The following is a 72,089-nucleotide window of genomic DNA, read 5'->3' on the forward strand; positions in this document are numbered from 1 at the left end:
AAAAATATTTTATCTCCAAATATATTTCTTTTACATATTTTGAAATGGCTGCCTCAAGGCCAGCAGACTGAGGTGGGGGAAATTTGCATCTGTAGAGAATCTCCATTAATGTGACCATGCCTCCCTCTTCTGTGCCTTTCTGGATCTGGGAGAGATTGATAATTTGACACTTTTAAAGTCTGAAAAGGAACATTTACCCTCCATTATCTCTGAGGGAGGCTTCATCTACATAGCAAGGCCACCTTTGCTAATTAAGCTTCTTCCTTTCTCTTTCTTATCACCTGTCTTGCCACTGAATTTGTTTAACCAGAAATCAAGCCGTCATTCTTTCTGCCTCAATATAGTGTATAAGCTTCTGTTACTCTTTGAAAAGTTGAATCTTCATTCCAAAGGCTCCAGTTTCTGCACATTAAATCAATTTGTGCACCTTTTCTCCTATTAATCAATTGGTCTCAGGTCAGTGATTTTTTAGTGACCCTTTAGGGGACCAAGAGCCTCTGGCCCCCACACTTGGAAGCCTCTTATTGAAATGATTTCTTTATCTGTTGGCTGAATCCCTAAAAATTCAAGTAAGCATGACTTTATCAGTTGCATATGCCATTTAAAATGTAAGCATATCTGAAGGAGAATAAGTGCAACTACTAATTTATCTTCTCTCCTCACTTATTTCCTTCCTCCCACAAATATACATTGGGACACCCTTTTGTGCCAAGCATTGAGGCTTTAGGAGTGTAGAGACAATGGCTGTAACCTCTGTGAGCACAGAAACAAAGATTTTAATAATGACAGAACAGAAAAATGATTGACAAATGTTATAGTAGTGCTTTTTGTAAGATAGCGGTTCAGAGTGGGGAAAGAAGGAAGTAATCAGCTCTTAATGAGAGGTAGTGTAGCATGAAAGGAGGCATGGAAGCACCTCTGCTTGTGTTGGATAAGTAGAATTGCACCAAATAGGCAAGACAGGAGGGGGAGGTTATTCTATGCAGATGAAGGGGTAAGTGCAGAGCACTGAGGCATGAAAGACTACAGCATGCTTTACAACCACAAATCAATAAAAAATGCGTAGGGTATGCATAGTGTGTGTGTCTGTGTGTGTGTGTGTGTGAGAGAGAGAGAAAGAGAGAGAGAGAGAAAAAAATGGAGGTGCCAGAGAACCGATCCATGGAAGTCTTTGCAGGCCATGTGAAAGTTTCAATTTGATCCTAAAAAGTTTGGTGAGCTATTGATAGATTATAAGCACCGAGATGGACAAACTTATTAATTAAATTATCAATCCTCTTTTATTTATTTTTCTTAGAGCACCGGTTAGTATGCTAAAGACAGCCACCAAGGAAGTGTAAAGTCCAAGAAGAAATGTCCCAAGTATCAACCACACAGACCAACACCTTCTCTTGGCCTTGGAATTACAAAGAAAAGAGCACAGCCAAATTGACAAGAAAGTCAGGAAATAGATGGGCAATGCTGTGTGAGGGGCACAGTGATTGAAATGTCAGCATCTAATAGAAGCTTGCAGGAAGATGTCAAGTTTGTCTTGTTAGGGCATGGAGATCTAGAGTGGATTGTTACGAGAACAATTTTTTTTGTTGTTAATGAAAAAATTAAGCAATTTTTTATATCATGTGTACCACATTTTTGATGACAACGGTCTATTATTTATACTGATAACTAAGTAAAAGTCTAACTATTCTGCTGGTTTCATTGGCTGGTTTGGTTGTTTTACAGTAAAAAAAAAAAAAACAAAAAAACTTGTGTGGAATTCCCAGTTTTTAAAATGTCAAAAAAGATACCCTGGGACTTTTACAAGATGGAACTATACCTTGTTTTCACATTCTTCACTTGGCCAACTCCATGAAATAATGCTATCAAATAAATAGCAATTCAGTCAATGGATAAATTTTTAAAATAAAAGTTTTAGTCATATGAAGAGTGAAGACCTCTTCAGTTATTTTAAACAAAGCTTAATATGTGAATAAATTGCTTTCACACTCTCGAAGTGTATAATTAAGCACTGAAGACCAGAGAATGAAGATTTAAATTATTCAGGAAAGATTCTTGGAACTATTTACAAATGAATTACCTGCTCTATGAATCAGTTATACAATACCAAACTTATTAATGCCCCTATTAATACAACCTTTGTCTGATACAAGCAAAAATAATTCATATTTTTACAATACAGTGTCCTACAATAATTCAGCTTGACCAACATTCAAACCTTTGCTCAGCTTGTTGGATTCATGACTTAGCATCACACTCAAAAGACATCTAGGTTCAGTTATGTGCACTGGCCATAGCCAGAATAAGGGGAAAGGCTGCTATGATCTCCATTGTGGATTTAACAAAATAACTAAGCCTAATGTTGTCCATGTTATATCTGCTGCCGTTTTTATCACTATGTGCTCATCTTGCTACCTCCTAAGGAAGAATTGGCAACTTCTTCCTGTTCTCCAAATGGAGATATAGGACTTGCACACAAAATTTACAATGGAAAATAGTGTGTTGTTAATTATATAGGTCATTTATATCTGGGAAAGAAGAAACATATTATGATACATGTAAAATATCTTACTGAGTACAATTCTTTAATGTTCTTTTAAAAATATTAGCATGTTATCTTATATTTTATGCAAATAATCAATTTTTGCTTTAAAATGTGAATTCGCTGCCAAACTTGTGTTCCCACGGTTCCTCAGTTAAGACCCAAAATGTTTACTACAACATACAAAGCTCTCTATTCTTCTCTGTACTTATCATCACTCTAATATCTTATGTTCTAGCGTCATGATTTTTTAATGCTCCAGCCGTACTGTATTTTCTTCAACTCCTTCAATTCAACAAGCTGTCACCCTACAGGGCCTGCACATACGCTGTTCACTCTGCCTGAAAATTATCCCTGTACACATCACACTCTCATTTGCACCTATTCATCTTCCACGTCTAAAATCAAACTTTTATTTCTCAAGGCAGCCTTCAATAGTCTGGAAAGGAAAGCAGGGTCCTGATGAATTAAGCTAAGGGGCTTAGATTTTACTCCCAGGCATTTGCATCCCTGTAGGAAAGTTCCTGTGACTGAATGTCTGGGCAGCTCCTGTAGTGGCCAACAGTTCTCAAGTTGAAGAAAGATGGAACCAGGTTTAAATCCAGCCTGCACTCTCTATTATTAGTATGCTGCAGGAAATTCATAAACCCTCTTGAATGCCTTTTCAGAATCTCTATCCAATAGCCAATTGTTATTTATTATTATTATTTTTAAAAAATACGTGAGGGTTAGATGAGGTCTAGGGATCAGGGATAAGACCAGAGGAGGAAAAATCCATTAAGATATTTGTGATTGGCTGAAAGGAATTTGTGTGTTCATTTTAGACATTTAAGCCTCCTGGTAAATTTTTGTTAAAATTGTTGTTGGGGAAAGGATGGCACAAGTTCTTACCACTCATTTCTTTTCCCTGCCTAGCTATTTATTTGAGCTGGCAACACTGAAAGGGCAAGGGCCAATAATTTAGATTCCCTATTATCTCATTTGACAAAGCCATGCTTCTGAAACTCGGTGTGTATTAGAATCATGAGAGTTTCTGGTTCAGTAAATTTAGGGCTTCCAAGAATGCCTATGTTATCAAGCACTCCAACTTTTACACACACTGTACTTCCAGAAATGGTCAGTCCTGTGATGGAGGAAAATATGTTCATAAATGAAGAATAGTGTAGATCTGTTTCTCGTTGCAGAATGAAAGTAAGAGATGGGTTGTCAGAGGCCAGCAGTCCATTTCACAGCTGAGAAAAATACATTCAAGAACACATCAAGGATCCACTTAGGGTTACATACCATGTTAGTATTAGAACCAGGCCCAGGGCGCTGATCTCCTACTTCCCAGCTGGTTTTCATTCTATTTTACCAATTTTCCCAGTTGTCTGAAGACAATTATTTATATGCTCATAGAGCTCCTTACCACATCCTCTCCTATGAGAATGACACAGATCTCTGGCATTATTGAGGACATATTTAGAGACATATTTAGAGGGCATATTTAGAGACCCTAGAGACAGCTAAGGTTAGAAATGTTGATAAGAAAGGGTCCATATCCTATGGACAAAGAAACACATTAAAAATCAAGTATCCATGCTTTCCTATGCTACGAGGAGAAAATTCAATATCTAATACAGATTCAACGGTTGTTTTATTTTATAGAGAAGGAAGAAGATTTGCGTGCTTTCCCTTTGTTTAGTTTTGGGGTCACAGCACTGCAAACTCTCAGAAACTCTTGCTTAAGTCACTTTCAATGTCTTATTGGCCACCCTGGGGCATTTTGACAGTCTTCATTGAACCAGAGACACGATTGTCTAAAAAGAAAACCCCACGGTATTGTTGTAAGGCTATATTGCAGTATTCATGGCAGAGTTTGTATGAGCATCTGATTACATGCTGCAAAAGCCACAGCACTTCCCTGATTCCCTTGTGTGTTTTCAAAATATTTCTTCAGCCTCATACAGCAAGCCAGTTACCATCGCTCACAGCTAAATTGGTCATATACTTGACCTTCACCATGTTCCAAGGCTGCCTAGCTACTTTCCACAACATTCTTGTATACATACTACGTTATTATGAAAAGATGAGGCCAATTTCTTACCACATAATCACTTAATTTAATACTTCCACTAAGAGAAGATATCGATTCTCTGCTTACCACGTATAAGGTTCTGGGGAATGTGTTTTATATACATTTCTTCATTTAATTATCACAAAGCCTCCTGGGGTGTCATTTCCTCCATTTTAAGAGGACCGCACTAAGTCACAGAGAGGCAAAGAGGTTAACTAACTGTGTAAGATTCATAACCAATGGTTGAAATAAATATGTTTTGCCTTGCCCGATGTTAACATGAATGAAACCATGAAGGAGAGATGCACATCTTAAAGTTGACGCTTGCCAAAGTTGGAAAGTAGGCAGAGGACTTGGTAGATGAGATCACTTGAGTACTAGAGTATAGTATTTATCTTAGAATGAATTATTGAGCCCTGACTGTATTTATTTGATAAGAGTTGTTGGTTAAGTCATGGCCATCCACTGATCTAAGACAAGATGGTCAGATCTGGTTGAGATATAACAAACAAGAAAACAGAAACCCTAGAAAATGTTAACTTTGGAACAGAATATCAAAAGTCACTACCCTTCAACTTTGTTTCTCTTGGATTGTGTTTTTATATTCAACCAACAAACAAAGGCTGCCTATGACTGGAAACTTTGCACTAAAAATGTTACATTTCTTTTTCTCTTTGTCAGGGCTTTTTTTTTTTTTTTGGCTATAAAATGGAATACTTTATTTTCTCTTCTCTTATCTCTCCCTAACATTTTCATTATATTTTCCTTTAGAAACAATATAATTACTAAACAGCATTACCTGAAATATGTGTATATAAAACTATAGCATCAGTAGTGAGGATCCTTGCTGTTGTTAAGAGGTTAATATTGATACATATACAATGGGTTGTTCAAGAAATATGATAAAATAGAAAACTATTTCACAAATGGTTATCTACTGTTGTTTGAGTTTTGTCCTAGCTATTGGATATGAGCAAAGAAATTATATGAATGCTCTATGACAGTATTTTATCTGAATTATTTTGTAGTCATGTTGATTCAGGTATTACATCAACATGTTTCAGTTTCAATATTTAAACTTAATTATACACTCCAAAACCACTGGCAATATAAAAGTTTTCTTGTCAAAGCACCAGATATGAGTATTTAAAAAGGTTTATTTCCATTATGTATATAATCCTGCTTATATTTGGACGTTTCAAATTATAGGTGTAGTGGAAGGCATTTTTTATTACTCTGTGCTTTGAGAATTCTGGATATTGTAATACACCCTATTAGAATCGATGTATCATTACATATTATAGATAAACTCATATACCACTAATGTGAGAGGAGTTATAAAATTGAAATAGAATAGCAATTTTTTCTGGTTTCTCTGGTGCTTTATGCACTTCATTTACTAAAAACATAAAATGGTCAGTAAAATATTTACTAGGACTCTGAAAGTCTCTAAAGGCATAAATTGAATTTTGCAGTATCTCTAGTTTTCTATAAAGCACCTTGCTTCACAATGCAACAGTCTGGATTTTTTTTAATTTGAGAATGTGTGTCTTTTGAGGTCATTCTACCTCAATTCAGCAGTAAAGACTATTCCCATTATTTATTTAAACTGTTAAATTTTTCTGTGTGGTTCACTGATAAATATTACAAGATACACAGCAGCTGTGCAATTATTTTATATAAAAGTTTATAATACTTTACATATTTAGTTACAACAGAGACACTGTTCTATATATTTCTTAGATAGCAGGTCTTTATAAATTGAGAAGTTTCCAATATTTTTCCAATATTAGTAGTGTCTGTGCCATTACTGTATCTTCCTCTTTCATATTTTATTGATTCTCCCTCCCCCACAATAACCCAGGGTCACTTGTGGTCCCCATTTCTCTGCCTCTTGTGTTGGAGGATACATGACACATTGCTTAACAGAATGAGGATCCAAAGCTTTAAATATGTCATGGCTTTCAGAAGGCATAATTAAAAGGAGGAGCTAGAAGAATAGTGCAATTCAATAGAAAATAATGTATTTTCAATCATACGGTTTTCTGGAACCATTTGGAAAATGACCGAGCAGCACTACGAAGTTTTTTAATCCTTTATGCTCATCTTACAGGTTGGCTGTCTATCCCACCAAAGGTAAAAAGCTAGTCCCAGAAGCTAATAGTTTGACATCATGCAGCTCATTTTATTTCTAATATCTAACACATGTTCATTTGATTTTATTTGTTAAGCAAAAGTAATTCATGCTCATTGAGTTTTTTAAATCTCTCTTGTCAAGGTAAAATGTTTCTATTTTTCCCTTTATTTCCATACCCTAAAGGAATCATTATAACCTATAAATGGAAATGCGAAGTTAAGTTATATTCTCTTTTTTAAAACAACTTTTTAACATGCTTCTCTTTAACCCAATTCTTGATGAAAGCTCAATTAGTAATACTTAGTTATTAACATTAATGTACTTGTATGGTCTTTTCTGATGTATCATTTTATTTTGTCTTGTTACGTGAACCAAGATTTTCAGAAACGATTACTTATTTTGATGTTTTCTTTCCAAGAAATATGGCCATTTAGCCCCTAGAGTGGATCACCTCCACCCATTAGTTTTCTTAATCTCTTCCAGGAATTCCTGTGAGATAGCTTCTAGTAAATAGCAGTTACTAGGACATGCACTGCTTCAACTGAGTTATGTAATGCAGAACTCAGGGAAATTTTTATTCACATCATTGTTTAGTGGCATATTTTCACTTTAAGAGATAAGAAGAAGACAAAATGATCTTATTAAATAATGATATTTCAAACATATTCTCCAGGAACGAGTTTATCCCAAAAGGATATTCCATGTAATCAAACCATTTCCCCGAGCTTCTCTAATTTCCTAAAACAAAAACAGCAAAAGAAAAAGAAGAGAATTGGTGTGGGAACACCAGTGCAGTATAAATGCCCTCCTTCTCTTATGTCACGGATCTCATTTCCTTTTTACTCCATAGGGTAGTTGCATGTTCTGAATGTTACACGCTTCTGTAATCTTTGAAGCTTTTTTGCGTGTGTGGCTTTGCTTAGAGTACCATTCTACAGAGTCTGCCATCCACTACCTGTACATATCATAGTCTTCCTTCAAAACCAATGTGGATTTTAAATCATTTGGGAAAATACATTTGATTCCTACTCTCTGGCTTCTAATAAGAATAAACTACGTCTCCTTTTTTTTTGTCATCTTGGCTTCTTGTAGTTATATTCACAATAATATTTATAATATTGTAAATAGGACCTACTTTGTCTATTTACTTTTGTTTCCTCTGCTAGACTATACGCTCCGTGAGATAGTAAATCTGTTATTCATGTGTCTATCTCCAGTTTCTTGAGCATATCTGCTGAATCAAAACTTATATGGACAGGTAGATAAATTAATTATAATCCATAAATTGTTTTTCTTTTGATGTACTCAACCTAAAATTGACATTCCTTTATAATCAGAATAGATCTCGAGTAAAAATGGGAGAATTTCCTCAGGATTCTGACTTCCTTGGAATACACAATATATATCAAGATCATGAGTTGTTATCTAATTTCTTGTTCTCTGATATACCTCTCTGCACTAATTTTTTGGCAAAAAATAATTAGACACTCTAGCAAGAAAAAAAGTATGTTTACAGAAAAATGTGTCAGCAATTGTATGGTAAAACTGTTACTCGAACAGAATTTCATTTGGCACCTTTTTGAGCTAAAATCTGTTAAAAGAGCATTATTCAAGGGTCAGAGCCAGGAAAATTCAAGCAATCAACACACTCAACTGGCAGCTATTTTAACAGCAAAATTAATTCCTCATAAACCTTCCCAATATATACTTTCAACTTAGATCTGTAGGTCTTTATATCTGTTACCTATTGACACAATAATGCTGTTTAACAGACCATCCCAGATAACCTAGTTGTAAAAATATATAAGCACCTATTTAGTTCATTTAAGTGGGAGCTGTCTGGGCTGGACCGGGCTCATTCATCTCTCTTGAATCAGCTGCAGATGGTGAGACATCTCTACTGATTTTGCCGAGCTCTTTCTCATGTCTGTAGGCTAGTTGGCTCATAGGTGTTCTAGGAAGCCTGTGCTAGAAAAAAAGAGAAAGATAGATTCTGCCTCATGTATCTCATCCCACAGTCAGCTAGCTCAGGCATGTTCTCATGGCAAAAACACAGGAGCAAAAAGAAGCAGAAGTATGTCAACACTTTTTCAGTTCTCTCCTTAATCATAACTGCTAAAATCATATTGTGCCCAAAGCAAGGCACATGGCTGAAATCAGAAACACGGAGCAACATTGTGACTACAAAGTCATACTGCAAACATGAGGCTACAGGGAAGGATGAAGACTCAGAGCTGTTAGTGTCATCAATATACTATGGTTTGCCTTATGCCTATGATTATTCACACTCTCTTGTATGCACCATATGCTCACTTTTATCCCAGAATCTGACACCTCATCTAATCACATCACTTTATGTCCAAGATTTTCTCAACCACAAAAGCATTAATCAAGTTTTTCCAAACCACCACCCACAGGCTGCATGGGGCACAGGATGGCATTGAATGCAGCCCAATACAAATTCATAAACTTTCTTAAAATACTGTGAGATGTATGCACAGACCTTTTTATTTTAGCTCATCAGCTATTGTTAGCCTTAGTTTATTTTATGTGGGATCCAATAAAATAATGCTTCTTCCAATGCGGCTCAGGGAACCCACAAGATTGGACACCCTTGGTAGATGATAATTCCCTTGATTTAGAGACCACGAACAAAAAGACAAGCTGTCTGTTATCAACCTCTGACTCCATCCACACACACACTTACTTGAACATTCCCTAAAACAATGGTCAAACAGAGACAGGATGATGCAATAAGCACTCACATTTCCCAAAAGAGAAAGAAAGGGAGTCAAAGGGAAGTTGCTGCTTATAATTTTGAAATCCTGCTGAGCAACTGTAACCAAGTTGTTCCATTCTGGATAGGGTTTTCTTGATCAGGTACCACTTCTGTTCCCTGCCTGTGGCTCACAGTTTATTGTTTGCCATGTTCATTGGCTTTACTTTTGGGACATCCTTCTTTGTCCATATTATGTAATAAATGATTGCCCCTGCTCAATCCATATGTTATAATAGTTGTAACCCTCAGTGTGATGACGTTTGCAAGTGAGGTGTTTGGGAGGTAATTATGTGTGGAAGACATCATGAGGGCAGAATCACCATAGCAGAGCTGGTGTTCTTATAAAAAGAGAAAAAGAGAAAGAACAGAGATCTCTCATACACACTATGTGAAGATATAGATAGAAAGTAGCCATCTGCAAGTTTCAAAGAAAGCCCTCAACAAGAACTGAATCTGCCTTTGTCTTGATCTTTGACTTCCTGGCCTTTGGAACTGTGGGAAGTAAACGCCTGGTGTTTAAGCCATCTAGTCTGTGGTATTTTGTTAATGCAGTCTTGGCAGGATAACACAATTTATTAGTTTCTATGCCATCTAAGGAGGAAATGGGAAAATATGCTCTTTGAAAAGAATTCTCAGCCCACTTCTACCAGAATGTTATTGAGATCCGAGAGCTCTTTTCACCCATTTAGAATATTTTTTGCCTGTTAGATCTAAGCTGGAGGTACTCTTACTGACTCAGGAACATTGTGTGTTTCTTATGGAATTGAGTCTATTTTATGTGAATGGGTAAAAAAAAAAGCCACTCCCATACTTGTTTTCCCTACAGGTCTTTCTCATTCATTTTCTTCATTGCTTTTTTAGGCAGGCCAAGTTTCTGTGGGACAATGTCCTTAGATTCCTAGAATCACTTACTTCCAATGGAGAGAACCAACAGACATCACTTTAATTCCATCCAGGGTCTTAGCAAGGATGTCACAATCAAACTCTTAATTTTGTTTTGGTTCTGGAGGCATCATTCTTTGAGACACTTTTGCCACTTTTCAGTTTTTCTCTAAGCTAAAAGGAGAAAATATTTTTTCATTACAGGAAATGTTGGCCCTTATACATTTTATCTAATTTCTATTAGCAAATTTTCATTATTTTCTGAGTTCATCTCTTTCTTTTCTTTTCTTTTCTTTTTTTTTTATTTTTATTTTTTTTTTTATTTTGAGACAGAGTCTTGCCCTGTCACCCAGGCTGGACTGCAGTGGCGTGATCTCGGCTCACTGTAACCTCCGCCTCCCGGGTTCAAACAATTCTCCTGTCTCAGCCTCCCTAGTAGATGGGACTACAGGCACCCGCCACCACGCCCAGCTAGTTTTTATATTTTTAGTAGAGATAGGGTTTCACCATATTGGTCAGGCTGGTCTCGAACTCCTGACCTCAGGTGAACTGCCTGCCTTGGCCTCCCAAAGTGCTGGGATTACAGGTGTGAGCCACCGTGCCCAGCCGAGTTCATCTCTTTCTTATGGGACCTTATCACACACGTAGGTAGTAAAAGTTAGCTGCACTTTCTTTTTTTTTCTTTTTGAAAAGGAGTTTCTCTCTTGTTGCCCAGGCTAGAGTGCAATCTTGCAATCTCAGCTCACTGCAACCTCCACCTCCCGTGTTCAAGCAATTCTCCTGCCTCAGCCTCTTGAGTAGCTGGGATTACAGGCATGTGCCACACGCTCAGCTAAATTTTGTATTTTTAGTAGAGACTGGGTTTCACCACGTTGGCCAGGCTGGTCTCGAACTCCTGACCTCAGGTGATCCACCCTCCTTGGCCTCCCAAAGTGCTGGGATTGCAGGCATGAGGCACTGTACCCAGCCTTAGATGTACTTTCAGCACTGCCTTGGGAATATCCTTCGTCAAATCTAAAAATGCTGTGGTTATGTTTTTATCTTCTATTATCATCAGCAAAAGTGCTGCCAAATATATCTCTACCACGTAACACGGGTCACTATATTTCCATTCTGTTATATGTGTCCTCAACACTCTTAAACTATTTTAAGAACTTCCTCACCATCTGGTCCCAAAACTAACGCCACTTATTTTGGGATTTCACTGTGGCAACATCTCACTTTTCTTATCAGTGTATATATTACTTATCTATTGCCACAATGTTACCACATACCAACAATCCCAAAACTCAATGTTATAAAATATAAGTCAATGTTTGAGTCATAAGTCTGAAAGTTCCTTTTTGCTCACATGTCCAGTGTTTCATTGTTTCTGTTTTTAGTGGTTGTTTCTCTTTGGTCTTGGCTGGTTATTTTACGCATCGAAGTTCAGCTAGGCAGATTTGCTCATCTTGGTTGGGCTTTTCCATATATGTGGAGATCAATTGATTGTTGAATGACCTAGGATAGCTTCTGCTGGGACAAATGAAGTGACTTGGCTGTGCTCCATATACCTTATTGTCCAGCAGGCTAGTCTAGGAATAGTCTTGCGGTGGAGACAGAAGAACAAGAGTAGAAATAATCAAGGAAGTGTTTTCAAGCCTTGGCAGTGTCAAAATTCTCAACATTTCATTAATCAAAGTCAAAAGACTAAATTCAGAATTACTCAGCAAGTAAATAGATTCTACCTCGGTGGGAAGAGCTCCAAAGTCACACTGCAAAGCAAGTAGATATATGGAAAGGTACAAATCTGAGTCACTAATGCATGATTACACAACAGCTTTATCCCTCTTTAGTCTCATAGAATTAGCTAATCAACTAGACTATTAAGGGGGGATGAACTCTTTCTTAAAGCAAGCTCACTCACTTCACCTGTTAGAAAAATCTAAATCAAAGTGACTTGAACAGAAGTAAAGTAGATGTATCATCCAGTATTGATGGGAAGTTCTGTGGTAAGATAATCTTTAGAATTGAAGATTAGTGGTTCGTCAATCTCCTCAAGGATCTACTTTTTTATTTTTTTCTTCTGTAGGTCTCTGCTCTGTTGGTTTCAGCCTAAAACCAGTTGCCATGTTGGTCAGAATATCAGAAACTTCGGAAAACTGGTTAACAGGTTTCCCTAGTCACACACAGGAAGAGAGTGAGAGAATGCTTCCAAAGAAGTTTACAAGCAAGAGAATGGAATAGATTTCCCATGCTCTGGTTTAGGTCCTGTGTTCACTCCCTAGTTGTAACCAAGAACAGGCCCCACTTATGACATTTCTTGGAGAGCTTAGAGTGGAGTCAAATCTCTGAAAGTAGGGGTGAAGAAATATTTTTAATAATCACAGCGAAGAGATGCTTTTTACCCCAAAGCTTTAGAAGTATTGATTTTGTGAGCATGCTGGACTTATTTTGGGTTTCCACTGGATTTCTTTTGGGTTTTGCTCAAAAAACTAAGGAATACACCTTGACTGATAGAGAAGACCCCTTCTTTCCTTATATAGATATAACATACTTATTTTACCTCATTAAAGGTTTTATTTTTCTTTCCACACTTTTTTAAAAAAATGTTGCTAAGAAAACATTTTTCTTTAATATTGCCTTGTCATTTTTTTCTAATCTATAATGCTTTTTATGGCTATGGAGAACAATTATAGTAAAATCCTTCTTCATTGCAAATCATTTATGAAACCTGCTTAAGTACTGTCGAGTGTGGATATGTGGATTGCCAAGTCATTTGCTGTGGTTTCTGTAAAACTCAGGATAGATTTGACCATATTCAACGGTTACAGTATTTCAAACAGCAAATTGCTTTATATATTTTGTGTCAGGACAGCTTCATTTTTGTCAAACAACTTAAGAGTTTTGTTAATTTTATAATATCTGCATTTAGATATAAGTCCCTCATTATTGTTCTGAATAAATCTGCCCATAACAATACTGAAAGATATTTTGTATTTTCCATGTATTTTGGAATATATTTTGGAATATATATTTGGAATATATATTTTGGAATGTATTTTGAAATTATATTTGTATATAATTTGCCTTTGTAAATATATTAATCACACACAAACATGCACACACTCAGAGATCTACACATGCTACTTGAAGAAGGTTTTACATGAACACATAAGAACAATATCTATTGACGTCAAATGTCCTAGAAGAGCATGCCTTTTTTATCTTTTTTTTTTTTGAGTGCCAGTAACTCTCACCTTCATTATTTAATTTAAAAATATTTTTTCAGGCTGGGCGTGGTGGCTCATGCCTCTAGTCCCAGTACTTTGGGAGGCCGAGGTGGGCAGATCCCGAGGTCAGGAGATCAAGACCATCCTGGCTAACACAGTGAAACCCCGTTTCTACTAAAAATACATAAAAATTAGCCAGGCGTGGTGGTGGGTGCCTGTAGTTCCAGCTACTCGGGAAGCTGAGGCAGGAGAATGGCATGAACCTGGGAGGCAGAGCTTGCAGTGAGCCGAGATCGCGCCACTGCACTCCAGCCTGGGTGACAGCCAGACTGTATCAAGAAAAAAAAAAATTCGGAAATATCTCCCACTTGCTCTCCCTGCAATCTCATATATTTATCTCAATTTTGCAGATTAAAAAACTAAGAAGATAAGCACCTTCCCTGTATTTCCTTAGTTTTTACTTCATGTTCTTTTTCTGTTCCAGAATCCAGTGCTTAGGCTCCTAGAATCTGAGTCCTTAGGTTGATCTAGACTATCAATTTCTCAGGTTGTCCTTGTTTTTGATGGCCTTTCCATATTTCAGCAGTACTGGTCAGATATTTTGTAGAATATTCTTCAATTGGGATTTATCTTATATTTTTCTCCTGATTACTGCGGCTATAGGTTATCAGGAAGGAGACAAAGGAACTGCCGTTCTATTCACATTACATAAACTTAACACATATGCATACATTAAGCTAAACATGAGTTCGTGTTACTCTCCTTAATTTTTGTCCAGTATATATGGTTCATTGTAGCCTTCACCATTTGCTTATATCTAACCCCCCATTCCAACAGGGAGAAACCAGGCTGCCACTATCTGCCATGCATTTACCTGTTCAATCACAGTATACATGTACACTGAGTTCAGAATTGTCAACTGGTGCCCCCGTAGGAAACAACTTTCTCATCACAGTGCCTATGAATACTTCCTCTTGTCTTTAGTGTTACTGTCTCCCAATTATTTCCAAAGTTCTGTTAGTTACCTCCTTTTTTCTCAACCTCTTTATTGAGATATGACATTCATTTGTAATAGAATTAGACTTTTTTTGTCAAAGTCTGCATTCCAACCTAGGATACTCCAATTTCCTAAATTATGTTTTTAAATGTGTATACTTTATGGTCCACTCCTTGTTCTGTGAGGTTATCAGGGCTTGACAAAAGCATAATATCATTTATCTGCTACAATAATACCTTAGAAAATTATTTGACGCCCTAAAATATTCTCTTTTTCACCTATTAAAACATCCCCAATCCCCAGGAAACCACTGATCTCCTTTTCATCTCTGCAATTTTTCCTCTTTTATAACACCATGTAATGGAATCATACAGTATGTAGCCTTCCCCACTTGGCTTCTTTCTCTTAGCAACATGCATTTACAACTCCTCCATGCAGTTGCATGATTTATAGTTTATTCCTTTTCATATCTGAATAGTATTTTACATTAATCCAGGCATGTACCTCAGTTTATCCATTCAGAAGATTGTTTATCCATTCACCCACTGAGGCATTTCTCTGTTGCCCTCAGACTTTGAAATTATGAATAAAGTTTCCATAAACATTCATGTGCAGGGTTTATGTGGACATAAATGTTCAAGTGTTTTGGACAAGTACCTACATGCATGATTGCTGGATTGTTTGGTAAGACATGTTTTAGCTTTATAAAAACACTGCAAACCTATCTTTGATCATGGCTGTATCATTTTCCATTTCCACGAGCATAAATGTAAGTTATTGTTGTTCTGCATGCTTACCGGCAATTGGTATTGTCAGTTTCGATTAGTTTTGTTTTGGTTTTGGTTTTTGGACATCTTAGTGGGCATGAAATTGTATCTCATTATTGATATACTTGCGTTTCAATAATGAAATATGATTTGAGCATCTTTTTTATATGCTTACTTGTCATCTGTATTTTTGTGTGTTTGTGATGTTTTCCCAGACTTTTTGCCCATTTTTAATTGTGTTATTTTCTTATAGTTGAATTTAAAGAATGCATTGTATTTTCTAGCTACAAATCCTTTATCAGGTATGTAACTGGCAAATATTTTTTCCAAGTGTATAGGTTTTTTTTTAATTCTCTTAACAGAACTTTTGTAGAACAAAATATTTAGTTTTAATAAAGGCCAACTTACCAAATTTTTCTTTCATTGATTTGCTTTCAATATTATAAGCAAAAATTTATTAGCAAACCCAAAGTCTCACGAATTTTCTTGTATGTTTCCCTATAGAAATACTATATACATTAAGTCTATGATCCATTTTAGTTTTCTTTGTGTAAATCATAAAGTTTCTCTCTAGTTATGTTTTTTGCATGTGGATGGCCAATTTTTCCAGCATCATATGTAGATAGTTGTTTTATCATTGATTTGCCTTTGTGCCTTTGTCAAAAATTAGTATATTATATTGGTAGGAGTCTGTTTCTGGGTTTTCTATTCTATTCCAGTAACCAACAAGTTTATACTTTTGACAACACCATGAAATCTCGATGAAGCTGGCTTTATAGTAAGTCCTAAAATCAGATCATATGAGTATTCTAATATTGACATCCATTGCAGAATTGTGTTGGTTGTTCTAGGTCTTTTTCCTTTCCATATCAATTGTAGGCCCACTTTGTCAATATCTACAAATAAGCTTGCTGAGAGTATGATAAGGATGTGCTGGATCTTTAGATAAAGTTATGAAGAACTGGCATTTTAACAAAATTATCTTCCAATAAATAAACATAGAATATCTGTCCACTTAATTAAATCATATTTGACTCTTTTCACTTGTCTTTTGTCCTTTTCTCCATACATATCAAATACATAGTTTATCAGATTTATATGTGTCTTTATTTTTTAATGTTGTAAAATTTTAAATAGCATATATATTTTTTAATTCCAATTCTTTATTGCTGGTACATAGGAAAGCAACTGACATTTGTATATTGATCTGAGTCTTAAGACTTTGCTATACTCACTTAAATCCTGGAATTATCCAGGATTTTTATGTTTTTTAAATTTTATTTATTTATTTTTTGGGGACAAGGTCTGGCTCTGTTGCCCAGGCTGGAGTGCAATGGCTCAATCTCAGCTCAAAGCTAGTGTCTTTCCTCAGCCTCCCAAATGGCTGGGACTACAGATGTGTGTCACCATGCCCAGATAATTTTTGTATTTCTAGCAGAGATGGGGTTTCACCCCGTTGGCCAGGCTGGTCTTGAGCTCCTGATCTCAAGTGATCTGCTTGCCCCAGCCTCCCAAAGTGCTGGGATTACATGAGCCGTTGTGCATTAATTTTTTAAAACAGATTATTTTGGGGACTTCTATATATATTTCATGCCATTTGCAAGTAAAATGAGTTTATTATCTTCTTTCCCAATATGCCTTTAATTTCCTTCCTTCTTTCCTTCCTCCCTTCCTTCCTTCCTTCCTTCCTCTCCTCCTCCTCCCCCTCCTTCTCCTTCTCCTTCTCCTCCTCCTTCCCCCCTCCTCCTTCTTCTTTTCTCTCTCTCTCTCTCTCTCTTTTCTTTCTTCTTGTTTTAGAGACAGAATGTTGCTCTGTCACCCTGGCTGGGGTATAGTAGCATAATCAGAGCTCACTGTAACTTCAACCTCCTAGGCTAAAGCAATCCTTCTGCCTCAGCCTTGCAAGTAGCTAGGGCTACAGGTGTGCCCAGTCATGCCAGGATAATTTTCAAATTTGTATTCTTTTAAGACAGGGTCTACCATGTTCCCTGCCTGGTCTTGAACTCCTCACCTCAAGCAATCCTCCTGGCTCAATCTCCTGATCTTTAATTTTTCTCTTTTGCACTAGCAAGGACTTCCAAAAAAAAAAATGAACATGAGTGATGAGGGGGAATGAACATCTCTGCCTGTTCCCCAACTCAGTGGGAAAGTGTTCTGTCTCTCACCATAAAATATGATATCAATTAAAGTTTTCTCATATGTACCTTTATTATGTTAACATAGTCCCCTTTTATTCCTGGTTTCCTTGGAGTTTCTTTTATCATTAATAGGTGGTGAATTTTGTTAAGTGATTTTATATATCTATTAATATAATCATGTGATTTTTATTTCTATAATTTTTGTATGCAGATATAATCCATATATGGCAAAATGTACTTACTTAAATGTACAATTCAGTGTTTTGGGGATTTTTTAGTATATTTACAGAAGTGTGCTAGATATTGCTAATTCCAAAACATTTTCCTTATCCCCGAAGAAACCCCTTACCCATTAATAATTGCTCCATGCTCTCCTTCTCTCAGTTTCTAGTAATGACTAATATATATTCTGTATCTATGGATTTCCTATCCAAAACATTCAGTATAAATGGAATTGTAGAAAATGGGGTCTTTGTGTCTTGTTTCTTTCACTTAATGTCTGCAAGTTTCATTTGTGAACTTGCCCTCAAAGTACATATGTTATGATGGGGTGGTTTATACTAATCAGTTCAACAAGTCTATGTTCATCTCGGTTACCAGATACTTATTAATTTTTAAATCATGCTGCTATAAAGACACATGCACACGTACGTTTATTGCGGCACTATTCACAATAGCAAAGACTTGGAACCAACCCAAATGTCCAACAAGGATAGACTGGATTAAGAAAATGTGGCACATATACACCATGGGATACTATGCAGCCATAACAAATGATGAGTTCATGTCTTTTGTAGGGACGTGGATGAAGCTGGAAACCATCATTCTCAGCAAACTATCGCAAGAACAAAAAACCAAACACTGCATGTTCTCACTCATAGGTGGGAATTGAACAGTGAGAACACATGGACACAGGAGGGGGAACATCACACACCGGGGACTGTTGTGGGGTGGGGGGAGAGGGGAGGGATAGCATTAGGAGATATACCTAATGCTAGATGACGAGTTAATGGGTGCAGCACACCAACATGGCACATGTATACATATGTAACAAACCTGCACGTTGTGCACATGTACCCTAAAACTTAAAGTATAATAATAATAAAAATAAAAATAAATAAATAAATAAAAATGCTATGTGTCATTATTGGTTCCCTGAACCCATCAGATATTTTTGATAAATCACAGGATCATTCCAGGAAGCTAAATGAGATAATGTCAGAAGACTAGGGCAAGTGTGCAAAATTAGATGCACATTTTCAAAGCAGAATCATGATGATAAAACAACTGAGTTTGATGCTTGGTTTGAGTCTCCGACCAGGTATGTCCAAATACGTTGGTGTTTATCCTGATTTTCTGATGCTTTATCAATATTTTCTTATTTAGGAAATCACAGTCAAGTTCAGAAGGATGAGATGAAAACTAAAAAGTATTTTGGGTAAAAAACAAACTAAAAAAATTGGCATCTAATCCAGGACACAGGTAAGATGACAAAGTTAGGGATCCCATTAGTGTCTCTCATGGAAATACACATGTGTGACATGTCGATTTAAGATAGTAGACTCCATCTTGAAAGAAGAACAAAGCTGTGTGACGCTGAAAATGTAAATTATATCGTCTTTGGTCTGTTGTATAATAAACTATTTATCTAGAATCCACTATTTGAAAATTTTCCACTACATTCATTTTTACACTAATATATATTCAAATAAGTAAACAAATATCCAGTTTTATATAATTTTAATATTTTTAGCATCTTATTGACAATTCCAATAAAGCAAAGTTTAATTCTGCAAATTCTCAGGTTTAAAACTGAAAACCAACAAATAAACAAATGTAGATATTAGAAATCTTATCTAGCAGCTAGAGATTAGGGTTTCAGTCATTTTCATTCATAAAATATGTTAACATTCCAACTGGGTTTCTTTACACAGCCCAAATACTGTGTTCTAAATCACAAGATTGAAATAAAGTCCATGATTTTTTTATTAGATTCTTCTGTCCTTGTATGTTCTGGGCACAACTCAATTTGTTCTCAGGTAAAAGTTCATGCTTTGTTTACATACTCAGTCTGCTAGCATAAAAGTTGATGATCCCTCCAGAATGGATTGTGGTGTCAACTAATTTCAGTAAGTCTATGTGCAGAGGTCTTTCCCACTGGCCTCATTGACAGCTCAAAATGAATGAGAAGGCTCAAACTAATGTTTGAAATACCAAGATTATTTAAGCCTAAAATCTCTGACAGATTCTGCTTGTTTTTGTCACTAACTATCCCTTTAAACTCATCTAGGAAAGTAAAAAATAAACATTTCCAAATGCAAAAGCTTCGTTTTGGTCTTTACATTCTAGAAACTCTGTAACAGCACAGGCAACTACACTCTGCTTCTTAAAACATGGCTTGTTTTCCTTCTTGATTTTAATTTCAGAAGACATAAATAAGAAACAAACCTGGACAATCTTTCTCTGTTTCATTCAATCACACTTCCTACTCAAAACTAATTTCTTTAATAAATGGCTTATTGCTGTATTTTATTGTAAGAATGTAACACAATCTATTCATTGGTGATCATTCAAGTTTTGTCTTTCATGAATGATCCTACTATGTACATTGCAGGGGGCAACATATGGGTGTATTCCTGCTATGTGTATACTTATAAATATACTTACAAGAGAAACTGAAGAAGTTCTTTAAATATATTTGCTTTAATAAATATAAACAAAATTTTTTCAGTGTGCTTGTAAAACCACCTTTGCAAAAATTATAACAGTGAGAAAATTATGACAGTGGAAGAGACCTGATCTAATCAACCCCCATTTTGCCTTTAACCTCCAAACTGCCCTTAATCATTCCTGGGCTTGCTCCAAGTTAACTTCTGGAGACATTTACTTTATAGTTTAAATGATAATAGCCCTTCTCCAAAAGTAAACTGACTTTGTAAAGCCAATGAAAAAGCACCAGGCTAGGAGGATGAGGAGCATGAATTCCGCTAAGGTGTAGATCAAACTTGTCCAATCCGTGGCCCATGGTCTGCATTTGGCCCAAGGTGTCTTTAAATATGGCCCAACACAAATTCACAAACGTTCTTAAAACATTATGAGACTTTTTTCCCAATTTGTTTTTTAGCTATTGTTAGTGTTAGTGTATTTTATGTGTGGCCCAAAACAATTCTTCTTCTTCCAATGTGGCCCAGGGAAGCCAAAAGATTGAACACCCCGGGTGTAGATGCTAAGGTGTTAAGTGTAGGTGCTAAAGTGTAAGGTGTACAGTGTAGATGCTAAGTTGCAAATGGATTACCAGCTACTATTCCCAATGTCATAAGATACGTAACTTCCCCAGTTACCCCTGCAGATAACATTACTATTGTAGAATCTAAGATTGGCCTCTTGTGATGTCTTTTCAGATTTTTGCATTTCTGACAACCTATGGCTTCCACTTGGACCCATCAATGCCTGCCAACTGGTCCTGTGGCCTCACCCAGAAGCTGACTCCCTGGCCTACCAAACTATTCTTGAAAATCTCTACCATTCAAGATTTTGGGGAAATTGATTTGAAGAATAACTGTGTCTCCCAAGTGGCATGGCTGGCCTCTTGTCAATTATCATAATGCCATCAGCTCAGTGAATAGGTTTTGTCTGTGCAGTGGGCAGGAAAAACCCATTGGGTGATTACACTTGTGAAAATTCACATACTCAACACTGCATAAAAATTATATTTCTTCAGATATTTGTTAAAAGTTGTTATTTTAGCTACTCTGTTGCATAAAAAGTAGTTTTTCATTATTATTGCATTCACAATTATCTGATGACAAGATGTCTTCCTTCTCATATGTGTTTGGCTGTTTGGGTCTTTTCTGAGGCCTGGATACAATACTTTGCTCCTCTTTCAATTGTGTTGTCTGCCTTTTTTGTGTAGATTTTAAAAATAGAGAAGAAAGTGCAATTTGAGTTGGAATGTTACTTTTTTCTACATTCCCTGGAAACAATTGGTTATGTCAACTTTATTTTCTACTTAAAATTTTGCGTCAGTTTATCAGTGATGCTAGCTGGGCCTAGAATTATTTTCTGAAGCTTATTAATTACAAATTTGATTTCATTAATAACCATGACTACTCATGTTTTGTGTATTTTCTTGCATCATTATTAGTAAATTTGGGATTTGTAGAGATTCATAATTTTATTTAAATTTTCATTGCTATAATATTGTTAATAATACCCGCGTATCTCTTAAGTAGCTCTAAAGAGTATAGATAGTTCTATTTTCATCGTGTATATTAAATAATCGTGCCTAATTACTATTTTTGTTATTCAGGTATGTTAAAGGTTTACTAATTTAATTTACCTATTTGGAAAGAACCAACTTTTTGTTGTATGGTATATTACATGTTTGGTTTTTATTTTACTAATTTCTTCCCTTATCTTTAGCACTTTTAGCACCAGTTTATTACTTTATAAATAAATTTAATATTAACTTTATGTTGCTGTTATAGATAACTGGATTTTTAATCTCATAATATTTTCATTTTATGTATATGCTTTTAATTCAACACATTTTTAATCTTAAACCTGACTTAAGCTGCATTGAATATATTTTATTGTACATTTATTATCACTCAGTTATAAATAGTTTCTGATTTTTATTGAGGTTTTAACTTTATCCCATGGGTTATTTAAGAGAAGGTTAATTAATGTTCATTGTCTCTATCCACCATTTTTTCTGCTAAGTCAACTGCCAGCATTATTGGTGATTTTTGAGAATAATGTTTTAGTTTTGTTTGGTTTGTTCCAGTAATCTTTTAAGGTTTTTTTCCTTTAAGTTTTAATAAGTTTTCCATGATAGATGTATGTAATTTCTTGTTTGTCTTGATCAATTTTGGAAAATGTCTATTTGTATTACTTCATGATTCTAGAAAATATCATAGGACACTATTATAAACTTGTGTTAGGAAACAATTTTGGATATGATAGATGTCTGGGTTACACGTCTTGGATCAATTTACCATATCTTGAATTTATGCTTTTTTTTCTGTTTTAATGCTTTTATTTTCTATCTTGTTTCAATCTCAATACTGCAATTTATCTTTCAGTTAACTACTCTTTTCTTCAGCACTTTGTAGCCTGTTGTCCAAACTTATCAACTGAGATATTTTTTGTTTTATTCCACCCTATACCTCCTTCCTTCTTTGCCATCTGCAGTACCAAAAAATCTAGAGAAGGCTTCTAATTACTTGAACTCCTTTAAAGAATTCAGAACAAAGGTGCCACTCACCTCTTTTGGGGTCTACTCTTTTCTTTGTGAAGTTGAAAGGGTCATGGGCAGATTCTTCTTAGGTAGGAAGCTCTGTTTCCTCTATTGTATGACCTGACCTCTTTGGCTTTGCGGGTACCAGAGACGACCTTGTACTGTGAGAGGATTTGACCTTGGCATGTGTAATGGCAGATGAGAGCTACAAAGTTAGGGGTGGCTGAGCACAGTTTGCTGGAAGTGGTTTTAGCTGGTTTTTTTTTTTTTTCTTCTCCTAGGAAGTTGTTGTTTAAGGATTCTAATTCTAGTTCTGACATGCATTCTGATAAAAGAAAATCTCAGCCGAATTAAATTTAAAGGAGTTGAATTGAGCAATGAATGATTCGCAAATCAGTCAGCCCCCAGAATCACAGAACATTTACAGAGACTCCAGCACAGCCACGTGGTGGAAAAAGATATATAGACAAAATAAAGTGGGGGAAATGACATACAGAAATTGGAAGTGAGGTACAGAATACCTGGATTGGTTACAGCTCAGCATATGCCTTATTTGAACACAGTTTGAACACTCAGCAGTGTATGAATGGTTGAAGTATGGCTGCTGGGATTGACCAAGACTTAGCTATTGTTACAGGTGCATACTACTAACTTAGGTTTTCAATTTTGTCTGCCTATTAAGCTAGGTTACAGTTCATCCACAAGGACTCAAATATAGAACTACAGAGTCCTTCTCAGGCCATAATCAGTTTGCTTTAACAATTCTAAAGCGTCTTCTCTATTGCTTTTTCTCTCAAAATTATATTGATTTGGCTTGTCTGTGCACATTTGCATGAGGAATTGAACTGTTGCTTTCATAAATAAATGAGAGACTGAGTTTTCTCAGCTCCGAAGAGAAAAGGCATTTGGTCTTCCTGCTGAAAGGCACCCATGGGTAACCAAGGGCCTCATGAGAGTGTCTGGGTGGTTGACTCCCTGTGACATGCAGTGTCCCTATAGGGAAATCCCCAACAAATTTAATTTTTTAAAAGGCTCCTCTAGGAGACTCATATAAGGGTTGATCACCTGGAGTTTTGAGCCCTCTCAGAGGTAACAGACCTTTGGAGAGAGAAATTGAGACACGTAGGAGGGTAGAAATGACTCAGTGGTGACACACTGTGGATTCCTGCCCACAAGCAGCACACATTAAGCCTCTCTTAATGGCTAAAAACCATGAAGATATCTGTGTTTATGGTAATTCTCACCAAAGGGTGACTCAGTTGTGGAGAACTTAAATAATCAAGTGGATAGGACAACGCTTTGTGCAGATACCAGTCAGCTTCTTTCTCTAGTCATCCCTTGCATTGCCCTATGGGCTCGAGAGCAATGTGTCCATGGTGGTTGGATAAAGGTGATACATGGGTTCAGAAACATGGAATTCCACTCTCTCAAACAAACCAGGCTGAAGCTATGGCTGAGTGTTTAATCAGCCAGCAAGAGAGACCAGCACTGAGCCCTTGATATGGCCTCATTCTCCTGGTGGATCAGCTGGATACCTGGTGGCAGGTTGCTCACATTGCACTGCTTCCATCATGGAAGGGACAGTGTTCTGTTCTTAACTGAAATAGACACATACTCTGGATAAGGATTTACCCTCCCTGAACAACATGCTTCCAATAAAATTACCATTTGTGCACTTACAGAATGCCTATCTGCTGTCCTGGTATTCCACACTGCATTTCTTCTGATCAAAGAATTCACTTCACAGCAAATGAAGTGTGGCAATGTTCCTGGCTCATGGAATTCACTGGTCTTAACATGTTTCTCACCACTCTCAAGCAGCTGGCTTGACAGAAGAATAGAATGACATTTGAAGGCACAGTTACGGCATCAGCTTGCTGGCAATACACTGTAGGGCAGAGTAAGGTTCTCAGAATACTTGTGCACTTTGAATTGGTGTCCAATATAATGCTCTTATCCCCAGCATTTCTATATAGTTACACTTATTAATGTTTTAGCAGGCTGACTTCTTTTAGAGCTCAGCCATGAAAAAGACTATATGTCCAAAAGTCTATCAATATTTACAGTGTAGCCAGTATGTTACAAACCCACCATAATTCTTGTGTGTCTACTGTGTAATAGGCATCTCCATGTTGGAAGCCACAGAATGGCATAGGAAGACTCTGGAATTTATTTGAATGCTAGTTCCAGCACATTTTAATGGTGAAATTTTGGGTAAGTCCAATGTGAGTATGATAATACATGAATATCTAAGCCCTATTTAATTTTCTCTTTATCTTTCCCTAACTTGTTTCTTCTTTTTTCCTTTCTTCTGTCCTTCTTTTCTTTTTTTATTTTCTTACCCGCTTTTCATTTCTAGTTAGTGTCAGTAAGACACCTGGCCCTGTATTCAGTGCAATGGATAAAAAAATAGTTAACTAACTAGGCTTGCTTCCTTGTAAAGTCAGGTGGGGATGTTTGCATATAAACAAACAAATCTAGTGAAATTATAAGTGCAGTAACATTGCTAGTGAATACACATTTTAGAAGGACAAATGTGAATGCAATCAACTTAGCTAACTGAAAGAGAGATGCCAAGAAAATATGGAAGAACAAATAGAATTTGAACAGGAATTTGAAGAATGGCAGGTGACTTATAGGTGCTATAAGGCAATTTAATGGGGATGCTTTACTTGCTTTACTGATTTTTAGCAATTGGTTAAGCCAAGCAGAAATTGGTTAAGTCAGGCAACATGCAAAACATATCATTTTTCCAAAAAGAAAAACGTTTTGAAGTGAAAGAGAGACACTTAATTGAAGCAGGCTGTTTCAGAGTTGGAGAACTCAATGATGCTCCAGTAAAAATAATAGAGAGAAGAAATTCTCGTCCTGTGTAAAATGTGAGATCTTCATATTCCCTGTTTAATATGAATAATTGGATAATTACTATATCATAAGTGCAACAATAATAACAGCAAGATTATGGGGTGGTATGAAGAAGAAAGATGCAGATGAAGGAATCACACTAGATTTCCTAGAATTGATAATGCATAAACTGAGTTTTAAAAGATGAATATGAATTAGAAAGTTCAGCTTATGAGCCAGGTGTGGTGACTCATGCCTGTAATCCCAGCACTTTGGGAGGCCGAGGCAGGCGGATCACGGGGTCAAGGGCTCAAGACCAGCCTGGCCAACACGGTAAAACCCCATCAGTACTAAAAATACAAAAATTAGCTGGACTCGGTGATGCATGCATGTAATCTCAGCTACTGGGGAGGCTGAGGCAGGAGAATTGCTTGAACTCAGGAGGGGGAGATTGCAGTGAGCCAAGATCATGCTACTGCACTCTAGCCTGGGTGACAGAGCAAGACTCCATCTCAAAAAAAAAAAAAGGTTTCTGGATCTGTGATAGGAGATGAATTAAGGAGGAAAGCAGATAATGAAGGGCCTGTTTGTCACACAGTAGTCCCTGCCTTATCCACAGAGGACAGATAATACTGAACCCTATATATACTATATTTTTTCTTTAATATATGTATGTACCAATGATAAAGTTTAATTCATAAATTAGGTAAGAGATTGTAAGAGGTTACGCACAATAACTTATAATACAATAGAACAATTATAGCAACATGCTGTAATTAAAGTAAGATAAAGATTACTTGATCACAAATTCTGTGATGCTGCAGTCAATCTGGTAACCGAGAAGGCTGTGAAGTGAGTAAGTATACAGCATGTATATGCTGGACAAAGGGATGATTCACGTCCTGGGTGAGGCAAAGATGGACAGCACACGATTTCATCACACTATTCAGAATCGTGTGTGCAATTTAAAACTTATGAATTGTTTATTTCTGGAATTTCCCATTTAATATTCTTGAACTGAGGTGGACTATGGGTAACTGAAATCTTGGAAAGTGAAACCTTGGATAAGGAGGGACTACTTTACTGAAGAACTTGAATTTTATAAAAGTAAAGGGGAGTGTGAGTTATTCCTGCTGCATTTTTTAGAGGCTTCTATATTCTGGACAAGCTTTCTTGTGGTCTTGGTCCTCCGTGGGATTTATCTCTGCTCTTATTATCTTCAGTTGCAACTGTCAGCTCTCCCTGAAGTAATTCCCCTGGACTCTCCCTGGCTCACCCAGTCCAGACTTTCGTGGGTACTCAGCTGGCTCATTTTGGTCCCAGTGGGTTCATATTGTCATATCCAATATGGTGTAATTGGTTTGAGTTCAGGTAATGTATATGACTTGCTGACAGATGACTCTTGCTGCTACATTGTATAAGGAAATAAGTTTAAAGATAATCTGACACTTGCAGATCAATGTTACTTTCCACACAGAAGAGTTTTTCTATCACTAGAATCAAGACTAAAGCTCAGCACATTTGTGTCTAAAAAAAAAAAAGAAAAAATTAATCTCTGATTTACTTCCTCATCAGGATATTCTATAATTACCACACATGGGCATCATTGTCAGTGAAGAAAGTAATTTTGGAATTTGTTTGGAACCAAATGGCAATAGGAAAGATTATACATAAAATCTTTTGCTTTGTTGCTTGCTATATCTCAGCCTGGATGTTTCAGGTAAGAAATTATGTATTACATATATGTCATGCAAGAAAGAAGATAAATGATTTATAATATTTAGTCTGACTCTGATTCAGTTTAATATTATTTCTTTTTATTTAGAAAGTGAAAAACAAGCAAAAACATCCTAGTATCACTGTACTCTTTATATACCTAATTAGAACTACTCAAGTCATTTTCTGGCAGTGTTTTCTCTGATTCAATTCCAGAGAACGTACATAATTATCAAGGTAGTTTCAACTTTCCTAAGTTTTTTTTCATTTAGTAAATTAATTTTAAGTTCAAGATTTTCACATCTATTTCATACATAATGGGGAGATGCCTATGAGGTATTAATATTCTCCTTTTCTGAGGACACTACAGAAAGGAATGAAGTTACCTTACATGGGGGAGAAAGCTTATAGAGCTTAATAGACATTAGAACGTAGAAGTTTTTTAAAACAAGTGATTTTTAGAGAATTATTTATTCTGATTTTTGTAACTTTTAAGTTCTGGGGTATATGAACAGAATGTGCAGATTTGTTACATGTAAAAAGATAGGTAAACATGTGTTATGGGGGTTTGCTATACAGATTATTTCAGGTATTAAGCCTAGTATCCATTTGCTATTTTTCCTGATCCTCTCCCTCTTCCCACCTCCACCCTCTGGTAGTAGGCCCCAGTGTGTGTTGTTCACCTCTGTGTGTCCGTGCGTTCTCATCATTTAGCTTCCACTTATAAGTGAGAACAATTGGTATTTGGTTTTCTGTTCCTGAGTTAGTTTGCTAAGGATAATGTCCTCCAGCTCCATCCAAGTCTCTGCAAAGGATGTGATCTTGTTCTTTTTTATGGCTGCATAGTGGGAATTATTTATCCTAAAAAAAGTTTGCACAGTGGGAATTATTTGTTCTAAAACATGGATGATGTAGATGAAAACTTCTGAAGATCATCGATGAAACTAGTCCTGATCTTGTCCTTTAAATTTACATTATGTAATTTTGCATGCTCTAAAAATAATTAGAAATTTTACAAAGAACTCTTAATGGACTTTGAACAAATGTCCTTTAAGACCATAGTATTTGTCTTCTGTGGGAGCTCATCTAAGTGTGGAGCTAATCTGCACATTCCTTCATTTATTTGTCAAGTATTTATTTATCTTCTCAATTCCTTGCATCTGCTAGTTGCTGAAGACACAAAAAGGAAAACACACAGTCTCTGATCTGAAGGATTGCAGAGTCTACTGTAGAGGTAATTGGTTGGTAAACAAATAATTTCACATAATGTAATGGCCCCATTTCTTTTTCGGATATAGACATTTGCTAAGACGAACTTGCTCATCCCAACAGCGAAACTCAGAAAAGTGACAAAATAGATTGTTAAAATTCCATTATTGTCATGAAACACACATTGTGTAATTTCAATTATTTTAAAAAGGCCGAGATTTTTTTCATGGCTAAGGATGGTCGATCTTGGTGAATATGTATCACTTATTGATTTTTGAATGTTAAATAAGCTTTGCCTTCTTGAGACAAATCTCATTCAGTTATGATGCATTATCTATTTTTATATATTACTGAATACAGCTTGCTAATATTTTGTTAAGACTTTACACCTTTTCTCATGACAATTTCATATTTTCATCTACTTTTGGTATTAAATTCATGCCGGTTGCATCTATCTTCTGGAAGCGTTTTTGTACATTGGTATTACTTCTTTCTTAACTGTTTGATAGAATTGCCCAGTGAAGTCATTTAAGTCCTGGAAATTTCCTAGTTGAAAGGGTGTAAACTGCAAGTCCAATTTATTTCCATAAATACAATATCATTCTGATTATTTATTTTTAAGTAAGAATTGATAATTTGCCTCTTAATTTGTTCACTTCATGTCAGTTCTTAATGTATGAATATAATGTCATCTACAGTAATAGAATCAAATTACAAATCAATAGAAGAATGACAACAGGAAAATCACAACACATGGAAATTAAACAACAAATTTCTAAAAAATTTATTGGTCAAACAAGGAATCTTATAAAAATAAAAATACATAGAGATGAATAAACATGAAGGTACAACGTCTAAAAACATGTGGAACAACTTTGTTTGGATGAAATGACATACCCCAGTTTTCCCTGTTCCAAACCCTTATATGCAACTATAAATTCTGGAAGTGACAAAAGAGACAAAAAAAGAACTCTGAAAAGTAATCGAAAAAAATAAATCAAGGGTCCTAGGACAGGAGGAACGAAACAAAGACAGGGTGTCTGTTGTTCCAAAAGTACCAACAGAGGGAGGACATCCAGACCGAGCATTTTCCTCACCATTTAGTTAGAGACATAACTAAAAAGAGCCTATCTTTTTTCAAGTTGGGCAGAAATATAACTAAACAAACTAGCAGAATCTATTGACGTATACAAAACACTACATAGGTGCAACTACAGCAGAATACATATTGTTTTTCACTTCATGAGCCCATGAAATATTCACCAAGATGTACCATATCCTTGGCTATAAAACAAACATAAAGTATTTTAAATTAATTTAAAATTTTTAAAAAGTGAAATCAGTAGTATAATGATAAAAAATTTCTAAGCCTTAAAATTAAATAGTGAACTTTTAAATAACCCATGTGTCAGAAAAAATGTTCAAAAAGAAATGTAAAAATATATAAAAAAGAATAAAATAGAAAAGTCAACTTATAGCGATTTGTAGGGAGCAGCTAGAGCAAAATTTAGAGGACAATTTATAGCACTAAATGCTTTCATTACAAAGGAGAAAGGTCTTAAATTAGTAATAGATGTTCTTACCTCAAGACACTGAAAAAGGAAGAGCGAATTAAACTGAAAGCAAGCTGAAGGAAGAAAATAATATCAGAACTAAAAAATTAAAGTGAAAAAGACAGAATATTGAGAAAATCAGTGGAACAAGTATTTATTTATCCAAATAAATCAATAAAATTGATAAGCCTCTAGCAAAATTAACAAAGATAAAAAGAGAGACAACCTAAATCATTAATATCAAGAATAAAATAGGTAAATATATCCTGCAGGCATCAGAAAGATAATATCATATTATGAATAACTTTACAAACACACAGACATGAATTTAAAAACCTGTAAGAAGTGGATTCTTGAATGGATTCCATAAATTCTAAAATTTACCAACACAACCAAAATGAAATAATCTGAATAACTTCATAAACTTCAAGAAATTGAATTTATAATTAAAATTTTCCACCCTCCAAAAAATCTAAAACTAAATTTTTTCACTGGAGAATTTCATCAATTTAAATAATATCAGTTTGACAATATCTACTAGAAAAAAGTGCAGTCCAGTCTATTGCTGTATCTTAAAAAAAAGAAATAGAGGAGGGAACACTTTATAACTCATTTATGAAACTGGTATTACCTTGATACCCCAAACAGTATAAAATAGTATTAATAATGAAGGCCAATATCTCTCATGAATTTAGCTATAAAATCCCCTTCAATATATTAGCTTACTTAATCAAGCAATGTTTATAAAAAATTATATACCATGTGTGATGGTTAATACTGGGCGTCAACTTGATTGGATTGAAGGATACAAAGTATTAATCCTGCGTGTGTCTGTGTGGGTGTTGCCAAAAGATATTAACATTTGAGTCAGTGGGCTGGGGAAGGCAGACCCATCCTTAATCTGGTGAGCACAGTCTAATCAAATTCCAGAGAATATAAAGCAGGCAGAAAAACATAAAAAGGAGAGACAGGCCTAGCCTCCCAGGCTACATCTTTCTCCTGTGCTAGATGCTTCCTGCCCTCGAACATCAGACTCCAAGTTCTTCAGTTTTGGGACTCAGACTGGCTCTCCTTGCTCCTCAGCTTGCAGACAGCCTATTGTGGGACCTTGTGGTTCTGTCCCTCTAAGAGAACCCTGACTAATACACCATGACCAAATAGGAAATATTCCACAAATGTCAGGATGGCCTACTGTTTGAAGGTTGGTCAATCAATATAACCTACCAGATCGAAACCTAAAGAAAAAATTATCTATCAACTAATGCGAAAAAATATTAGACAGAAGTTAACATCCAGTCATGAAACAGCCTTATAAAATAAAAATGGAGGGGAATTATCTCAACTTGATAAATAACAATTATTAAATACAAAAAAATTTACAGATGACAGCATATTTATAGATAAAAGACTGATTATTTTCCTCCTAAAATAGAGAACAAGCAAGAATGCCCATTCTTACTATTCCTATTCAACATGTTATTGAAGTTTTAGCCACTGTAATTAAGGTAAAAAAGTAATGTATAAGACATACAGATTTGAAATAAATAAATAAAATGATCTCTATTTGCAGATGGCATGACATAATTGTCTGTGTAAAAAATCTCAAGAAATCTAATAATATTAATACCTCTTCCTGGAATTTATATGTAAGTTAAGCAAGAACACAGGATAAAAGATCAACAAAAAGTTGATCACATTTATATGTACTAAAAATACTCATACAATCAACAAAATTAAAAGCACAATACCATCTACAAATGTTCCAAATATAGTAACATATTTCAGTACGCTATTAACAAACATGCAAAAGATCTGTATATGAAGTATTTTAAAATGTTGATGATAGAAATCGAAGATCTCAATAACTAGATAAACATACCACCATCGTAATTTGCAGAAGAGTGTAGTAGCATATTGGTGGAGACAAAGAAACTTAATGAACTCAGATAAAGACTCACAAACTTATGCTCAACTGATTTTTGACAAAGAAGCAAAAATATTCAATTTCAGCTAAAGGTACTGGAACAATTGGAAGTTCACAAGGAAGAAAAATGAAAGAAATCTTGAACTAAATATCATACAAAAATTGAAATAGACTTAAATGTAAACATAAAACTATAAAACATTTGGAGAAAAGCATTTAATTCCCTAACTCCCCCACCAAAAAAAAATGCACAACAGAAATAGAAGAAAGTTTTCAGTATATAGGCAAGGCAAGGAGTTCTTAAACTTGACAAGAAAGAATTACCTAGAAAAGGAAAAACTAACAAATAGGACTTCATCAAAATAAAAACTTTTGCGTGTGGAAGCCTATGTGAAAAAGAGACAAAAACAAACTATAAAATGTGAGAAAATATTTGCAACTGACATATCTGACACAGGGGTAGTTTCTACATTATATAAAGACCTATTCAAAATCAACAGCACAAACATCCAAATAACTGACCATACCAAGTCCTGGTGAGTATGCAGAACCGCTGGAATTGTATACATTGCTGGCATAAATCCAAAATGGTATAACCATTTTTGAAATCGGTTGGGCAATTTCTCATTAAGTTTATTATTATTATTAATTACCATATGTCCCAGCAATATCACTCCTGTTATTTACCCTTGTGAAGAAAACCTGTTCATGAATAGTTTATTAAAAATCACCTAAACCTGGTAAAAGCACAAACATTTTTCATTTGCTAAATGGTTAAATAAACTGTGATGCATTCATACAATAGATTATTTCTCAGCAATAAAAAGGAGCAAACTATGTACCATTCTGCGCTAAAAACATCAGACTCAAAAGGATGTAAACTCTATTACTCTATTTATATAGGATTCTGATCAAGGTAAACCTATCAGTGGCTATTTAGGGGTAGGAGTTGGAAGAATGAGAGACTGCAAAGGAACACAAGACATTTTTGGTCTGTTCTACATTTGTGCAAAGGAGCACAGGACATTTGATCTCCTACACTTTAATTATGGTGGTTGCTAAAGGACTGTGTATCTTGTTAAAACTCTTAGAATTGCACACTGAAAAGAGGATTCAGCATTTTACTTTTATTTAATAAAAATATAAATGGCATAAAAAATTGTGAAACACCTAGGATTAAATGGAAAAACAGACATGTAAGACCAAACAACTATAAAACTATTGAGAGAAAATAAATAAATGGTGAAATCCATTATGTTCAGGGATTGTAAGACCCAAAATTGTTCATTGCCCATTCTCTACATTTATCTAAAGATTTAATGGAATTTCTACCAAATTTCCAACAGGCTTTTCATTTAAAATAAATTCTAAAATTTATTTGGAAAGGTTAAATTTGTTAATCAGCAGAAAAAAACCTTGAAAACAGTGAACTAAGTTGGAAGACGTATTACTTGATTTTAAGATTTATTCGACAGCTATACTAATCAATCATTGATTAAAGGCTGCATAAATATTTCTGTGTAATAGAACAGAAAGTCATATGTGATATATAAGATGTGTGTGTGTGTGTGTGTCTGTGTGTGTGTGTAGGCAGTTTATTTTCAACAAATATACCAGAGCAATTAATGAGAAAAAATTTACAAGTGTTTTCACAAAAACTGTTTTGTGTTTTCATATGAACATTGATACTTTTCCTCCTCAGACACAGACAGTATTCTGAAATGGATCATAGGCCTACACATGAAATTCAGAATCATAAGGCTTCTAGAGACTGTAATAGAAAATTTATAATTTTGTGGTAAGTACAGATTTCCTGGACAGGATAAAATAAGCACAAACCATAAAAAAGTCTAAAATTGGATTTTATCAAAATTAAAAATTTTACTTATCAAATGACAACATTAAGGACACAAATAGGCAAGCTACTCTCTAGGAAAAATAGTTGCAGCAATATATGAGAAAGGAACTCTACCCAGAATACATAAAGAATATTTATAAATCAATATTTAACAACATAATAATTACTAGGTAACATAATTGAATAGACTCTTTAAAAAATGAGACATACAAATGGTCTGTAAGGCATGAAAAGATATTCAACATCACTATTAATCAGGGAAATGGAAATTATAGTTACAATGATATTCCACTTCGTGCTCACTAGAATGGTGAAAATTAAAAATAACTAATAAAAACATATCTAAGGAGATGCGAAAACTGGAGTCTTGATACATTGCTAGTGGGAGAATAAGATTCAAACATTTAAAAAATATATACCAATTTTCTAGCAAGTTTAATCGTAACAGCCTCCAGCTGGAAAATAAAGTCCTTCAACTTGTGAATGGATAAACAAATTGTGTTACAGCCATGCAATTGAATACTTGATAGCAATTTGAAAAAGTCTACCATATTAATCAAAAACATTAATAACGAAAATATTGAATTAGGTTAAAGGAGCCTGCCCAACACAATAGAATACATAGGATATAATATCATTCATATTGAATGCAGTAAGTTCTCACTTAATGTCATTGATAAGTTCTTGAAAAATGAGACTTTAAGAGAAAGCACGTATAATGAAACCAATTTTTCCATAGACTAATTGGTATAAATAAGAGCTAAGATTCTATGACGTATTTCAAGTCGATTCTGATGTAAACTGAGTTTGAAAACCGGTGTTCAGTGGGAAAGAGTATGATCAGAAAAAAACATTTTCATGGCTGCAAGATCCAGCACCTTCCTTCTTGGCTCTTCATCTATGTTCCATCCTAGAAGATTAGGATCTGATTATTTTATGTAGGTCTGAGTTGGCCCTTAGGTATTTACACTATAATAAATTCCATTGGATGCTGCTGCAGCTGGACTAGACACCACAGAAAACCGAGGATTATATAATTAAGGACAAAAAGCGTCTTTATATGAGGAAAGGGAAGCTTTCTAGAGGAGGTGATACCAATGCGAGCCTAAAAGGGATAGGTTTTGGCCACAAATGTAAGAAGTAATTTCTATTTTTAAGAAATAATATGTGCACATGTACCCTAAAACTTAAAGTATTAACAACAAAAAGAAATAGTATGTAGAGTTGACTTTTAAATAATGCAGAAGTTGGGGAACCATCACCCCACCAATGCAGTCAAAAATCCACTTATAACTTTTGACTTCTCAAAAACTGAACTACTAATAGCCTACTGTTGATCAGGAGCCTACTGACAACATAAACAGTCAATTCATTCATATTTTGTATGTTTCATGTATTATATTCTTACGCTAGCATAAGCTAGAGAGAAGAAAATGTTAAGGAAATTACAAGGAAGAGAAAATATATTTACTATTCATTAAGTGGAAGTGGTCATAAAGGTCCTCATCTTTACCATCTCCATGGTGAGTAGTTGGAGGAGGAGGAGGAAGAGGAGGGTTTGGTCTCACTGTCTCAGGGGTGGCAGAGATGGAAGAAAATCCACCTATAGGTGGATCCCTGCAATTCAAACATGTGCTTGTAGAGAGTCAACTGGAATAAGAGGACTATCAGCCAGTCAAAAGCTACATGCTAAGAGTTGAGATGATGTGAATTAATTAGGTTGGTGGGAAAATCAATAAGAATAGTAAAGAGGTATATTATTCTATCATTAAAATGCCATTGGGCAATAGTAGAAAATAAAGGCTGCATGGCCGGGCGCAGTGACTCATGCCTGTAATCCCAGCACTTTGGGAGGCCGAGGTGGGTGGATCACCTGAGGTCGGGAGTGCGAGACCAGCCTGACCAACCTGGAGAAACCCCATCTCTACTAAAAATGATTAATTAGCCAGGCATGGTTGTGCATGCCTGTAATCCCAGCTACTCGGGAGGCTGAGACAGGAGAATCGCTTGAACCCGGGAGACCGAGATTGCAGTGAGCCAAGATCGCGCCATTGCACTCCAGCCTGGGCAACAAGAGCAAAACTTCATCTAAAAAAAAAAAAAGAAGAAGAAAAGAATGGCTGCAGAGAACAACGGGCGCTTATCCACTGATTGACCACAGCACATGCTGGTGGCCGATGGCCTGCCTTCCAGCTACTTGCTTCACCAATTGACTCTCAAGTCCTTTGGAACTGGATTTCTGCTTTGTGGCCACGTGAATTGATCTTAATCTGCTGCTTGCTAATCTCTAAACCTGTCACGCTAGTCTCTTCATATCTTTCGTGTGTATCTCATTCTGTTCTCCTCATCTAATTTCCTTTTGCCAGTAAAGAAATTTGTTTAGTGTAATACACACTTCACTGTCATTTTACATATCTTAGCCAGTTTTTTAACCTGACAACTGCTACTGAGATATGTATTGTTCCACTTTCCAGTGGAATTAGGGCTCAGATGGCTTAAGTGTCCTATCCAAGGTCATATGGGTTGTTAGAGACAGAGTGATCCTGCAGAAATCTTTTTTATATTCTTAGATTATTACTAATTTTGATTCACCCTGGCTTCAGGATTGCTTTCTGGGAAGTCAGTGGAAAGAAGAAGAAATCATTATTAGACTCTTTCCAAAACATAACTCTTAATGTTTGTTGCTGCCTTTTAATTTTCCCCTGCTGCCTCCTATTACTCTTCTCAGTAACTGCATTATTTAACTCTATTAAATATTTAGGAGTGCAGTATGAGAGATGTCATACAAAATAAAGTTTTATTATCCACAGGATACAGGTACACACATAAATTATGTGCACAGACAGATGCACAATCCAGAGAAAGATTACGCCCTTGGGGGAATGACAATTGTTGTATCATCTGCCTGAGCTCATATTCTTTACCTTCTTTCCTCTCAGGCTTGGGTCGTGGCATGGCTATTTATGCCTTTCTGATCTTGAAGTGGAATGACCTCACTGCTTTGTTCTGCTAGGAGACAATGTCAGGGCTGATCAGAGAGCTGATTCACTGTGCGCCATGTGACAGAATCCATCCTTCAAAAGGAGTAAAGGTCAGGAATCTCTTAGATAGTTCCAGTTCTATGGTTACAGACTGCATCCATTTCCAGAATGCTTAGCCTCTAACTCATAGGCAAGGTGACATGATGGCTAAATGGCAAACTTAGAACTAGAATCCTGTATTTGCTAATATTGAAAATTCTTTGCATTTACTTTTGGGTTCCAGAAGTTAGTTTTGCCCTCCTATATTGAATGTGGTGATTGTTGCCCAGTGGTGACGAAGTGACTGTGGGCAGAAAGAATAAATCATGCTGACTTTCTGAACATAACTTCTAGAGCAGCAACATCTGCATATCCATACTGCCTCTTCCTCTGATGGTCTTTCCACCTGCATGCCTTTATGTACACAAGCATTGAGCCCTGGCAAATAGTTACTACACAATAAACATTTGCTTATCCATTCCTTTTTTTAACAAATATTTATTTGTAAAGATTTTATGCTGAATATTGTTTTAGCCACTGAGGATAAAACCCTAAATGATAGAAACAGATTGTACTCTCTAGATCCTAGCTGGGGAGACAGCTACAATTAAATAAATACATAAATAAATGAGAGTTGCTTAGTGCAGTGGAAGTGCATAAAGGGAGTTTTGGAATACATTATTTATTGAATGTTTAATAAGTAAATATGTGTCATAAGTGAATGTATGTCTGAATTACATAAAAAAGATTACCCTTTAGCTCCTGATGGACAATAAAAATAATAATAAATGGAGGTTGTAAAACCAATATGGGGTTAAATTAAAAAATATGGTGGTGATGGCACTGTGGCAGGGAGAATAATGACCCCCAAAGATGTCCAGGTTCTAATCCCTGGCATTTGTGAATATGTTACCTTACGTGGCAAAAGGGACTTTACAAATGTGAGTAAGGCGAAGGGCCTGGAGATGAGGAGGTTATCCTAGGCTATCTGGGTAGGCCCAATTTAATCACAAGAATCCTTAAGAGTCGAGAACCTTTCCTGATTGATCAGAGATAGATGTGCCAACAGAGCAGGTTCATGGAGATAGCATTGAATGAAATCAAAATATTTTAATTTTGATTAAAATATCAAAAATTATAAAATAAAGAAGTAAACCCCAAATATACTTCTTTGACGTATTTTGTGAGGACTATTCAGAAGGCCTGCAGACAGAAGTAGCCCTGCTGAGCTGTCTTTTGCGGGGGAGATTTGCATCTGTAGAGAATCTGCATTGATGCAGACGTGCTTTCTCTGAGGCCTTCCCTTGTCCAGAACTAGGGAAGATTAACTGAGAGTCTAACACCTCTAAAGGTCTGAAAGAAACATTTTCCATCCCTTCTCTCTGAGAGCTGCTGCCTGTCAGGGTTCATTTACATATCAAGACCACCTTTGCTAGCCAGTCCTCCTCTTCTCCCGCTCCCGTAACCGTTTTTGCCAGGATCCAAGTTCCCATTCTTTCTGTCACCACAAGATGGCATATAAGCTTCTGAACTCCACTGGGGCATTGGGCTAGTAACTGTGGCTCTCCCCGATGTGCACGTTTAATAATTTGGTATGCCATTTCCCTTACTAATCTGCCGCTGTCAGTTGAGTTTTCGGTGAACCTCGAGAGGGCAAGGAGGAAGATTTTCCTTGGATTCTACAGCAGCATGACAGATTTTGAAGGTGGTGGAACAGCACCCCAAATCATGGTCTGCAAGCAGCCTCTAGAACAAAGTGTAGGTGAGGGAGCAAGATTTTCTCCATAATCTCGAGAAGCAGCACAGTCCTGGCAGACACTTTCGTCTTAGCCTAGTAAAGCTGATGTTGCCATTCTGACATGTAAAATTGGTGTTGATTCAAGCCACTAAATTAGCACTGATTTGTCAAAATAGCAACAGGAAACTAATGCAGTCACCATGGACTGATATGATGTCAACAGAATCAGAACATCATTATCTTCACTTACTCTCATTTGTCCTGATTTTTCTTTCATAATAGCATTATATATTTTTTCCCAGAGCCTTTAATTTTGCAGACTCTCAATCTTTTTGAAAACTTTTGAGGTAATCATATCACAATGATGCGTCGAAACTTCATGTTCTGTTTCTCTTTGGAAACAAAAGTTTTTAGTGAATGCAGGATTGCTGCTATGAGATCTCTCAATGAGCCCCTGGCAACACTTTTATTTGAGAGACTAAAGTGTTTGAAAAGAACTCTTTTTATCCCTGTTTGACTGTTGAAAGTAATTGTCTCTGGTAAAAATGAAAACAAAAACAAAAACTTTTTTCTCTTAGTCATAGTGCTATATAAAAAATAGAAAAAAATCTACTTTTTAATTTTAATATACTAGAGAAGTTTCCAAAATGTTCTTTTTTCTGTCTGCAGCATGTAGCAGAAGATATTTAATTATTTTCTCCTATTACTTATTTGTTGGTATTTTTTGTCTGTTTAATGTTTATCTTCTCCCATTTTTTGGAGCATATTTACTAAATACTAAAATTTGGGGGATTAATTAATTAATCCTTTAGTTAATGAATGTATAAATGAATGGAAGGATTTATATATGGGATTTTAAAAAATCATATCTTATTGCAGCACAGTCATACACTCCTGAAGAATATTAAGTAGCAAAATAATGTGCTTTGTTTCACTTAAATTGGTTTTTTCTCTGCATTTAACATAGCAAATCTAACCCTCCTCTTGTTGAACATGAGAGGTTAGCGCTTTGTGAGATTTTCCTACTGCAAGACATTTAATAAGTGCTTTACATGTGCTATTTATTGCTAGAACCAAACTTCTCTATGTTGCTTCTCAGATGAACACTCTTTTGCCAGAATGCACACATACAGATTGAATAATTATCTTATATTCTGAACTTGAATTGGGCTATGGTCTGATACAAGAATATCATTTGAACCCAAGACTACATCCAAACCATCCTGAATATAATTCTGTGGCTTCTAATATCCTATCATATACTTTGATGGACAAGATAAGGAAATGAGTCATAGCTTATACCTTTGAGGAGACTGGTGAAACTATCTATAATCTCTCTTTCTCTCCCTCCCCCCATACCCCCTTTCCTCTCTGCATTCAATTTCTCTATATATCTATCCCTCTGTTGTACTTGGGTGCCCAGCCCTTTGTGTACCCTTTTCTATTTTGGTGAGAATTGCTGTGATGGCCCTTTCCCAGGGCCAGATAAGAGGTAGCTCATATTAAGATTCCCATCCTTTAACTAGAATATGTCATAACACAGAGACTAAAGGTTTTGGATTTATTGTTGGCCAAAGCAAATTCTTCATAGTGATTAAATGAAGGCAGTAATGGTCTAGCAAGTCTATCTGAACATCTGATATCCTCAATGGTTTTGGGCTCTCCAGTTCTGCCTGTCTGGGAAATAGCAATAAATCCAACTGGCTCCCTATAAAGACAGGCCCCTGAGGCCGATTATTTGGTTAAGCATTAGGCAAATGAAAATGCAAGGAGTCAATGCTGGTTTGCCCTGCTGGGATACACCGGTGGAAGTGTTGGCCCAGCTTTGGGCACAAGGAGAAAGGGGTCAGCCTTCTGAAGAACCCCTTTCTCTACCTTTAGCACTTTTAGAACCTGCCTGGAATATGTGAGAATCTGAAAGTGTTCATGTTGTTCCCTGTCTCCCTGTCTTCTCCTCTACCCTCTAGTGTGAAACAAAAGACAGCCTTTGTATATATTTGTATGCTTTTTGTTTGTTATATTTTTTTCATGCTAAGGGTTTCCATAGAAATATTTATTCAGCATGAGAGAAAAGTAACTGCTCCAGTTCCACTTCTGAAGAGTATGTGTGTGTGTGTGTCTTAAAAAGACCAATAGAACTATCTTGAACCATCTTGAAAAGAGAGAATATTCTTTCTATATTATTTGTTCAGTGTTCATGCATTTTGCATGTGTTGTTTCCCCACCGGACAGAGGCACAATTCTTGTGCGTACTTGGTAGATACATAAAGACCCATCAAGATCCAGCCCACATGTCACTCTGTTGGTTTATCCATCACTGGTAAGACAGTGCGTTTCTCTCTGTGCAGAGGCCTCTTTGTGTATAGATATTACCTCATCAATGACATTGTGTTACTATTGGCTTATCTGACTTCCTTACCATCAGAATCTCAGGAGGGAAAGGGTGCTTTCTTTCTTTGTGTATCTGGCATAGTTTTTAGCACATAGCAGGTGCTAATTGAAAGCATGTTCAATAGAAATGTATACGGCCGAATCTCACTTTCAAACCTCTAACTTTAGTCTCTCCTTTAGTATGCCAAAGATGACTCATTTGTCTGTCCTATGATGGTCAGCACTGATACTTGTAAAGAGTCAAAAATCTGTCCTGTAATTTAGAAAGCTTGTGTTTTGTTCAGGTAGTCATCTTGAAGAAACAGCCTGAACTTGATAATAACCTGCATTTGTAAAATTGCTCTACAATTGCAGCTCATTTACAGTTGCTGAATGTATATTTTAGATTATGATAGCAATATACTCACGTTTTAGCAAAATTAGAAATGAGTTAAAAATTAACCATAATTCTAACTCCTGAAAATTATTGCTGTTAGCAATTTAAAGTTATTTATGTCACACACACACACACACACACACACATACACATACATATATCTATGCTTTACTTTTAAAATAGCCATGCCATGTTTTTCATTGTGCTCATTGTGATGAGATGCTCATTGGGATAGATGAGTTCATCATAGATGCTCATTGTGAACTATTTAGGAAGATTACATTTACTTACATCTCTTAGACATAATCATTATTAGTATTGTGTTCTTTTCCTCTAGATTTAGATCCATGAAAAAGTTCACACACACACAAACACACACACCCCCACATGCACACACACATTCACTGGCATACACTTTGGTCTACGAGTTCCCTTCATAAAATAAAACTGAAATGTAATGTTGCAGTGCCTCAATGTTAAAGTTGCTTTAGGGAGAGTGTGGAAGAGGGAAGTAATTTCACATCAGTCATCTAAAAATTATTCACAGATGTTAAACTCCCAGTAGATTTTTTATAGGCCTAATGGCTGGAAGCCTAGATGAGTCATGTGATTGAAGAACACAACAATAAGCTTACTTTATGAGTAAGGTTAGTGACCTTGAGAAAAGTTATCTTTCATTATCCTTCTGGGATGATCCACAGAGTTAAAGTAGGTCCATGCTAGAACTAACGAAAGGCATCACTAGAAATCAGATTTAAAAGCAGAGGACTCAGTAGGACTCCACATCCTTGAATATGCCTACGCCCTTCACAATTAAAGTGAAGGCTTTGATTTTGAAAGGCGTGGATATATTAATGAGTGTTAAACTTTCAGAGGTCTAACATGAACCATAAGGATATGTAATACTCAAATCTGGTAAGACATTGAAGGCTAGATAGATTTTACAATATCCATTCTCCAGCCTTTTCTGTCTCCCATCCACAAATCTGATGATTTATCATGGTTACCCAAACTTTAACTGCTCTTATTGGTCACAGAATTATTTTCCTGTCCTGACCACCCATCGGAGCTTTGTAATAATACCTTCTAGAGCCTACTCCATTTTCCATTCTTGGGCCCAGGATATTTTCTGACTATCAATGAATCATAATTATTTTCTGTAACAATAAGAAACATATGTAATTTTTAACACCACTGGTTCATTTTGATCCAAGAAGAAAATGAAAGACTTTAATATATTATGGTGGAGACTGAGGAAAATGGAGTGTTTGATGGTATAGTGGGTAAATTCTCTGAAAGCCACCTTTGTATATTTGTGATTAAGGCTACATTATTGAATGTGAGATGCTATTACTTTAATTGAGGCATAAGTTAAAATTTCTCATTTTGTTGGCATATTTGGGATCATAAAGATTAGTTAATCCTTATTCCAGGTGAAAACTACAGATATTGGAAGACATATCATCTCAGAAATATTTCCTACAAGGGTAAACATCTCAAATTCCTGTAAACATTCTTCCTCTGACACATCATGAACATTTTCAATATAATATTTAACCTGCCTTGAATGCATTCCAATTTCACTCTATTTCTTTTAAAATATAACTACCAAGACAGAAGTTAGAATTTCAAGAGTGTGAGCAAACAGGTCACACGAGAGAAAGGCTCCTCTCTCATTTTCTAGAAATATTGCCATTAATAACAGCTATAATCACATTAGCTATAGGCAGACATATTACAGTTTTAGTGTGTTGAACATATTATTATTATCAAATACCCTTAAATATTTTTAATGAAATTTTAGTTTCGCCGGAACTTCTCTCTTCTAATCTTTGTTTCTAGAAACATATGTATAAATATCGACTAAAAATTCCTTTGGTTTTTTTTGGGGGAGTGAGCAAATGACATTATTCTAGTATATTTTATATATTATTGAAATGTATATTATTGACATATATTACATGCACATACACTTTTTTTTTTAAATGGGAGTGTCCGTGGAGTCTACTTCTCCCATTTTCTGCTAATAAAGATAGGTTTTGGATTCAGGTGTGACACTTCGGTTTTATCCCTGATGAATATTATTTTATTAGATTTATCTCATCACACAAACCTTTCAGAATCTTTTTAGATCAATGTGTATCATCTAGTATATTTGATATCTCTCATATGTTTATTCCATTCTTCATTTACTTTATGGATGAAAAAGTTAAAGTCAGAGATTTGTCATGTATCTTCACTATAAATTCATCAGTTGTTGACACTGTTGAATAATAAATCCACCCAATTCTGGATCTTGAAAATAAATAATCATACAACATTTTATAAGCACAATGAGGATCTATATCTATTATGAACATATAAAATTTTATAAAATTCAAAAATATATCATGGGGCAGCTTCTCTAAAGTTAATAATGTTAGGTACCCATCAAAGAATTAATTGAAATTTGTTATTTTTTGTTTGACCTTCATTGGTCACTGTGTATCCTGATAAGAATTTTCAACTTCCAGGTGCTCATATTGTCTCTTTTATAATTTGTTTCTTACATTAATTGTCTTCCGAATTTTTATACTTTCTAAACTCTTGCCATTTGAGTTGTTGATGTTGCTTTGTTTTTGTCCTTCCTTAAATCAAATGTACAGATCTGTATCTGAAATTATTTTGTAAATCATCATCACCACCACCATCATCACCATCATCATAGCATTTGTAAATCTGCAGCCTTTCAGCATCTTTTGTCCTTTAAAAAAATAAACTTTGGCCTGGCAAGGTGGCTCATGCCTGTAATCTTCACACTTTGGGAGGCCAAGACAGGTGGATAACCTGAGGTCAGGAGTTAGATACCAGCCTGGCCAACATGGCAAAACCCTGTATCTACTAAAAATAAAAAAAAAATGCCTAGGCATCGTGGTGAGTGCCTATAATCCCACCTACTCAGGAGCCTGAGGCAGGAGACTGGCTTGAACCCGGGGGGCAGAGGTTGCAGTGAGCCAAGATTGCGCCACTTCACTCCAGCCTGGGCGAAAAAGCAAAACTCTTCTCAAAATAAATAAACAAACAAACAAACAAGCTTTTTGGAATAGTTTTAAGTTTACAAAATAGTTTAACACAAAGTACAGTACCCTTCTATACTCCCTCTTCCTCCTCTCTTTCTCGATATTAACATCTTGCAGTACTGTAATATATTTATTACTGCCGATGAACCAATATTGATACATTATTATTAACAGAAGTCCATAGTCAGTATTAGGGTTCACCCCTTATATTGTATATTCTGTGGAATTGACATAAGTATAGTAACATGTTTCAGCCATTACATTATCCTATGGAATAATCTCACTGCCCTAAGAATACACCGTGCTCCAGCTTTTTATCCGTCACTTCTCCCTTCATTACAAACCCGTGGAAAGCACTGATCTTTTTACGTCTCCACAGTTTTGCCTTTTCTGGAATGTCACACAATTGGACTGATACAATATATATCCCTTTCAGACTGGTTTCTTTTACAGATCAATAAGCGTTTAAGTTTCCTTCACGCTTTTGTGTAGCTTGATAGCTCATTCTAGAATCTCTTTCCGTCTTCTCAGTTCCTGAAATACAATGAATTGTGATTCAATTGCCATAATAGCAAGTTTTCCCAATGTTCTAATAATTATACAGCCACTTTTTAACTTTCCCCTTCATCTCATCTCCTAAAATAAGTTTACCTTTCTCAATATTTCTTCTTCATTTTTCCCCAGTTCGCAGATTTTTCTCTTTAGTAGGCAAGTAGACTGCATGTGCTTTAGGTTTTCTAAGCCATTTGTTTCTATTTGATACCAGAGAAATTGGATTAATCTACTTTCTTCCTGAAAGAACTGTATGCAGGTTATTGGATGTTGAAAAATCTCTTTGAGTTTTCCTAATAAGTTTTAACTCATTTCCTCCACAAGGGAGGTAACACTTTGCTAGGAATAAACAAGGCCAAAAGTTCAATTCTGTTGGCACAACAATTCCTGTTCTCCCTAGGGCCTCAGAACTTGAGCAGCCAACCATCAGTGTCTGTTTGTTTAATCAGCATAGTAACCAAAAAAAGCATGCTTTCATGGATACCAGAAATGAGAGGAAGTGCACAGAGCTTGCTTAATTAATTAGAAAACAAGATGTCATTTATTCCATTGGCATCAGTAACTATCAAAAACAGACATAACCTTCTTATAGCATCAGACTGTAGAATGACAAGCTATGTGAAAGTTTTCTCAAGAGACAACATTTAAAGATAGCCTTAAACAGAGTTGTTCCTTAGCTTTAAAGCAAAAACCAATAACTAATTACACAAATAAAATCATAAAACAGACATGTAAGTAAGCACACCAATCAACAATAATGCTTCTTTCTTCAGGGTTAAATTGGGTCTAATAACAATTATTACACACAAAATCTGGGAGGTTCTTTGGTGTTATCTCATATTTTTAAATAACTTAAGGAAACAATCTTCACATCACTTTACTTGTGAAGAGACAAACTCAAAGGTTATATAGTTTCTCTGGGTCACAAGGCTAATACATAGGGGTGATTTCATAGTTTTCATTTTATTTCCTACATTCTCCTTCATAAACTTTCTACTTTGATCAGATGCACTTTCTAACCAGCCTCTAGATAAACACTGTGCATTTCGGCCGGGTGCGGTGGCTCACTCCTGTAGTCCCAGTACTTTGGGAGCCCGAGGCGGGTGGATCTCCTGAGTTCAGGAGTTTGAGACCAGCCTGACCAACATGGCGAAACCCCGTCTCTACTAAAAATAGAAAAATTAGCTAGGCCTAGTGGTGGGCGCCTGTAATCCCAGCTACTCGGGAGACTGAGGCAGGAGAATCACTTCAAACCGGGAGGCGGAGATTGCAGTGAGCCGAGATCCCAAGATCACGCCACTGCACTCCAGCCTGGGCGACAGAGGGAGACTCTGTCTCAAAAAATAATAAATAAATAAATAAATAAATAAATAAATAAATAAATTGTACATTTCAATTGTTAGTTTTTTCTACACTTACTAAAAAGAATTGTTCAGTCTTCCACTGAATGTTGGAGTATACCATGAGTTAGCTTAAGTTTTTTATTTCCTTCATTTACCAGACACCCAATGTAAAAGTTCACTTCAAAGGATCTCATTACTATATTAATACAAAAGGTGGATATGATTAATCTAAATTTTATCGATCACATATTTGAGATTCCAAAATTAAATAACCTGCCCAATACTACAGACTAAGTGGTTCAAAGCAAGATTTATATCTAAATTCGTCTTTTTTTAACTTAACCCTTGCATGTTCACATTAGTGAAGCCATATTGTTGAATATCTCATATGAATACCATTAAAATAATTTCCATTTATGTATAACTGAATAATTTTACTGAGAAGGACATTTTGAAATAAATTCTATATTGGGTATCCAGACAATATTTATAGAGCACCTTGGATTTACCACATTTTGTACTAGACGGGGAGGACAGGCATCTGTTAAATAACGTCTGCACTCCCTCCAAAAGAAGCTTGCCATCCAGCTGGAAATATAGGCATGGGAATAAATTACTGCAATTAAATGGGTTAAGTCTTAGATTGGAAATTTTTAATTTAACCTATGCTGATTTAGTACTAAATATAATCGCCCCATGGGCCCTTCCCGCATGCTGCACAGACAAAATCAATTTGAGACCAACATGTTGTGGTCAATAAATAGTTTAATTGACATAAGGCCAGCTACATGCGAGAACTGCAGTTATCACTCAAATCAGTCTCCTCAAAGGCTCAGTTGTTAGGAATTTTATGGACAATTTGGTGGGCAGGGGCTAGGGAATGAGTGGTGCTGATTGGTTGGGGCTGAAATAATAGGGATATGGAAAACACTTCAGGGACTGGTGCACTGACTTTGCCTCTGGGTGGGACCACAGAACCAGTTGAGTCATGAATCACAAGTCTGCTTGGGGTCAATCGGAAAAAAAAAATCTCAAAACAACAGTCTTAAGTTCTACAATGGTGATGTTGGACGCAACTGGGAAAATCACAAATCTTGTGACCTCTGTCCACGTAATTCTTGAGCAGTAAATGATTACAGAAACTGGGCCTACATTTTAGCAGAGTTCAGGCCCCTCTTATAATCCTAATCTTGCGAACTTTCACTAGTTTTACAACAGTGGTTTCACTTAGGCAAGGACTTCTATTATCCTTGCTTAAAGATTAGACTATTATCCCTCCCAAAGTTAGCTTGGCTTATGGCCAGGAATGACGAAGGACAGCTTGGAGGTTATAAGCAAGATAAAGTCAACTATGTCAAATTTCTCTCAGGGTCATAATTTTGCAAAAGTTGTTTCATAACTAAATTTACCAAATCTATAAGTAAATATTTGGGTGGGGGAATGCCCAGTCCAATGTCATCTTTTAGGGACAAATAACTTTCCAATTTCCATATGTACTCTCATCACTGGCCATGCTGAATGCCTTGGAATTCTCTGAACACGGTAGTCCCTAGTTATCTGTGGGAGATACTTTCAAGATCCCTACTGGATGCCTGAATCCCGAGGTGGTACTAAGCTCTATATATACTATGTTTTTCACTATACATACAAACCTATGATAAAGTTTAATTAATCTGACACATCATGTTGCTACCAATAATAATATATTTCTGTATAGTCTTCTACCCACAAATTTCATGCTTTTTCTATCCTAACCAGGTATTTATCAAGCACTGTGGCTATACCTTTTGCAATTTGAGGTGCAGCAACAAAACTAGCACAAGTTCCTTTTACCTTCTTCAAAATTTCACTTATCAAAAGTTTGTTCTTACTGTAAAATTTTAGCAAACTGTGAATTCTTTCTTTCCTTATTAATTAGAGAATTTTCACTTAAAGGAAGCACTTTACAGCTGCTCTTTGGCGTATCCAAATTGCCAGCAACTACACTTGTGCTTTAGGACTATTATTAAGTATAATACGGGTTACTCGAACACAAACACTCCACAGTTGATCTGATAACCAAGACAGCCATTAAAAGACTAACAAGTGAATAGCTTCTACCCGGTGGATACCTTGTACAAAAGGTGGGACAGATTGGGGACAGCATGAGATTTCATCTTGTTACTCAGAAGAGTGTGCGATTTAAAACTTATGAATTGTGTATTTCTGGATATTTCCATTTAACATTCTCAGATCACATTGACTGCAGGTAACTAAAAACAGAGGGAGGTGAAACTACAGATAAGGGGGAACTACTGTAATTTACCACATAGGTTCACACCTTTAAAAATATGTGGGAGTTGAAAAATGAAAATACATGGACACAGGGAGGGGAATATCACACACCTGGGCCTGCCGGGGGGTTTGGAGGCAAGGGGAGGGAGAGCATTAGGACAAAAATCTAATGCATGTGGGCCTTAAAACCAAGATGATGGGTTGATGGGTGCAGCAAACCATATGGCATGTATATACCTATGTAACAAATCTGCATGCTCTGCACATGTATCCCAGAACATAAACTACAATTTTTTTTAAAAAAAAATATGTACCCTCAAGCTTTTCTGTCCTGAAACCAGCTCCCTCCAACAACCAGATTACAGATTACCTCCTCTAGGACATATTCTTTGAGAACCACACCAATCCTAATTCAATGCTGGTTTTCTGCGCATCACTACATTCTGTAAATAACTCAATTACAGCACAAATGACATATTTGTAAAGTTTATTTTACCCCTGGATCCCCACTAGATCCGATAGTGCTTGAGGATGAATATCCAAGGGTTTGGCTACTCCTTAGCCTATAAACACTGCTCAATAAATTGTAGTTGGTGGGAAAATCTATCAATCAATAAAAATCTATTTGCTTTCAAATGTTTTTTGTTTAGTTTTATTTTTTAGTGGTGGGGGGGTCTCAATATGTTACACAGGCTGGTCTTGAACTCCTGGCCTCAAGGGATGCTCCCACCTCCCACCTCCACCTTCCAACGTATCGGGATTACAGACAGAAGCCACCTTGCACAGCCCTGTTTTTTTTTTTTGGAGATGGAGTCTCGCTCTGTCGCCCAGGCTGGAGTGCAGTGGTGTGATCTCCGCTCATTGCAAGCTCTGCCTCCTGGGTTCCCACCATTCTCCTGCCTCAGCCTCCTGAGTAGCTGGGACTACAGGTGCCCGCCACCATGCCCGGCTAATTTTTTGTATTTTTAGTAGAGATGTGGTTTCACCATGTTAGCCAGAATGGTCTCGATCTCCTGACCTCGTGATCCGCCCACCTCGGCCTCCCAAAGAGCTGGGATTACAGGTGTGAGCCACTGCGCCAGCCTTTTTTTCTTTTTAAGGCTTTTCAACATTCCTTTTTCCCTTTAATGTACTCTTTTTTGTGAAATAAAATAAAACTCAAGAAAATACAGGAATTTCATATTTAGAAATGATTGTATGCATTTATTTGGTCAACATTATATTTCCATTCATTTAATATTTATACATATAAATGGATAAACATCATTCTTTGTATTTTATCTCTGGTATATGAACATACTATGTTTAATTTATATATTTTTAAAATCAGACATTTAGGTGCATATTAGTAAAGGTAATCTTTGTTCTGCAACAGTATTGTAAATATTGAAATACCATTTGTTAATATAACAGAGATTTATTTGGGGTCCACCTAAACTCCAGGACAAGGAGCATTCCTCTGTCTTGTGAGTCCTCAGTCTGGAAGATGTATCTGCTGTACTGTGGTAGGAGAAGAAAGGGATAGAGAACTCACACTGATTATTTCAATCACTTTTGCTCAGATTAGATGGTAAAAACTAGCCATATGTACCGAACATAGGTGCAAGGGTTTCTGGAAGATGCAGATGTGTATATGGAATATTTGGGCCCAGCTATAAAGCGTGTCTAGATTGTCATTTCATAGTGCCAGGAGCCTCTTACTCTTCTACGTTTGGGCCTATAGTGAGAGTTTTTCTGGGGTAGAAATAGGATTGCTGGTATGGTTTCCATATTTTCTATTTTGCTAGAGCTGACACATTGCTCTCCTATTAATTATGCTAAACTGTTTTTTTAATTAGCTCTGAAGCAACTATACTGGCATTTTGATGTATATCTCTCTAGGTTCATTGTGGTACTTCTCAACTGTATTCAAATCAACAATGGGAGATGATTTGGGACTTTTTTTTTTTGTCTTCAATGAGGTCCCTAAAACACCTGTAGCCCCACAGATTTTTTAATTTCTTCATGGAGAGCGATTTATTCTCTTGACCTATTCCTATGTCAATGGTGTGTTTGTTTATTTATTTGTTTGTAAAGAAAAGAGATTTCTTTGGCTCATGTCTCTGCAGGCTGCACAAAAAGCATGGCACCAGCATCTCCTTCTGTTGAGGGCCTCAAGCTGCTTCCACCTACGGTGGAAGGGGAAGGGGAACGGCATGTGCAGACATCACAGGGTAGGAGAAAAAGCCAGAGAGAGAGGGAAGTTGCCACGTCCTTTTTAATGACCAGCTCTCAAGAGAACTAATAGAGGGAGAACTCACTTATTCCCACCCGCCCCTCCACAAAAACAGAGAACATTATCTGTTTATGAAGTATCTGCCCTCGTTGTGTTGCTTTAAATTACTATATCTTTACAGTCTGGGTATTAGTAGGGTTGGTCACTTTCCACTTTCTTAGTATTCAGAATTGTTTTGCTATTCCTGCATATTCAAAATTTTGTTGGAAGTTTTAATAAATGGCGTTATATAGATTTTATAGATTTATTTGAAGATAATTCTCATATGTCTATTAATAAACATTGGCTATAGCAAGATACTCTATTTTCTTTAATCAAGGGTTAAAATGTTCTCTCTAAGCTATTTTTTGGTATGATATTTTTAAGTCATTTAATTTCAGTCTTTCTTATTCTACCCTGTGTATATTTAAAGCTATAAATTTACTTCAAAAGCTAATTTATCTATGTGAGACTGTCTTAATGAATAAACTTCATACTTATCCTACTCTAAATCTATTAATTTTTATTGTGAGTTCTTCAGTAATTCATAAAGTATTTAGACTGGTATTATTTTTCAAATATTATGGCAAATTTAGTTTCTCTTTGACTATGTATAATTTCATTGCATTATATCCACCAAATTTCTCTCCTTGACTCATATTCTTATTAACTGATTTTTCCATTTGTTGTTCATGTTTTGTGAAAGTAATTTGTCCTTATACTTTGAGACATTCTGTTTTTCACAAGTTTCTAGAGATTTGATTGTGATGTGCACCTTGGTGTTGATTACATTGTTCTTTCCTACTTGTGGTTTGTTGCATTTTCTCATATTTATGAGTTCTATATTTATATCATATTTGGAAAAGTTACATTCATTTCCTTACATATGTATATGTAATCCCCTATATTGCCTCCTCTTTCTGGGACTCCAATTTTACATATGCTAGCTACATTATGCCACCTATATTTAATGTCCCACAGATCAATAATGCTGTGTTTTTATTTTTATTCCCTTCATTCTGTTTTTCTCGAGACTTCATTTAGATAGTTTGTAGAGTTGTATACTCATGGTTCATCATTCTTTCCCTCTGCCATGTTTAATATGCTATTAATCCCTTCCAGTGGTTTTCAAAAATTACTGATATGGTGTTTTATTCTCTAGAAGTCTCATACATTTCTTTTCATGTCATTTGTTTTGTATTCACTTCATTTTCATATTTTGTACATGATTAAACAGATGGATCATTTTCACAATAGCTGTTTTACTGTCCTTTTCTGCTAATTCTATCATCTTTGTCATTTGTGAGTCAGTTTCTTTTGATTGATGTTTCTTCTAGTTATTAGTGATAATTTTAATTGTTCATTACTCTAGCACTTTTGAATTGGGTGTTGGACATTTGGAATTTTATCTTTTTGAATTCTGTATGTTGATTTATTTATATTTTTACCTGCCTCTAAAGAGTGAAAGAATGGTGAATTTGTTTTCCAACAGTCAGCTAAGTACTTTTGAATTAGACTGATCCTTTAGAAGTTTGTTTTTGGGTTTGTTTTGAGTATAATTATAGTAGTCTTTATACAGCTAGATTCATGGACTGAAAGCCTGTTGTATTCAGGGAAGTCTGTGTACTCGCTGAAACTCAAACAATTCCTGGCTTTCTGTGACCTTTGAGGATTGTTCATATTATAGCTTCATATAATGATTTTTTCCTTCATGTAATTGATTTTTGTTTACTCTTATGGGATTTCACACTATGCATATTGGCATTCAGAGAAAGACTCATGGGCCCTTGCACAGATTTTCTGAGCTTTATAGTTTTGTAGATTTAGTTCTCTAGTTCTCTCTAATTCCCTGAATAACAACTTCTGGCTTTCTCAGACTCTGCAAATTCCAAGCTCTGTTTTCTCAACTCACTGAGATTCCCCAGCTTGGTTTGAATTCTCCTGACTGGGTTGCAGCACAGAAATTACCTCTAGACAGAAAGACTAGGCAGTGGTTTAGCTCATCTATTTGTTTCCCTTTCTTGTGAATTACAGCTCTGTGCTGCCTGCAGTACAACATCTGAAAATAGTGATTTACTCTGTTTTCTTCAGTTGTCTAGTTGTGGAAAGAGGATTATTTCAGAACATATTATTCCTTATGGCTAAAAAGCAGAAGTGCTCCCAATTGTTTCTCTCTCCTTTTAAATTATGGTTATGCATTTTGTCAAGTATATTTAAAAACATTTTACCTTTTGTTCTATGTTTAAAGTTAGAGAACTACATGATGCTCACCCTCCCATTTTTGTCAGAATTCCTAGACTACTCTAGTTTTTTTTTCTCCAAGTGTTTTAAAATACATACTTGAGCCACACAATTGGAACTCATATGTTCTGATGAAATAGGACTTTCTTAGCTATTAATTTAAAACTACAGAAACCTAATTCAACCCATATGAAGGGGAAAAGATAAAATTAATATGTTTATGTTAGTAGTTTGAATTTTTTTGTTTTAAGTACTGCTTGATCCAGGGACACTAAAAGCATTTCTCTCTATCTCTGCCAGCTCCCCTCTCCCTCCCTCATTTTTGTTATTACTTGACTGTTCAGTCCCTTATTGCCTCTATTTGGCCTCATCTTCTGCTCCTACAATTACCAATGGGAGTCTATTAATGACCAATGAAGTCCTAGTGGATACAGCATCTCCCTTTTTCATGCGGCAGTTTCAGGGAAGTCCTCTTATTGAACTTCTTTTCTGTAGGCATTCCAGGAAGGGATATTATAATTAGCCTGTCCTAAGTCACATGACCATCATGTGCAATGGATTTGTAGGTAGTTACACAAAGGAACAAATGTTCCATCTGTCCTTGTGTTGCCAGGATTTGTCTGTTTGTATAACCAGATACAAATCATCCACTGCTTTGTATTTGTGACACACATTTCAGTCATACTTGATTTCTGAAAAATGTATACACTCATTAAAGACTCAGATTATATTTTATAAGTCAGTGAAAAATATCCCAAGAAGGTCTAAAATTAAAATAGAAACATTATGGTCACAGCTTTTGTTTCCAGGCTTATTTCTTACTAAGTCTCCAACTTAAAGAGCTGTTACAATCAGATTGCTCTATTCACTGGCTACTGAAACATGTCCCATGCTTTCCTCGGCCTCATTTCTCCAACCACCCTTCCTACCTAAATGCCCCCAAATTCCCTACATTCTCAGCCAATGAAAAATTCTACACAGTCTTCGATACTCACTCTACAAAGCCTTACCTATTCACCTGGGCTTAAAATAATCTGTTTCTCTTCCTCTGAAATTCCTTAAGTGTCAAAGGCATTCCTTTGGCACTTAGTGATGCTAGTTATCCTTTTTCTAAATGTAGTTCACTTATCTTACCTACTAGGTTATGAACTTTTTTAGGTTAGACATTTTTGATCTATATTTAACATGTGGATCGTAAAATTAAGAGGACAAATCTCAGAGTCAGAAAACTGGGTTTGAGTTCAAGTGTAACCCCTCATTCTATGTAAGATATTTTTGAGTGTGTCCCTTAATAGTTCACACAGAGTATCTATGTTTGTCATTGTATTAGTTTGTTTTCACACTGCTAAAAAGATATTACCTGAGATTGGGTAAGTTATAAAGGGGTTTTAATTAACTCACAGTTCCATATGGCTGGAGAGGCCTCAGGAAACTTACAATCATGGTGGAAGGTGAAGTGGAAGCAAGGCACATCTAACATGGCAGGAGGAAAGAGAGAGTGAGAGAAGTGCCACACTTTAAAACCATCAGCTCCAGTGAGAACACACTCACTATCACAAGAACAGCATGGGGGAAACCTCCCCCATGATCCAGTCACCTCCCACCAAGATCCTCCGTCAACACTTGATACATGGGTATTACAAATCCAGCTGAGATTTGGGTGGGAACACAGAGCCCTACCGTATCATTCTGCCCTTGACCCCTCCCATATCTCATGTTCTTTTCACATTTCAAAACCAACCACGCCTTCCCAACAGTCCCACAATGTCTTAACTCATTCCAGCATTGACTCAAAAGTCCAAGTCCGAAGTCTCATCTGAGAGAAGGCAAGTCCCTTCTGCTTGCAAACCTGTAAAATTAAAAGCAGGTTAGGTACCAAGCCCCACTACCTTGGTACCAATTTTCTGTATTAGTCTGTTTTCACATTGCTATAAAGGTACTACCTGAGACTGGGTAATTTTTAAAGGAAAGAGGTTTAATAATTGACTCACAGTTCCACATGGCTGGGAGGCATCAGGAAACTTACAATCATGGCAGAAGGCAAAGGAAAAGCCAGGCACATCTTACATGGCAGCAGGAGAGACAGAGCAAGAGAGTGAAGAAGGGCCACACTTGAATACCATCAGCTCTAGTGAGAATTCACTGACTATCATGAGAACAGCATGGGGTAAACTGCCCCCATGATCCAATCACCTCCCACCAGGTCCCTCCGTCAACAGGTGAGGATTACAATGCAAGATGAGATTTGGGTGGGGACACAGAGCCAAACCATATCAGTCATATAGAGATGATATCTGTCTTCATTCTTTAAAACATCTTTGCTTATAATACAGGGTAATTTTCTTAAAATAAACCTTTTTTTTTTTTGCCTTCTTGCAACTAGTACTAGGCCTCATACCCAGCCAGAGCTGAGCACATAGTTATTAATTGATTGCATATTATAAATTAAACAAGACTCCTACTTGACATCTCAGAGATTTTTTACTTCAATATATTCAGTTTAACACATTTAGATGGGAAATTAAAATGCAGAAAGAATCAGATTACATTTTGCTTGATTTTTGCTATTCTCAGCTGATTTTTTCAATGGACTTAAAATCTGAGGTTACAGCTTTTTAGCATGACTATAATGATGATGCTTTATTTTTATTTTATCAAAGAATATATGACTATAATGGTTTTATAATGCTTATTGGTAAATAGTTGTTGGGCCTATCAACACAAACATTTTCTAAATAGCATAGTTTTAGGTCATGACTGTTGCTCATTTTTTTTCTTTACTCAAAACTGGGCTAAAGCTTGGGAAAAAAAGAGGAAAATTTACAATTATATTTTACCCATATCATCATGGCAGAAGAGAATTATGTTAATAATACTCACCATTTATTAGGATTCTATACTTATACAAATCATCTCAAAGACAGAAAGAAGTTTCATAATCTCATTATTAAAGTGATGAATTTAAGGCTCATAGAATTTAGGTAAGTCAAGTAAAAGTGCTTGCTGCTGGATCAGAACCCAAATGGTTTTGATTCTGATTCAGTATCACACTGCCACTCTACTACCATTTCATTACCCTCCATGAAAAGGCTTCACTAAAAGGTTCTATAAACAACCCTACTACAAAACGATTTTGAAGAGAGGATCTCTAAAATAGCCTCTTTTTTTAAGGAAGAAATTTTTATCCCAAGAGGATATTTGCTTATATCGTTCATCCTGAAGATCTGCTGTTTTTTCAAATAATCTGATGTTTCTACCTTGCATTTGCAACATCAAAATCCTTTCCTCAGTGTCTGTAGTGTTATCACAAATAGAAGATTACAACACGAGGACTGAATGAAGCAGGAGGAGAAAATAAACTCTAAAGAAACAAAGATCTCATTTTCATAGTAATTTTCCATGCCATGTGTAACAAAGCACTCGGAGGCAAAGCACATGATCCAGCCTTGTGATATAGCCCTTAGGAAATATCCTTGTATAAATTAACTGTATGTGACGTCAGTCATTATTTTTAACATCAATTAGACTATCAGTCAAGCATCTTTCACTAAAAAACCAAACCAAAAGCAGATATTAGTCTGAAGACTGGAACAAATAGTGAAAGAAAAAAACATTATATTTTTAATTTATTTATGTGACCAAATTTGTGGTGAACTCTGATAGTTATTTTTTATTATTATTCTTAAGGTAATTCTTTAAAGTTCTCCTTACTCTTTATAGTGTCCATATTATATATAATTTAACTACCAACCTGTCCTTCTTTCCCATATGTTTATAAACTTTTAATATAGAAATGTTCTTTTATGTAAACTGAAATTCCAATACCAAATATTGGCCTATAATAACAGGTCACTCACTTTGACTGTTGAAATAAATATAATTTTATACATTTAGTCTTTTATCTATTTTTATTAAACACATCTCTATTTCAATATTCCAAACTATTAATTTGTTTAAGGTTATTTTGCTAGGCAATAATTGTAAATAATTATAGTTTCTTTTATAACAAACCTTACTACATATCTACAAATAGCACAAATGTAATATTAAGTGGATGTGGTAAAAATCTAGACTGGTCTAAGTTTTTTTCATGTTTTTACCGAGATACATTATTATATTTCTTTTACAGTTATATTGCATAAAAATGGATATTTCCAACTGAACTTGTGATGTATTAATCTCATAATCAGAATTTTGTGGAATGGGTATATATTTACATAATATAATTCTCTTGTTGAATTTCTGTTTATAAATGTGCTAAAGTCCCATCAAATAAACATAAAGCAAAGTAAAACAACAATAACAACAAATGTTTAGCTTTCTCTGGCACCATGGCAAATGGTTAACTTGGACAAGTTAACCAACTCTAATTTAGTCAATTAAAGCAATAAAATCACTATTGACAGATTTTTCTTTAAAGGGAGACTCAAACAGAAGTCAACTAGTATGAAACTCAAGAGGCAGATGGGAAAACATCATAGATCTAGCCTGCTTGTAACCCCTTAAGCTAATTTCTCTCAGCCTGAGACCTCATAAATGCAGGGTGTAAACAAACACAGGCATTAGAATCCATCAGGAAAACAGACCTGCTCATTGCTCTTATTCCTCATCTTTCTAAATGATGTTTGCCCATTTCCTCTTCTTATTAGTCTTCTCAAAGTTGCTTATCACAGTGATTTAGGGTTTTCATAAGAATGTTATTTATTTCACATATTTTCCTCAGCTCCTTTTTGGAGTGGAAACTTTACTATTCTTAGGGTGATCATACAACTCAGTTTGCTTTGGACAATCCTGTTTTATACCTGTTTTCCTGTTCTCATGATTATTAGCACTTTGTGTTCTTTTACACATCTCCCATTCTGTGGTTACAAATTATATGATTTCTCCATCCAAAATCACTAACCTTAAGACCATTGATTTTACCCTATCCTAATCTGGTGGTATTAGTCCATTCTCACACTGTTATAAGGACATACTCAGGACTGGGTAATTTATAAAGGAAAGAAGTTTAATTAACTCACAGTTCTGCAGGGCTACGGAGGCCTCAAAAAACTTACAATCATGGCAGAGGGGGAAGTAAACACATCCTTCTTCACAAGGGAGCAGGAGAGAGAAGAATGAGAGCTAAGCAAAGGGGGAAGCCTCTTATAATACCGTCAGATCTCCTGAGAACTGACTCACCATCATGAGAATAGTGTTGGGGAAACTACCCCCATAATTAAATTACCTCCCACCGGGTCCCTCCCAGGACATGTGGGGATTATGGGAACTACAATTCAAGATGAGATTTGGGTGGGGACACAGCCAAACCATATCATCAACATACAAGACACATATGCCTAAACAGCACCTTCTCTCTATCTCTCTGTCTCTCTCTCTCTTTCTCTCTCTTTATTTCTCTCTCACACACACATACGCACACACATAAGAATGCAGCTGAGTTGAAAAGAATGATTAGAGAAGAAGGATAGGTATCTGGAAAGGTTTAGGGTATAAGGTAGGCATTAATCTGAACATTGATAATTGAAAGAAATAAAACATTATTTCCCATTGTTCAATTCCCACCTATGAGTAAGAATATGCGGTGTTTGGTTTTTTGTTCTTGTGATAGTTTACTGAGAATGATGATTTCCAATTTCATCCATGTCCCTACAAAGGACATGAACTCATCATTTTTTATGGCTGCATAGTATTCTGTGGTGTATATGTGCCACATTTTCTTAATCCAGTCTATCATTGTTGGACATCTGGGTTGGTTCCAAGTCTTTGCTATTGTGAATAGTGCCGCAATAAACATATGTGTGCATGTGTCTTTATAGCAGCATGATTTATAGTCCTTTGGGTATATACCCAGTAATGGGATGGCTGGGTCAAATGGTATTTCTAGTTCTAGATCTATGAAGAATCGCCACACTGACTTCCACAATGGTTGAACTAGTTTACAGTCCCACCAACAGTGTAAAAGTGTTCCTATTTCTCCACATCCTCTCCAGCACCTGTTGTTTCCTGACTTTTTAATGATTGCCATTCTAACAGTTGTGAGATGGTATCTCATTCTGGTTTTGATTTGCATTTCTCTGAGGGCCAGTGATGGTGAGCATTTTTTCATGTGTTTTTTCGCTGCATAAATGTCTTCTTTTGAGAAGTGTCTGTTCATATCCTTTGCCCACTTTTTGATGGGGTTGTTTGTTTTTTCTTGTAAATTTGTTTGAGTTCATTGTAGATTCTGGATATTAGCCCTTTGTCAGATGAGTAGGTTGTGAAAATTTTCTCCCATTTTATAGGTTGCCTGTTCACTCTGATGGTAGTTTCTTTTGCTGTGCAGAAGCTCTTTAGTTTAATTAGATCCCATTTGTTAATTTTGGCTTTGTTGCCATTGCTTTTGGTGTTTTAGACATGAAGTCCTTGCCCATGCCTATGTCCTGAATGGTAATGCCTAGGTTTTCTTCTAGGGTTTTTATGGTTTTAGGTCTAACGTTTAAGTCTTTAATCCATCTTGAATTAATTTTTGTATAAGGTGTAAGGAAGGGATCCAGTTTCAGCTTTCTACATATGGCTAGCCAGTTTTCCCAGCAGCATTTATTAAATAGGGAATCCTTTCCCCATTGCTTATTTTTCTCAGGTTTGTCAAAGATCAGATAGTTGTAGATATGTGGCGTTATTTCTGAGGGCTCTGTTCTGTTCCATTGATCTATATCTCTGTTTTGGTACCAGTACCATGCTGTTTTGGTTACTGTAGCCTTGTAGTATAGTTTGAAGTCAGGTAGTGTGATGCCTCCAGCTTTGTTCTTTTGGCTTAAGATTGACTTGGTGATGCGGGCTCTTTTTTGGTTCCATATGAACTTCAAAGTAGTTTTTTGCAATTCTGTGAAGAAAGTCATTGGTAGCTTGATGGGGATGGCATTGAATCTATAAATTACCTTGGGCAGTATGGCCATTTTCACGATGTTGATTCTTCTTACCCATGAGCATGGAATGTTCTTCCATCATGGACACAGGAAGGGGAACAACACACTCTGGGGACTGTTGTGGGGTGGGGGGAGGGGGCAGGGATAGCATTAGGAGATATACCTAATGCTAAATGACGAGTTAATGGGTGCAGTACACCAGCATGGCACATGTATACATATGTAACTAACCTGCACATTGTGCACATGTACCCTAAAACTTTAATTATAATAATAATAAAATAAAATAAAAAATAAAACATTATTTCCAAAAGGGAAAAAAAAGACTGTTTTGTTTTTTAAAAAAATTCCCATGAGTTCTGTAACAAATTAGCACCAAGTTTGTCTTAAAATAACAAAATACATTTTCTTACAGATCTGTATGTCACAAGTCCAAATTTAGTGTTGCAGGACTAAAATCAAGATGCCAGCAGGACTGGTTCTTTCTGGATCCTCTAAAGTGAAATACATCTCTTGCCTCTTTCAGCTTCTAGAGGATACCAGCGTTCCTTGACCGATGACCAAATCACTATAACCTCTTCTCCATTGTTACACGATATTCTTTGCTACTTTGACACTCTTACCTCCCTCTTATAAGAGTGTTTGTGATTATATTGGGCCAATCCAGATAATCCAGGCTAATTCCTGCTTCTCAAAACTGTTAATCACATCTGCAACCGTCCTTTGCCATGTAAGGTAACACATTCAGGGGTGTAAACATTTTCATGCGCAATTATTCAGTCTACCATAGAATACATTCTAGCTTTAAAGATTTACATTCTTCACACATGTAAAATATGCTTAGTATAATTACTCTCTCTTTATCGACCTGTGGAAGTAGAAAACAAGTTATCTATTCCCAAAATACAATGGTAAAAGAGGCATAAGAGAACAGTCATAGAAATTCCCCGTCAAAAGGGGAGAAATAAAACATGAAAGAAGTCACTACAAGAAATATTGAAATCTAACAGGGCAAAACTCCAGTAGATTTCAAAGCCTGGGTATAATCTGCTGTGACTCATTTCTCTGCCCTCTGGGCTCACAGAGCTGGCCTTGGAGACATATTCCTTTTTATTAAAGGTAGCAAATGTTTGCAGCTGAGTTGTTTTACCAGCCTATTTTCTGCCTATAGAACTGTGAGATTCCTATAGGCTTCTTTCATTCTGTTTCTTCTCTGACTCTTTCAGTCTCAGCTGGCAGTGTTTCTGCTGGTATAAATTTCTCAAAAATATTATGGTTTTCTCATGCATTTCACAGAAATATACTCCATTAGACAAAGAGATTCTCCACAGATCTTTCCTAAATTATTTTATCTCTAGTTTTTTACTTCTGCTTAATTGGCTGAGGGATCCATGAATCATACACCTAATGTCTTCAAAGAGCCCTCTGTGTGACAGAACACTCTGACATTTTTATATTTTCAAAGTTATAACCTAAGGTTTTCCAGCCATCCCTTTTACTTCCTCCTCTTGTGATCATAATTTACGGTCAGTGAATTTCTTAATTTTAGCATTTTCTGCAATCTGGACATGCTGAGAAATTCCTAAATCATTTAGTCGATATTCCTTTGTGTTTAATATTTTTACCCTCAATTTTTGTCTTTCCTCTGTCACATTACTATAAAAAAATAAGAAATAACAAGGATGCTTCATCAACAATTTGCTTGGAAATCTTCTCAGCTAAATATCCAAGTGTCTCACTTACAAGTTCTGTTTTCTATGCTTTCTATAAGACAAAATGCAGCTAAGTAAGAAAACGTACTAGAGATTATGTTAATAGAGATAGGATAAATCAGAAAGGAAAGATGAAGAAAAGTATAGAGCTACAGCTTCATTTGTGTTTTCAAACATGCTCTAATTACCTAAGTGGAACTAAAATCTGTGCATATGAAGGTAAATAATAAGCCCTCTCTGCTTTCCTAGAGTTCTTGGCCTAGTGAAAAGAACAGATGAGCACAAGTGACATGAAATATGCATTTATTCTTACACTTTAGGTTGCATATCTACTACCAGAGTAATTTAAGCACAATGTTCACATATTTACTATAGGTTATCATCCAGCTGTAGGAATAATGAAATGGAATCCACAGTACATAACAGTCTTTCTAAAAATTCCTCTTTACACATCACTTCTGCACTAAGTACCCATGCTCAAGGAAAATCACCATACGCTCACTTTTTCTCTTTTGCTCTTCTATTCACCACTCTTTCTTGCAATAGTTTCTAATCTCCAGACTCACTCCATCCCTTTCTCATGGGTTACTTTCATAGCAGGTTGGCATGCTATTGGCTTCTGCTATTCTTCACTTAATTTGTAAACCTAATAGATATGCCAGGAAAGAAAAGAAATGATTAAAAATAAAAATAATGTAATTGTCTCCCCATTACTCAATCAAAAAGGTTAATCAGGCTATAATATATAACACATAGGACACAGAAAGCATAGTAAATTTCAAGGAATATTTTGGGAGCATCTAGCTCAAGCTGAATGCTTCAGTAACTAAGTTTATGTGGGAAAAGTGATGATAATTAAGATTTTTCATAATTAAGATATTTTATCAAACAAATATTAAATTGGGAGGAAGGTTGAGGAGGTTTTGCATTGCAGGAATAGCATGTCTAAATACTATGTCTTTGGTAAACGTCATCTTTTTTATCATAATTACTTTTTAATTTTATTTTTACATTATTTTAGATTCAGGGGGTACATGTGTAGGTTTGCTACCTGCGTATATTGTGTGACAATGCTGAGGTTTCAACTTCTATTTGAACCTCTCGCCCAAATAGTGAACGTAGTAGCTTATAGGCAGTTTTTCAGCATTTGCCCCCTTCTTCTCTTCCACCTTTTGAAGTCCCCAGTGTCTATGATTTCCATCTTTATGTCTGTGTGGACTCAATATTCATCTTCCCCTTATAAGAGTAAACACATGATATTTGATTTTCTGTTTCTACATTAATGCACCTAAGGATAATGGCCTCCAGCTACATCTATATTGCTGCAAAGAACATAATTTTTTATGGCTGCATAGTATTTCATGGTTTATATATACCACATTTTCTTTATCCAATCCACCATTGATGAACATCCAGGCTGATTTTGTCTCTTTTCTATTGTGAATAGTGATGCAATAAAGATATGAGTGCAGGTGTCCTTTTGGTAGTGCATTTTTTTTTTTTTGTCAGTGGGTGGTATATACCCAGTAATGGAATTGCGGGGTCAAACTGCTTTCCACAGGGGCTGAAATAATTTACATTCTCACTAACGGTGTAAAATCATTCTTTTTTCTTTGCAACCTCCCCAATATCTTTTTTTAAAACTTTTTGATAACAGTCATTCTGACTTGTGTAAGATGGTATCTTATTGTGGTTTTGATTTGCACTTCTCTAATTATTAGTGATGTTGAGCATTTTTTCATATTTGTGTTAGCTGTTTGTATGCCTTCTTTTGAGAAGTATCTGTTCATATGCTTTGCCCAGTTTTTAAAATGAAGTTGTTTTTTTCTTGTTGATTTATCCAAGTTCTTTATAGATTCTGATTGTTAGTCTTTTGTCAGATGCATAGTTTGCAAATATTTTCTCCCATTCTATAGGTTATCTGTATACTCTGCCAATAGTTTCTTTTGCTGTGCCCAAGCTCTCTAGTTTAATTAGCTCCCGCTTGACAATTTTTGTTTTTGTTTCATTTGCTTGTAAGGCCTTAGTCATAAATCATTTCCCTAGGCCAATGTCCAGAAAACTATTTCTCAAGTTTTCTTCTAGAATTTTTATAGCATTAGGTCTTGCATTTAAGTGTTTAATCCATCATGAGTTAAGTTTTGCATATGGTGAGAGGTATGGATTTACTTTCATTCTTCTGCATATGATTAGCCAGTTTTTCCAGCCCCGTTTTTCGAATAGCATGTCTTTTCCTCATTGTTTTTGTCAACTTTCTGGAAGATTGTTTAGTTATAAGTGTCTAGCTTTAATTCTGGCTCTCTATTTTGTCTTATTGGTTTATATCTAATTTTTGTGCCAGTACCATGCTGTTTTGGTTACCATAGCCTGGTATAATAGTATAGTTTGAAGTCAGATAATGTTATTGCTCCAGCTTTGTTATTTTTTCTTAGGATGCTTTGGCTTCCTGGGCTCATTTTTGGCCCTCTATAAATTTTAGAATTGTCTTTTAGTTCCATGAAAAATGACATTGGTAATTTGAATTTTGCTGAATCTCTAGATTGCTTTGGGTAATATTAAAAGATTAATTATATTGATTTTTCCAATCCATAAGCATAGAATTTTTTCCATTTGTTTGTATAATCTGTGATTTCTTTCAGTAGTGTTTTGTAGTTCTCTTTACAGAGATCTTTCACTTCCATTGTTAGATGGGTTGTTAGGTATTTTATTTTGTGCATGTGGCTATTTCAAATGGAATTTGTTCTTGATTTAGTTCTCAGATTGAATGTTGTTAATATACAGAAATGCAACTGATTTTTGTACATTGATTTTGTACCCTGAAACTTTACTGAAGTGGTTTCTCCATTCTAGGAGTCTTTTGGAGAAATGTTTAGAGTTTTCTCATTATAGAATTGTACCATCAGTGAACAGAGATACTTTGACTTTCTATTTTTCAATGTTATACTAAATGGGCAAAAGCTGGAAGCATTCCATTTGAAAACCAGAACAAAACAAGGATGCCCTCTCTCACCACTTTTATTGAACATACTATTGGAAGTTCAGGGAACTTAGCCAGGGAAATCAGGCAAGAGAAAGAAATAAAGGGTATTCAAACAGGAAGATAAGAAGTCAAATTGTCTCTGTTTGCAGATGACATGATTGTATATTTAGAAAACCTCATTGTCTCAACCCAAAACCTCCTTAAGCTGATAAGCAACTTCAGCAAAGTCTCAGGATACAAAATAAATGTGCAAAAGTTATAAATAATCCCATTCACCAATAATAGACAAACAGAGAGCCAAATCATGAGTGATCTCCCACTCCTCCCATTCACAATTGCTACAAAGAGAATAAAATACCTAGGAATACAACTTACAAGGGACGTGAAGGATCTCTTCAAGGAGAACTACAAACTACTGCTCAAGGAAATAAGGGACGACACAAACAAATGGAAAAACATTCCATGCTAATGGATAGGAGGAATCAGTATCATGAAAATGGCCATACTGCCCAAAGTAATTTATAGATTCAATGCTATTCCCATCAAGCTAACATTGAATTTCTTCACAGAATTAAAAAAAACTACTTTAAATTACATATGGAATCAAGAAAGAGCCCATATAGCTAAGACAATACTAAGCAAAAAGAACAAAGCCGGAGGCATCATGCTACTTGACTTCAAACTATACTACAAGACTACAGTAACTAAAACAGCAAGGTACTGGTACCAAAACAGAAATATATAGACTAATGCAACAGAACAGAGCCCTCAGAAATAACACCACACATCTACAACTGTCTGATCTTTGATAAACCTGACAAAAACAAGCAATTGGGAAAGGATTCCCTATTCAATGAATCGTGTTGGGAAACCTGGCTAGCCATATGCAGAAAAGTGAAACTGGGCCCCTTCCTTACGCCTTATACAAAAATTAACTCAAGATGGATTAAAGACTTAAACATAAGACCTAAAACCATAAAAACCCTAGAAGAAAACTTATGCAATACCATTCAGGACAAAGGCATGGACAAAGACTTCATGACTACAGCACCAAAAGCAATGACAACAAAAGCCAAAATTGACAAATGCGATCTAATTAAACTAAAGAGCATCTGCACAGCAAAAAAAAAAAAAAAAAAAAAAAAAAAAAAACTAGCATCAGAGTGAACAGGCAGCCTACAGAATGGGAAACATTTTTGCACTCTATTCATCTAAAAAGGTCTAATATCCAGAATCTACAAGGAACTAAAACAAATTTACAAGAATAAAACAACCCCATCAAAAAGTGAGCAAAGGATATCAACAGACACTTCTCAAAAGAAGACATTCATGTGGCCAAAAAGCATATGAAATAAAAGCTCATCATCACTGGTCATTAGAGAAATGCAAATCAAAACCACAATGAGATACTATCTTACACCAGTTAGAATGGCTGTCATTAAAAATGGCAGGAAACAACAAATGCTGGAGAGGAGGTGCTGAAATAGGAATGCTTTTTCACTGGTGGCGGGAGTGTAAATTAGTTCAACCATTGTGGAAGACAGTGTGGCGATTCCTCAAGGATCTAGAACAAGAAATACCATTTGACCAAGCAATCCCATTACTGGGTATATACCAAAAGGATTATAAATCATTCTACTTTAAAGACACATGTACACATTTGTTTATTGCAGCGCCATTTACAATAGCAAAGACCTGGAACCAACCCAAGTGACCATCAATGATAGACTGGATAAAGAAAATTTGGCACACATATACAATGGAATACTATGCAGCCATTAAAAAAATGAGTTCATGTCTTTTTCAGGGACATGGGTGAAGCTGGAAACCATCATTCTCAGCAAACTAACACAGGAACAGAAAACCAAACACTGAATGTTCTCACTCATAAGTGGGAGTTGAACAATGAGAACACAGGGACATAGGGAGGGGAACATCACACACCAGGGCCTGTTGCGGTGTTGCGGGCAAGGGGAAGGATAACATTAGGAGAAATACCTAATGCATGCAGGGGTTAAGACCTAGATGACAGGTTGATGGATGCAGCAAACCACTATGGCACATGTATACCTAGGTAACAAACTTGCACATTCTGCACGTGTATCCCAGAACTTAAAGTATAATAAAAAATAAATACATAAAAATAAATAACTAAAGAAATAAAATGTGAATACATAAAAGAGGAAGAGGATATGTAGGTCAGAAAGATGGGAGCATGAGAAATATTTCACCAATCGTGCTTGCTTTGGTGATGGAGGAAGAAGGTCATGATCAAAGCCTATGGAAGCCTCTGAGTGCTGAGAATGGCCTTCAGCTTACAGTCAATAATAAAATGGATCAGTCTTACACTCAGAAACAACTGAATTATCCTAACCATACACATGAGCAGAAAACAGATTATTTTTGCTCCCTCTGGAAAGGAATTCAACATATTGAAACCTGGATTTTAGTGCTGTATGGTTCCATGGAAAGAGTTGTAAGATTATGAAGTTTTGTTGTTTTAAGCCACTGAATTTGTGGTATTTGTTATAGCTGTGATTAAAAAAAAACTAATATGAACTTTTTTTTTTTACATTTCTGAAAACAGCTGCACTTATACCTATAAAAAAAACAGTGCCCAAGCTAAGAATGTAATGGTTGAGATGGGTCAGGTCATAATTATTAAAGGAGAGTCAGTTGAGCCTACTGTTGGATGAATTAAGTACAAAAAATAAAATGTCAAGAATAGATTCCAGTTTTATTGTTCTTGTTTTGTTACTGAATAGAGTTAGAGACCTTTCCGTTGACTGAGACAAAGGAGATTAGCAGGCTTGGTGTAGGAGACCAAAAAATAAGTTTGATTACAGTAAAATCAACATGTTTATGTAACATCCAACTAGGGACATCTCATTAGATAGGTGTATAGGTCTGGCGATTATCAAAATTTTTATTTTATATATCTATATTTCTATGTCTATATGAATTGACATGTAGACATGAATATAAATATATAGATATAGAACTATAGATATAGACCTCTATATATAGAAAAGTAGATATAGATTATATATAGATTATATATATTATATGTATAGATTATATATAATATATATTATATAATATATCTATATATAGAGATATAGATTATATATCTATATATAGATATAGATTATATATCTATATATAGAGATATAGATTATATATCTATATATAGAGATAGATTATATATCTATATATAGAGATATAGATTATATCTCTATATATAGAGATATAGATTATATCTCTATATATAGAGATATAGATTATATAATCTATATATAGAGATATAGATTATATCTCTATATATAGATTATATAATCTATATATAGATATATATCTTTATAGATATAGATATATATCTCTATATATAGATACAGATTATATATCTATATCTGAAATTTAACTATTATATACTAAGGATTCATAAGGATCAGAGTTCACAGACTAAGTCTGAATATATATAATAGGTATATAATCTATATAGATTATAGATTATATAAAATCAGTTATATAACTTTTATTTGAAGCTATGAAAGTGGATTGGAATCTAGGCAGGGAGAGGAGGCAGTTTGAAGTTATGTCCAACAATAGCAGAGACGTTGATAGGGATGGTGGCCAAAAATAAATAGTTATCAGGGAGATTGTAGAGTATCCAGTTAGGAAAAACATAAGATTACAAATTTGAACAAATTATAGTGTTGAGAGTTTCAAAAAGTGATTGTTGGTCAAGAATATCATAAATAAATTGTTTTCAAGTTACATAAAATAAAGGCTCAAACTCTTTCAACTAGACAAAAATCAAAGTATTTGTCACTAGGAAAACACAATTAGATGACAGAGGGAATAAAACTGACTTTGGAAGCTGGAGAATAAAATAATAATTAATTAATAGAAGACACGTGTAGATAACTCTCTCAAGTGAGAAATTGAGCAGAGCAATAGGACTGTAACTAGTGTCCAGGAAGGAGTATGCTTCTGCATTATTTTGTATGAATACCCACATCTTAATAGAGATGAAATTTTACATCTTACTCACATAACAATCCACCTTAGGTATTTATTTGTAGTCTTGTAGTGTTCCAGGAACCCATTTTCCTTCCATTTTGTGGCTCGTATGCCTTATGGTCTTAGACTCATTTCCGCCTTCTCTATTAGAAATCACATTCATTTCTTAACCATTTCAGCTCTGATGTGGTGATGTGGCATCCATCATTTCCTCCACACTCCCATTGGATGGAATCCAGTCACATGTCACTACTAACTGTGAGGGAAGCCAAAAAATATAGTCTAATTTTTTGGTAAGAAACAAAAATAATAATTTGGGTAAAAATGTAGTCACTGTCTATCAAAACAAGTAATTGTATTTTTATTCCAGGAGATACTTGTAAAAAAATTTTAAAAAGAAAAGAAATGAAGAAAAATTAAAAAGAAAAAATTCTGAGAACAAAAACTAGGAGAAAAAAATAAATTGAATATAGGGGAAGGTGTGAGAGCTATATACTAAGTTGTCACTTTCATTTTTTTAATTCCTCTTAATTTCTTTTTTGCTCACTTTATTCAACATTTCTTCTTCTGTTAGTGATTTTTCTCCCTTATTATCCCCTTTATTTTCTCTCCTGATCCCTATGGTTTTTATTCTTCCTGTTTTTACTATCTTGTCCTCCTTTTCTTCTTACTACCATTTATTTTTCACAAAAATGACTTACTCATAATCTCTAAGGTCTTCTGAAAAAAAAAAGGAAGAAAACAAATTTACCTTTGTTGTCATATTTATGGAAGCCACTCTTAGAGTTAGATTTCCAAGTCAGTGGAAGGGCAGGCTGCCTTTGAGAACAGACCTACAGAAAGTACCCAGTGTGCATTGCTAGCCCTCCAGGCATGATAGGCGGTGCCTAAAAAAAAAACAACGCGAATATGAACTCCGAAGCATTCTGTCTATTCTTCTGTTTAAACAGGAAGACGCTACTTCTTTCATAAAAATAATCCTCAAGTACCTCTAAACTGAGACATGGAAGCTGATAGCCAAAGAATCCTTTAATTTTCTGTGTACATTTTTAAAAGACGAAAACATCACAAGTGTAATCAGACTGTCGTGCATAAGAAATCGTTAGCTAGTATAACCTATCTGTCCAGGAAGCAGCAGGGGCTTGTCTGGAGTGAAAGAATGTCTTTTCCCCCCCTATAAATTGTACTGTATGCAAATACAACGAATAGAAAAGAAAAATTGCATTTGATTTTCCTGCTGTAGGTTGATGTATCACTTAGTAATTCATTTGTAGCTGTACCTCCTTTCTATTCTGAGTCATTGTATAGTCATCTTAAATCTGTAAACCTAAATAAATTTAGGTTAGTTTGCACAGAGGATGATGTGTACATGTGCATGTGTGTGTGTTCTTGACAGCTCTAAATTATTCTTTACACATTTTATTTACTGGGTTTCTAACATATGTCTACACAACCAGGGGAAAATGTTAGTTGACCTATGTTTGAGATTATACTTGATAAACTCTAAGAACTCCCATTAACCTAAACTGGTTAGATAATAAGAGAGATACTCCAGAACATTTATTTCATTTTATAGATGATAAAATGGAGACACACAGAGAAGTTACTTGCTCAAGGCCACATATTATGTGACAAAAATTTTTATGTATCTTAGTATTTCTATCACACGTTCTACAATTTTCAGTGTATCAAAGGTAAATGTACAGTCCGCAATAAATTACTGTGTGTTGTCTACGATAGGTTGGTACAAAAATTCATGCTCTGATTGTAGATGGTCATTATTTTTCTCAAATAGAGTTTCCTACATATTACCTTAGAAAATAAAGTACAATAATAGCTCTTTTCATTTAACTAAAATGACATTTTAATTTAGTAAAGCAGAATACAGATACATTTTTTACTAACTTTATCATTCCATTCTATTATGTTGCAAGTTGCTTTTATTCTTACTTCAAAACTTTCTTTTCCATTGTTTTATTTCAAAACATATTTATTTGTTCCTGAACATAAAATAAATAGCAGTTCACTATGGAAAGTTTAAAAATAGACAAAGAGAGCACAAAATATTCATAACTAATAGCTGATGTCTTTTAGTATGTCTTATTTCTGTTAGTATATAATAGTTACGTTTCAGAAAAGAAAACTAATGATTTTGTTGTCTGAAATGTAACTATTATATACTAAGGATCCATAAGGATCAGAGTTCACAGACTAAGTCTGAAATGGCATCTCCAATTACATGGATACAAATTTCTATTTGTGTACAAAATATGTAATGAAGCACAGGATTTATTTCATCTCTACAAATCTATTGAGCGACAGTAAGAGCTGTAATATCTTCAATTAATCTCACATTTTAATAAAAATTTACACCTGAAAGTTGGTAATATATAAGTTATCGATCTATAAAATACTATATAACCTTTTAATTGCTTATCCCAAAATATCAATATAATTTTCTTTGACTTAGTATTTAAAATTCTAAAAGGAATACTTTATTGAAAGAAGCAGATTATCAGCCTTGTAAGAAAGAATTTCTGTATTATATTAGGAAATTTTTTTATGAAAATGTGTTTTTAACACACTCTCTAGTCCCTTTTTCATTTTATTATTATTATACTTTAAGTTTTAGCGTACATGTGCACAACGTGCAGGCTCGTTACATATGTATACATGTACCACTTTGGTGTGCTGCGCCCATTAACTCATCATTTACATTAGGTATATCTCCTAATGGTATCCCTCCCACCTCCCCCCACCCCACAACAGGCCCCGGTGTGTGATGTTCCCCTTCCTATGTCCATGTGTTCTCATTGTTCAATTCCCACCTATCATTCTCAGCAAACTATCGCAAGGACAAAAAACTCTCTAGTTCTTTGTCATTTTTTATTATATATTTTTAATCACATCACTACTATTGCTAGGCTCTTACATGCATATATTGTTTCAATATTAATGACAGCAACACATGCACACCTACCATTAGGTGCAAAGCACCACTTTCAGAACTCTACATTAATTTATTTAATCCTCATAACAATTAAGAAACTGATGCACAGACATATTAAATGAATTGACAATGGAAGACCTAAAACCTGAAAGTTGAGTTCCAGATCTCTGCTATAAATCTGGATATAATCTAAATGTACAGCCTCTCTCACGCTAATGCAAAAAATAGCATATTTATCTCCTTATACATGGCATATTATTATGTGTATGACATATATATGTGCACACACATACATGTGGATATTATATATATATATATGGAGAGAGAGAGAGAGAGAAAGAGAGAGAGAGAGTTATTCCTAGTAAGTTTGACATGCATTCTCACCACTTAAACTCAGAAGTCTTCCTAAAATAGGTGA

Source organism: Gorilla gorilla, chromosome 11 (assembly GCF_029281585.2).
Source record: "Gorilla gorilla gorilla isolate KB3781 chromosome 11, NHGRI_mGorGor1-v2.1_pri, whole genome shotgun sequence".
NCBI classification, from domain to species: Eukaryota; Metazoa; Chordata; class Mammalia; order Primates; family Hominidae; genus Gorilla; species Gorilla gorilla.